A 72,089-nucleotide genomic window follows, 5' to 3' on the forward strand; every position below is an offset into this window, starting at 1 on the left:
TTGAGTAGGAGAGTGGTGGTCAGGCCTGTGTCTTAAGAAAATTATTTTGGCACTTATATGAAGAAGGTAGATTGGAGATGAGAGACAGAAGGCAGGAAGACAAATTGGACTGTTAAGTGAAGACTTTACTTTTTAAGTTTTTTTTTGTCTTATTAAACCAATACCAATTTATAATTTTAAACTCCAGATGATTATGATGAAAGCAATGAAGCATTTTTAATGAATGTTTTTCACTGGTTTTAGAAGCAGCACAAGGACTTCTTTAAAAAAAATTTCCCCTATAATTTCATTAGGTAGAAATATTGGTAACAACAGAAGTTGCATTTAAGTTACATATTAAGGTTTGAACATTGCTGTCTTCCCCACAATCTTGTAATATGAGTAGTGCAAGTGCCATCATCCCCTCTTCAGATGAGAGAGAATTGAGGTATGGAGAGGTTAAGTGATTGAACCAAACTCATACAATTATTAAGTGTTGGAGCTAGGATTTGAACCAGAACTGCAAACTTCAAGTCTAGTACTTTCCCCAGTAAACCATATTGACCCTTTGAATGTTAAGAAATCATTTCTCCACTTTCCCATCCCCAAGTAGAATGGTATATGATGACTCACATGCCTTCTAAAATGACTTAGCATTTGATTCCATGTGGGTACTCTCTCCATTGTCACATGTTTCAGCTATTACATTAACTTAGTAGATTAGATTTGAAAATTGCGTTAGCCAAAAAACATATCCTTCTGTGCATCTTGTGATGAACCTCTCTGTGTTTAGTGAGGCTGGTCCTCTGGTGACAAGGATATAGTCCATCATTGGACTATATTTTGAAGCCTTTCTAGCTTGATGGGACCTACCAGAGCTTTCATTCTGTTTGCAAAGCCTTTGCAAAACCTCCGTTCCATGAAGAGGCATTAGAATGTAACTTCAGTGAGGAAAGCCATCTATATTGAACATAGTTTGATCTTTCCTTATTGATTCTGGCTTACTGTTATGAACATCACTTATTACAATGTCAAGAAGATATAGCAACAGATGGAGATATTACATGTTATTGAATAAAGGACACAGTTTAAATCAAACTTTTCTTGGTCTAATGATAGTAATATGCATATAATTTTTGCAAGTTAATTCCACTACTCCATTGGGATTGAAGTGGTGCTGTGTAGGTGCTTAGATGGTGTGAGCCATAGGGATGAATGAACAATTCCTTTAAAATATGATCTAGGTGTTTTAATTTAGGTTTGTGCCTGGTATAGTGTTATATCATTTCCCACCTAGCTGCTCCCATGGACTTCATCATTATTTCCAGAAACTCATCATTCCACAGGATGAAACTAACTTTGAAACTCATATACCTTCTCAATACTTTCTGTCCCTTGGTCCCCTCCTTCCCTCTGAATGGAGAGGTGGACAGTGGAAGTCAGAGAGCTCCCCCAGATCCTCCACATAAAGAGCAAATTCTTCTCATCCTCCTTCTTCTTCTCCTTCCTCTTCTCCTCCTTCTTCTCCTTCTCCTTCTTCTCTTCTTCTCTTCCTTCTCCTCCTTCTCTGTCTCCTCCTTCTCCTTCTCCTCTTCCTCCTCCTTCTCTTTCTCCTCCTCCTTCTCCTTCTCTTCCTCCTTCTTCTCCTTCTCCTTTTTCTCCTCCTCCTTCTCCTTCTTTTCCTTCTCCTTCTCCTCCTCTCTTCTTTTACTCTACTCTCTCTTTATTTCTCTCTTTCTTTTTATCTCCTCCTCTTCCTTCTTTCTCCCTTTTGCTCCCTTCTCTCTCTTTCCCTTTCCCTCCCTCTTCTCTCCCCATCTCCCTCCCTCCTTTCTTTCTCCTCCCTCTCCTTCTTTCTCCCTCTGTCCCTCCCTCTCCTTTTTCTCTTTCTACCTCCTTTTTCCTTCTTTCTTTCTCTCTCTTCCTCTCTCCCTCTCTCTCCTCTCTCTCCCTCCTCATTCCTCTCTCTTTCTCTCTCTCATTCACTCTCTCTCTCTGTCACACACACACACACACAACACAGAACTTGCCCTGTGATTGTGTTTGTGCCTTCAAGAGTTGTTGTTATTGATAGCTCATATTCACCTAATTCTTTTAAGATTCACAAAGTACTTTGCCCACAACATCCACGTGAGTTATAGGCAGTGCACTTATTCTCTCCCCTTAGCCCCATTTTACATATGAGAGACTGAAATTCAGAAAGGGTTAAGCCATAATCACATATCTCATAAATGTTAGAACTGGAATTGACTCCTAGGCATCCTGATTTTAAATCCAGCACTCTTTTCAGTACATCACATCAGTAAGTGCAGTTGGCTGCTTGACCCCTCAGTCTGAGAAGATGTGTTTTCAAAACAATTATCTTCTCTGCTGTTAAAGTTTATAGCCATTCCTGTAATCCACATTATAGCTGCTACTACCATCACAACTGCTTTCTTCCCTCTACTTTTTTTTTCTTTTTGCTTAGCTTTATTTTTTCCCCTCTTTCTCCTGTCATTTCTTCTACCATTCTTGCCTTTGGTGAGGGAACCACTGGCCACATTAATCGTCTCTGTTCTCTGTGGGATCTTAGAGGTTTCCTTTTCTCAAGGTAGAGTGGGCAATAAAGGGAATTATAGGCAAATCCCTGAGAGCTCTTTTCTTTTTACATGACATACTAATAGATTTGTCCCATGTAATCTTTTTTTAGTTATTTAATTGACAATAATGACTTATATAGCACTTTAAGATCTTCAAAGACATTTGGGTCTGTTGGTCTAATTATGTCACTTCACTGCTCAGAAACCTTAGGAGCATAGTTTTAGAGCTTGAAGTTCCCTTAGAGGCCATCTGGTTCATCTCTTTAGTTTTATAGACAAGAAAACTGAGGCCTGAATAGGTCAAGTGACTTGCCTAAGGTCACGCAGGCGATAAGTGACAGGTGGATTGTGAACCTTGGCCCTCTCATTGCAAAACCAGTGTTTTCTCCATGCCCCTGCTTGAGCAGTGCTATGCTGCTGCTCCTTCACTGGTTCCGTATTGCTTTTAGACTAAAAGGCAAATTAATCAGCTTGGCCTTTGTATTCTGGTTCCAAACTGCCTTTTGTGCCTTATTTTATGCACTGTCTATTCCAGTCAAGCAGGACTTACAGTAGTTCTCTGAACTTAACATTGCATCTCCTGCCTCCATGCAGTCACTTGAACTGACTTCCAGCCCTGGAAGTCTTTTCACTTTCTTCTTGACTCCTCAGCCCTTTAAAATTCTCTTCTTTCTTCAAGGCTCAAGTTCAGTGTTACCTCCACCATGGACTTTCTGTGATTCCCCAGCTACTCGTATGCCCTCTCCCTTTTCAAATTGCTTGTGTAATGGGACGAGAGCCAGTAGGAATTCTGGGGAGCTTGTATGGGGGAGCTCTGCTGGCTGACAGTCCAAATGAGGAAGTTTGGGGAGGTTGCTTTTGGAAGTGTGTGATGCTGTAAAATGGAGGGGGCTTGGTTCTGTACTTCAGAGCACACAGACCAGGCACAGTGTGTGCTATATGCACCTGCCCCAATTCTGACCCTCTCTACTCTCCTGCTGTACAAACTCACTTCTCTTGAACTAATTAAACACATTATTTTATTTATTCATTTATTTATTTATTTTGAGTAAAGAGTGTGAGGTCTTCCATTAAAGCCATAGCTCCTTTAAATCTAGAATTTGACAAGCTAATCCAGTCTACTTTCTATAGGTTATAAAGGGCTTATCTTCTCAAGCTATAGAAGGCAGTAATGGGCAATGCAGACAAGTCTTTGAGATACCCTCTGTCAAGTTATAGGTTATAACAGGGAAAGCAACCTTATCCTAACCAACTATTGAACTAGGGGAGGATTCTGTTTGTTTCCAATCAGTTCTCAGTAAAACCATGTCTATTTCCCAATCAGTACAGCTCATGTCTTTCCCTCTCTGCTTCTTCCTTTCAAATCATAAAGGGATGTAAAAGACAATAGAGACAAGACCCTAGGAGATTTCTTTTCTCTTAGGCTTTTGATGGTGCTCAAGAGCAGTGAGCCCAGATAGCTCTTCACAGAAGTGTTTCACTTTTGTCCAGTTAGCTTCCAGTAGCTAGAGTCCTCTTCCAGTGAGCTCATGGCTGCAGAATCTCTTTGACTTCAGGCATCTCTGCTGACTCTGCCCAAAGTAGTTCCTTTTATCTTGATCCTCTTCTTCTTTGCTTCTGCCATCAGTTTGTCTCTTTAGCTTGTTGCTGTGTCTTCTTATCTTCTCATGTCCTCTCTTCATATGGCTGCTTCTCATTGCTTAAGTCCAAGCCTTCTCATGAGTCTGACTCATCTCTAACTCCTTACCTTCAGGCAGTACTTGTGCCTTTGAGCTACTTTCTTTTATTTTCTTTTTTCTTTTTGTTTTATGAATTTGGATAAATATATTTTTTGTTTTCAACATTTACTTCCACAAGATTTTGAGTTCCAAATTTTCACCCCATCTCACCCCTCCCCCCACCCCAAGATGTCATGCATTCTAAATACCCCTTCCCCTAGTCTGCCTTCCCTTCTATCTCTCCCCCTCTTCTCTTATCCCCTTCCTCTTCAATTTTCCTGTAGGGCACGATGGATTTCTGTACCCCATTTCCTGTATTTCTTATTTCCCAGTTGCATGTGAAAACATTTTTTTGAAACATGTGTTTTTAAAACTTTGGGTTCCAAATTTTCTCCCTTCCTCCCTCCCCACCCACCCTCATTGATAAGACAAGCAACTAAATATAGGTTATATATGTGCAGTTATGCAAAACACTTCCATAGTAGACATGCTGTGAAAAACTAACTCTATTTCCCTTAATCCTATCCCGCCCACCCATTTATTCTATTCTCTCTTTTGACCCTGTCCTTCCTCAGAAGTATTTGCTTCTGATTACTCCCTTTCCCAATCTGCTCTCCTCTCTATCATTCCCCTACTCTCTTGTCCCCTTCCCCCCCTATTTTCCTGTAGGGTAAGACAGATTTCCACACTCAATTGAATGTGTATGTTATTCCCTCCTTAAGTCAAGTCCTATGAGAATAAGATTCACTCATTCCCTCTCACCTTCCCCTGTTTCCCCTCCACTGTAAGAACCTTTTCTTTTCTGTTTTTTTTTGTGGGATAATTTACCCCTTTCTACCTTTCTCTTTCTCTTAGTATATTCCTCTCTCACCCCTTAATTTTATTCTCCAGATATGACCTCTTCATTCTCAACTCACCCTGTGCCCTCTATCTATCTATCTATATCTATATATATGTACATATAATTTTTTCCCCTCCAACTACCCTAATACTGACAAAGGTCTCATGAGTTACAAATATCATCTTTCCATGCAGGAATGTAAACAGTTCAACCTTAATAAGTCTCTTATGATTTTCTCTTTCCTGTTTACATCTTCATGTTCCACTTGAGTCTTGTATTTGAAAATCAAATTTTCTATTCAGCTCTGGTCTTTTCATCAAGAATGTTTGAAAGTCCTCTATTTCACTGAATGGCCATTTTTTCCCCTGCAGGATTATACTCAGTTTGCTGGGTAGGTGATTCTTGGTTGTAATTCTATCTCCTTTGCTCTCCGGAATATTATATTCCATGCTCTGCGGTCCCTTAATGTAGAAGCAGCTAAATCTTGTGTTATTCTGATTGTGTTTCCACAATACTTGAATTGTTTGTTTGTGGCTACTTGTAATATTTTCTCCTTGATCTGGGAACTCTGGAAATTGGCTACAATGTTCCTAGGAGTTTTCCTTTGGGGATCTCTTTCAGGAGGTGATTGGTGGATTCTTTCCATTTCTATTTTGCCCTCTGGTTCTAAAATACCAGGACAGGTTTCCTTGATCATTTCTTGAAAGATGATGTCTAGGCTCTTTTTTTGATCATGGCTTTCAGATAGTCCAATAATTTTTAAATTCTCTCTCCTGGATCTATTTTCCAGGTCAGTTGTTTTTCCAATGAGATATTTCACATTGTTTTCTAATTTTTCATTCTTTTGGATTTGTTTTACAATGTCTTTATTTCTCATAAAGTCACTCGCTTCCAATTGGTCTATTCTAATTTTTAAGGAAGCATTTTCTTCAGTAATCTTTTAGACTTCCTTTTCCATTTGGCCAATTTTGCTTTTTAGGGCATTCTTCTCCTCCTTGGCTTTTTGGACCTCTTTTGTCATTTGGGTTAGGCTATTTTTTAAGGTGTTATTTTCTTCAGTATTTTTTTGGGTCTCCTTTGGCAAGCTGTTGACTTGTTTTTATGATTTTCTTGCATCACTCTCAGTTTTTCCTCTACTTCTCTTACTTGCTTCTCAAAATCCCTTTTGAGCTCTTCCAAGGCCTGGGACTGATTCATATTTTTCTTGGAGGCTTTGGATGTAGGAGCTTTGGCTTTGTTGTCTTCTCCTGGTTGTATGTTTTGATCTTGTTTGTCACCAAAGTAAGATAATAGAGTCTGACTCTTTTTGCACTACTTATTCATGATCCCAGCCAATTACTTGAGTTTTAAACTCTTTGTTAAGGTAAAAGTCTGCTTTCAATGTGAAGAGTGTACTGTCCCAAGCTTCAGGGGTTTGTACAGCTGTTTTCAGAGGTATTCTAGGGACCTGTAAATTTTCAGTTCTTCCAAGGTGGTATGATAAGGGGCGAGGTGTTTTCTCTCCAACACCACAACAAGCTCCACCGCACCAGCGTTCCTCCTCGCCCCAGGACCGCCCCTTAGAACTGTGACCCAGATCCAAGCACAGGTAAAACAAGAGATTCCTGCCTCAGCACTGGCAAAGAGATCCCTGCAATTCCCCTCTGATCATCTACTCAATTCCCCCTCAGTCTGTGGGCTGGGAGCTTAGGAAAAAGCCTACTTGCAGCTTAGACCTAGCTCCTCTCTCACAGCAGTCACAGACTTTTCCCACTGACCTTCTAAGTTGTCTTTTGAGTTCAGTGGTTGAGAAGTCTGGAAATCACCACAGCTGCCTGCGATTCAGTCCTCTGAGGCCTTCTCCAGGGTCGCTGCGGCCTGCGCGCCCATGCCGAACTGTGCTCCTCTCCCTGCCCGGCATGATATACCTTTCAGATCAACCATCCAGGCTGTCTTTGGCTGGAAATTTGTTTCACTCTGTCTTTTTGTGGGTTTTGCTGCTTTAGAATTTGTTTAGAGCCATATTTTTTTAGGTATTTGGAGGACTTTGGGAAAGAGCTCAAGACAGTCACTGCTTTCCCTCCGCCATCTTGGCTCTGCCTCTCTTGAGCTACTTTCAAACATGCCCACTCAGTACATTTATCTGAGGCAGTTTTGTCCCAGGTGTTCAGAACCATTTCAAACTGCTCCCCCCCTCCCCCCAGTGTCTTTTTTTCTGCCCCTTTCAGCAAATAAAATGTCCATACATGAAAATGGCAGTACCTTATATGATTACAGATGTGTTTTCTAACCCTCCCCTCCCCCCAGCAGAATGTAAGCTCTTTAAGGGCAGGGGCTCTTGTTTTTATCCTTATAGCCATAGAACTAATGTATTATCCATAATAAGTGCTTAATGAGTATTTGTTGAATCAAATTGAATGTATTTTCTCATTTGATCCTTTTGTCTGGTGTTCAAGGACTTCTTGGTCACCAAAATTTTTTTCTTTCCCTAACTACTTCTGCCTGAAGATGTTCTAAAAGCTTTATGGTTCTTCAGGATTGGTCTCTTGGATAGCAAAGACTTGAGCACAATATTATCATTCAAGATATTTATAATGCAATGCAGGGTACACATGTTCTAAAGTGACACACAAATACTATTTCTTGATGATGGGGTTTTCATCATGAACATCAATCATCTTTCTACAGTAGATGTGCAAAAGTGGTTATTAATAGAAATGTCCAATCACAGACTGCTAAATGATTATTTGAGAAATATTCACAAAATTTAATTATTTACAAAATTGAAATGTCAACAAAGATTAAATTGGGTACTGTATAGTTTGTGTACAGCAAAACCTTGGTTTTTTAGAGACAAATCTTCTGAAATTCTTAGTCTTCTGGAATAACTCCAGAAATACCTCCCCCCCCATTCCAAATCCCTCTTCAGAAGTAAAGTAGATTCAAGTAACTAGCCACAATCTTAAACAGCCAAAACAATAAAAGCTCCAAGCCAGAAGATTATACTAAATACACTAAAATTGGTTGGGTCACTGTGGAAGGAAAAGGATGTCCTCATCATGCCTATACAAGGTCAGCCTTTTCAAATGAAAAATAAGAATGGGGCACACTACAGCAAGAGCTCTTAACCTTTTGTTTATGTACCTCCAATTGTCCATAGAGAGATTTCAGGAGATCTGTAGACCTCCAATGTTCATGCACTTGAATGCTGAAAATGGCATCTTTATTTTCACTTATCTTTGGTTTCCTTAACAATTTTTTTTATTTTATGCATTCACATATTCCTAAGTATTCTGAGAGGGAATCCATAGGTTTTACCAAACTGCCAAAGGGAACCATGATATGAAAAAAGACTAAGAACCACTGCATTAGAGCTTATGGAATATACAAGAAAGAAAAAAGAAGGAAGAAGAGGCAAGAGAGTGTAGGAGATTTCTATCCTCCAAATGAGATGATGTCTAGTACTCACTTCTAAGACCTCCTTCCCATGTTCACGTAAACCAAAAAAGTCAAACATAAGAGCCATAACATTTTGGAATATTGTATCCATTTATGTGTGTGGGGCCAACTGCAGTACTTGGTAGATTGAATAGGTTATGAATTTAAGAAGCATTTTTGGGAACCATCTCTAAATCTCCATGCTTCCTACCTTTTATAAACATTCCTTCACTAGCATCTCATCTCTGCCTGCTAGCTATGACCTGGAAGGGGAGATGATGTTAAGTTCCTGGCTTCTATTTAGAATCAGTCCCTATGTTTGGGGAAAAATAAAGTGTCCAAAGGATGAGGCCACTGTGGAAGAAGAGAAAGAACATTATTACTATAAGGTAACCCAATTCCCTAGGACAACCATTATTGTGTTGGCATCCCCATGACCCTTTCAGGGGGCCTATAAGTCAAAACTATTTTGATAATAATACTAAGATGGTTTAATTGCTAATATGGTAAATATCAATAGATATCTTTATGAACAAAAGCTCTTGGTGGGTGTCGGGAAGAAGGGTGGGTGGAGTGTTCTGAATAATTTTTTAGAGCTTAAAAGTCTTCTGAGACCAAAAAGCTTGATTATGGCTGCCTGCAGTCAAATCAGAAAACCTGACCCTACCATCCATCATGCACAATGAATGGTCCTAGAGTGGTATTCTTTCCCAAAAGGGGCAGCCTCTATGATAACAAAACTGAGGTCCTTTAAGTTCCGTTCAGGAGACATCATAGGGACCTGGGAATGGGGGGGGGTGGGGGGGGGGGGGGGGGGAATATCCTGTGAAGCTGTCCAGGGTCCTGACCTCTGCTTAGGCCGTTTCTGACCTCTCTCTCTTCGATTTTAATCCCGGTGTTCCTATCCTAAATCTTGATTTTAGTCTTAATTTTTATAATTTAACCTCCTGTCATCTTCCCTGAGCCCTTCTCATCCAGTTTGTTTATCCTTCCCCATCTACCTCGAAGCATGTCTAATGTTTTGTAGCAGCCCTATTTACATTTCATATCTTCAGGCAGCCCAGTTTATGGCCAATTTAGTTTCTTTCTCTTTTGTTGTGTAAGAAACATGAGAACATTTTATTGGGCTGTTGGTAGTGTCACCTTGAGAATCACTTAACTCTCTGGCTCATTTTCTTTCATCTCCTTTGTGGCGCTTTTTAGTACTTCTCTTCTCCTCCTCCTCCCAGTATGTAGGAGACAGTTAATTTCAATGCTTTGGGCTCTAAAAAAATTGAGGTGGATTTTCATTTTACAATATTGTCTCTAAAATCTTATCATTATTATGTGCTTATTTCTTCTTCATGTATAAAACACAGCGGTACTTTCAGACAAGAAGCAAACTTGTCAGGGTCCTGTGACCTCTAACACAAATATTTCAGGGAGCACAGGGTAACATTGAAAATGGTGCTGAGGATTCCTTTTACAGGGCTTGTGGCACATCACCACCATTGTCTAGCCTTTTGTTGTTTTCTGTGCCTAAGACCTCTGGCAGCTTTCAGCATAGTTCAAAGTGTGAGGCTTCCAGAGAATATACAGCACAAAGGAGCACAAAGCTGCTTAGGTGACCAGACTCCTGAACCTACACTGCTCTGTCAATAAAGAAGTCTCATATGACTCTATTGTTTATCAAGAAAATCACCTGTGTAATCATTGTGTAAGTACCAGCTTAGGAGCAGCAAAGATATTGGATCTACTGATATTTATCTACCATGGACAGGCAGCCTAAGAGTAGGAAGCAATTCCCTTCTTAATGCTGTTGACAGTGGCTGCTACTTTCTTTACCCTACTATTCAGGTGCCCTTATGGTAATAAGATAATTAGTATGGGGTCAGTCCTCAGCTAGTGGCATCTTCCTCTCTTATTCTGACCACATGAAGCCTGCTCCCCCTTTCCACTGTCTACCCATAAAATAACAGATCTGTAAGGTCTTTACTCACAAATCCTACTCTTCTCAGTCTTGGCAAACTGATAAACCTGAATGGAAGAATTCTCTGTGAACAACCAACTCAATGAACATTTATTAATTTCCAGCTATGTGTAAGTCACTGGCATGAATAAATAGGAGGAAAAGAATTGCTACCCCTGGAAAAAAAGGCCCATGACCAAGCCTACAACCTTACTTGAATCCTGGTTTGAACTCTACCATTTTTTTTACTTGGGGGGAAGATTGCTCCTCTCCAGCTCCACTGCCATATTGAACATTGGCAGGTATCAGGTCTCACCTGAGTAGGATACAAGAGTTCCTGGTTTTCACACACCTATCAACATTCTCTTAAAACCTGACTCTGTGAAAGTGAATGACTAGGTTAAAACAAATGGTTTGAGGTGGTGGACAAACAGGGTATGGAGCTGGTTAGAATTTTTTTCAGCTGTGTGGTTTCTACTATTTAGAGAGGCAGTTCAATAAAATGGCCTCATATTTCTTATACAACAGAATAGAAAGGAACTAAGTTGGCCATAAAAAGGGTTGCCTGAACATGTGAAATGTAAATAAGGCTGTTATAAAACACTGGACATTGCCGTGAGGTTGCTGGGGCAGGATAAACAGATTGGATGAACAGGACTCAAGGAGGGTGACAGGAAGCTAGATTATAAAAAGTGGGGGAAATGTTAAACTTGGAACCCAAGGGCTCTGGGTTCCAATTCTGCTTCTGTCACTTGCTGGGTATGTAAGTCCTGGCAAATCACTCCACCCTTTCGACATGGATTTTGCTTATCTGTAGGACCTACTACATGAGAAGGAAGGAAATACAAATTTATTAAGCTCCTACTCTAACTAAGCACATGGGCTTTTGGTAGTGTCTTTTTGAGGATCATCCCTCTGGCTCATTTGTCTCTTTAATCTAGTTTGTGATGCTTTTTAGCATTTCTCACCCCCTCCAACTCCCACCTTTTATTCCCCCAGTGTGTGGAGACAGTTATCTTCAATGCTTTGGGTTCTAGAGCTAAGCAACCTTACAGATATTATCTCATTTGACCTTTATAATAATGCTATCTTCTCCATTTTACAGTAGAGGAAACAGGTTGACAGAGGTCAAGTCATTTGACTTGACCCAAGTCACATAGGTAATCACACATCTGAGACTGAGTTTGAACTCAGGTCTTCCTGACTTCAGGCCCAGAAGTCTGTCCCCGTGCCACCTAACTACCTATATGGAGTTGTGATACTCAAATGAATTGATGTATGCCAAGTACTTTTTAAAAAGTGATATATAAATATTACTTGCTATTATTATTTCCCTTTCTTCAGACCATGCCTGCACTTTCTTCTGGCTTAGTTTTTGACAGCCTGCTGTGCTGTGCTTCTTGTGTGTGAGATGAGGCATTTCTATGCTAATGGAGTCTTGTTTTGACAGTTCTGTTCTGTGTTATTGCATAAAGGGCATGTTTTTCCCCAAGTGGGCTTCTCTTCTCTAGCACCAAAATTCCCTTGGCAGCATCAATGATAGTCATATACCTCTAAATTTTTCAAGCTTATTTCTACCACTTCATAGTGGTTGAAGTGAAGTTGGCTACGCAATCAGTCAATCAACAGACATTTATTAAGCACCTTTGATTCGCCAGGCACTGTGCCAGCTGCTGGATACAAAGACAAAAACTAAATGGTTGATGCCCTCAAGGAGCTTTCGTTCTATTGCATTACATTTGCAATTAGTTTTTCATGACTAAAGATGGTGAGAGCATGCTGAACTACAAACTCCATGAGGACAGGTACACTGTCTTGAGCTGTTATCTCCTTCAGTGCCTAATGAAGAATCCTGCCTATAGTAAATGCTCAATAAATATTTGTTGAATGAATGACTTTATAGTGCTCTGTATGCAGTAAGTACTTAATAAATGCTTGTGAAATGAAAGAATGAGTGAGTGAATGTGACTAAACTGGGGGAGCAGGAAGAAAAATATCCTATTAGAAAACTGTCAAATGGAATATCTTTCCCTTTTTCAATAAGGCCCTCTATTTACTATAGCAAAATATACTTTAGGAGTACCACACGCATGGTGGCCTCATAGATTTTGATAAGTGGATCTGTGTGGTCTATAGTATCTATGATATATTTATCCAATTAGGCATCTTGCAATTAAAATTGGAAGAGGGTTGATTCAGGCAGGGTCATAATTAAAAAAAAATGCAACAGAATTTTGAATCTTGAAGAAGCCAGAAATCTTGAAGAAAGCCAAACTCTAATTCAACTTCATATAATAGGTGACAAAATCCAGGTCTAGCAAGATTTAGTGATTTATCCAAGGTTATACAGCTAATTAATGGGAGAGCCAGAACTAGAAGCTAGGTCTCTGGGCTCCTAATCCATTTGTTTTTGTTTTTCCTATCATCATGCATTATAATTCAGTGATACTCTCTGATTCTGCTGAAGTGTTGATGACTGATTTCCCTTACACTGAATGGTCTCAGACTGCTCTGAATTATTTCCCTGTGTCTGCTTTTTACAGTTTTTCTATCTTTTAGCCTTTTCTGGCTATGTGATTGTTTTTCCATTATATTCGGATAAACGAAGTCCCTGGTTAGCTAAATTCCACAGAGGTGAGATATTACTGTATTCTTATTCTGAAATTGAATTGTCATCTATCTGCAATTGTACATCTCTCAAACATTAATACCATATATAAAGCATCCCAGTGTTTTAAAAAGTGCTTTGAACTTGGAACCAATAGAAACCTGGGCTCATATCCTTCCTTCTACACTTAACTAGCTCTAAAACCTGTTTCCTTATCTGAAAAATAGGAGGCAATGATACCTATAGTACCCATTTATCTACCTAATGTGGTTAGCATAACAATAAAATGAGATAATGGATAGAAAATAAACCTGTAATTACTATATAGGTATATACTACTACTATGATCATTATCATTATCCTGGTCCTGCTATTTACTGCTTATGTGACCTTGGGCAAGTCATTTTGATTTTGTGGACTAGACAATCACTAAGCTCCCTTTTGGCTCTAAATCCTATGATTCTATCTTATTCTGCTTAAATGCCCTCCTTTTGAATCCCAGTGCTACAATGCATAATGTGTCTTGAATTTCCTTTAATTGGAACAACTGTGAGTCATGGAATTGTTAACAATCACTCCCACTTGAGAGCAAAAAGCACTTAGTCTTAAGGAATTATGGTGTCATGAGCCTAAATTTTTCATGACGTTTTAGCCACCAATTGTGAACGTCATCAAACAATTGAAAATCAAATATGTGGCTTCCTTATCTCCAGTTAAGACAATGAGATGATATTCAACTGTTTGAAAAAAAAAAAGAGGATGAGAACAACAATTACTATGAAACCCAACTCCATCCAGAACTCTGCTGATTACCATGGCAACCTGAATTCAAAATAGGAACATAGAAAGCTCCTCAGAGCAAGAAAAGCAAGTTCCAGCCTTTATGAAGTTAGGGAATACTATAGCTTATATGAAACAATTTTAAAAATAGAACTTTTGTCCTAACTTGCCATTAATAATTTTAATCCTGCTGTAGTACCACATTCCTAAATTATCTCTGAATCTCTGAACGAGAACTCCATACCTCCCTAACTGCTGATCTTGCCATGGAATAGCTAATGTTTCACTTGGCTTTTCATAACAGATGTACTATGTATTTTTGACTTTTCTGACTAATAATAATTAGTAAGAGGAGAGAGCAACTGTTAGAGATGGTATTCCCAGGTTAGCAAGTCAGCCTATTTTTAGAGGCAATTTAAAGGTAAAACTCTTGATCAGTTATAGAATGTGCAAGATGTAGGTTGTTACCTATATCAGGGACCCTAATGGGAAAGTGACTTGCCCAAGGTCACACAAATAACAAACAGTTTAGTTTGCATTCAAACCCAGGTCCTCTGACTCCAAATCCTGTTCTCCTTTTTCTACCACATTCCTCCTTATTGAGTGCAGTAGTGTGAAATAAGGCTGGAAAGATAGTGAACCCAGGGCATTGAGGTTTTGAAGACTAATCTGGGCAATTTATATGCTCTTTTGTAGATACTGGAGAATCATTGAAGTTTCTGAGCAGAGTAGTATGACTCTCCCCAAAATAGGAAACCAAAAGAATATCCTGAATACACAGGCAACCAACAGAATGGGAAAATTCATATTTTAGAATTATATAAAATATCTTTGAGAGCAGGGTAATCAGTCCAGGGGGTAAAAATCACTTTTATGGATCCTTCTCTTCCCTGCATCACTCTCAGTTAATATCCTGCTTTGTTACTTTTGTAGGTTTTTAATGAAAGTTAGATATTTCCTTTCTGAAGTTATCTAATTGCAGACTCTTAGACAGATAAACGTATTGACAGCTGAATATTTCAGAGTTTATTTTCTAGGCCACAGGATACCCAACAAATATAAAATGTTAACTAACAATGTTCCAGGGTATGATATATGTTGATTAATTGAAAAGAGAGATCTAGTAGGTTGTATCTGCATCATTAAGAATTTAGGGAGGCTGTTGCAGTAGAGTGCTGAATTTTCAGTTCAAAGACATTACTTTCTAGCCATGTGACCATAGGCAGGTCACTTGATTTCCTCATCAGTAAAATGAGACCAGTACACTTCCTACTTCATAGGCTGGTTCTAAGAAGAACACTTTGTGAACTTTAAAATAGTATATAAATGTGAGCTATTATCATTTAGAAGAAAGGCATGTTGAGCTAGTAAATAGAGTATTGAACCTAGAATTAGGAAGATCTGGGTTCAAAGCTTTTCCCTGACTTTTACTAGCTTTACAACAATAGGCAAGCCACTTTATCTGAGCATCAGATTCCTCATATACAAAGTACATATGATAGTACCTGTGGGCTCTACCTCATGGGGTTGAAGGGAGGCTCAATGACGTAATGTATATAAACTTTTTTGAACTTTAAAATGTTAAATAAGTTCTTATTATTATCATTTCATTCTTCTTTTTTCAGTGGGGTTTAGATAGAAGTGATCCTAGGACAATTTGCTGTCCTTATTTTCTTATATTTAGTGTTCTGTGGACTACTGTATAGGTGGATCAAATAACTTTTTTTGTAGTTGGATAAAATATTAGGATGAGAGTTCATCTTCTGTAATTTCACTGAAAGTTTCCTTGGTACCACTTTAGAAGCAGACAGGATGATGGGGTACCTCACCTTGTTCTACATGATTTTGATTTCTTTGTCCAAATCACTACTTTGAAAGCTTTTTTGGGTTCTAAATAGCTTGGAAAATACGTATCCAGGATGGTGACACATTACAAGCATTGTTCCTGAGGTTTTATGAGTCAGTATTATGTCTTGGCAATTGTGGTCAATAGTTTGATTTGTTAAAATAATCCAGTTTCACTGTGCCCAAAGGGCTATGAAACTGTTCATACCCTTTGACCCAGTAATACTGCTACTAGGTCTATATCCCAAAGAGATCAAAAAAAGGGAAAAGACCCATATGTACAAAAATATTTGTAGCACCTCCTTTTGTGGTGACAAAGAATTGGAAATTGAGGGGATGCCCATCAATTGGGGAATAGCTAAACAAGTTGAAGTATATGATTATGATGGAATACTATTGTGCTTTAAGAAATGACAAAGGGGGTGGTTTCAAAAAAACCTGGGAAGACATATGAATTGATGCAAGATGAAGTGAGCAGAACTGGGAGAACATTGTACATAGTAACAGCAATATTGTAATGATGTTGAACTGTGAAAGATTTAGCTACTCTTTTCAGTACAATAATCCACAATAATTCCAAAGGACTTATGATAAAAAAAATGCCATCCACCTCTAAAGAGAGAACTGATGAACTCTAAGTGTAGATTGAAACTTGTTTTTTCTTCTTTATTTTTCTTGCCTTTTTTTTTTTTTTGCAACATGGCTAATATGGAAAGATGTTTTGCATGACTTCACACAAATAATGAGTATCTTAATAGGTGGGGAGGGACTAGACAGAGTTGGGAACTGAAAATTTTATAAAATGAATGTTTTAAAAAATAGTCCAGTTCCAGTGCAGTTTGTTGGTTGATTCTTTAGGCTATTTTGAGGTATTGGCGGTGTAAGAATTTATCATGAAAGTCCAGGAAACATAATGAGTTTTTAAAGCATAATTGTAGCCATTAAGTCATATCTTTCTAAGTATTTGGTAGCTACAAAATTTTTACAATCTGGAATGAAATGTTGTGCTATCTCCACTGTTTCCTTTCATAATGTTCATTTATCCCTGGGTCCGGGCACCTTAAGAATAATACTTCTGTAATATAGTAATAATACTTCAGGTGGCAATGACTTGGTCCTGAATTACCATCATAAACTCTTCCATTTCCACACACAAATCTGTATTACTCAAACTTTTTGTTTAACACTTCTTTATTGATATGTTGTTGGCTACATTCACATTGATGTGAATAGGGGAGAGACTTTTGATTCTGTGCTCAAATCTTATAAGTTTATGGGCTTTACCCAAAAGTAGGCTACTTTAGGTAGAATTTGTCAAATCCATGGTATTATGGTATCAACTTTTACTGCTCAGTGAAGTACAATTCCAAAAGTATTTCTGTAGTTTTATGACCTGCTTGTCATGTGTTCCAAGAATATCTGTGGATCTGCCTCTTACTTTTGTGGCATGGAAGTGTTAATTTTTCTATAACAGCCTCAGGGGATAGGGTCCATGTTTTGTTCATATTGCATATGAGTTTTTGTTGGGATACTTTCCGAGTTTCCAAAATTGTCCATTAAGACTGCTTTTACATAGGGATCAGTTGATTTAAATATGTTCTCATTCGGCTTTGATTTCAGAATATCAATAAGTACAATTTCTTTCCACAACCTTCTCCATGATATTTTTATGTTTGATGTGTCTTGCCTGAAGGAGACTGTAGGTGGTACCTTTATTCATTGACTTAATGTGATCTTTGGATTCAAGCTTGAAGTCCCTCATTTCTATCTTTTCTTGTTGTATGTTAAGTATTTTATCTTATTGAATCCAAATGACATTTTGATATCATTGGAGAATGATTACACAAGAAGAAGGAGATACCTAGTCTTTTGGTGGAGTGCTGTATACATCAAGTAGTTAATAAGATATTTTGGTTTATCTTATTTATCTGGAAGCCATAGTAGTTCCATTTATAGGAAAGATAATATTGGATTTAAGGCTAAGTAGTACCATATTGAACTTTGACAGTCTCCCTGAAAATTGCTACATTTTATATGAATTGTTCTTAATGTTATTGAGTTAGTGGCATTTTTTTTTTTGGTAAGGCAATTGGGGTTAAGTTACTTACCCAGAGTCACACAGCTAGTGAGTATTATGTGTCTGAGGCCAGATTTGAACTCAGGTCCTCCTGACTCCAGGGCTGGTGCTTTATCCACCGTGCCATCTAGCTGCTCCACAAAGTTGTTCAGTCATTTCTCAATTGTGTCCAAGTCTTCATGACTCCATTTGGGGTTTTCTTGACAATGATACTGGAGTGGTTTGCCATTTCCTTCTCCAGCTCATTTTATAGATGAGGAAACAGGCTAGTGGCATGTTTTAAAAGAGAACAGTTTTTCAAGTGGACATGAATACTCTAGCATTCTCATTATATTTTTTTTCTTTACATATTTCCAGAACAAGAACAAATTGTGAGGGTAGATGTGGTGCAAAAACTATGAAATAGTAAATGTAATCTATTAGTTATGGCACTTTTGGATGGCTAATTGAATAATGACCAAAATATTAATAAGTTGCTTTTTCCTCATCTGAGACTTTTTGGCTTACTCTTCTTGCTTGGCAGACAATGTACTATTTTTATATAAGTGCTTATAAATTGCTTTCATGTTATTAAATGCTTTAAATAAAGTACACGTAAAATTGGTCTGTATTTGAGGATGTCACTCACGTTCTCATCTTTTGGTAATAGATAAATGATGTTAGAGTAAACTGGTAAAGTTATTTGCTAGTCATTCTTAACCACAAAGCATTTGAGATTATAATTAGGGTTTTCATCTAGCCCACCCCTTTCTAGTTTTACAGAGAGCCTAGAGTTTTAGTCACCTCCCTTAATGTAACTGTTTTGTTGTTAATTATATTAATGGTGTGCTGTTTGTCATTTGATCTCATTTGTGCTTCTGTTGTATTGGAGGTCTTGCTACCATATAGATAAAAAAATGTCAGAAATGGGGCCATTGTTGGCATGTATCCCACAGCACTCCCAAGTGCTGCCTGAACCAGATTAAAATGTAATTGAAAAATATTTAACAAAAATAAATAAAAATACAATAAAATATAGATAATATCATGTTTTACAACTAAGTTAATATGTGCCCTGCAGGGATTCTTATCTATGGAATAGTGACCCTGGTTTCTATTTAAGTTTGATGCTGCTGATACAAATAAAATAGAAATTTTCTACCTCCATTTTTCCGATACAGAGAGTGAGTAAAATCAAAGGACATACTGACCTAATGTGGTCAATACAGCATTACCTTGCTATCCTTCATTTCCTATCTGGAAGGGACTAGCCTAACCCATAATGAACATAATGATCATGTGCCTTTTTCATCCAGAGTTATTGACACTTAATGATGCTTTTGTCTTGGTCTTTTTCCTCTCGCTGATTCCTCAACTTTTGTTGTACACACAGGTTCATTAGATCAGAGACTCTTAAGATTGAGAGTTAGCAGAGACCTGAGACTCCATCTAGTTGTAATCTTCTCATTTTATGGATAAGCAGTATAGACTCAGAAGTAAAATGACTTGCCTAAAGTCACACAGCTTGTAAGAACCAAAGCCAAGATTGACACTGAAGCCTTTTGATTTTAAGTCCTCTCTTTTTTTCCCTCATAGCACACTTATATCTGCACCAGACAGGTCCTCTTTATACAGTGGGGAAAAGAGCAGTTACCCTTTTCTTTGGGTGGTCACCTTTTCTCCTTTGAGATCTGTCCATGTTTCCGCTACTCCTGCCTCTGGCTTCCTTTCCTTGGGCTCTTCTGCTGGATAAGTGTATGTCCATGGACTCCTATCATGTGCTTCTATCTAGAGCCTCTTAGTCCATCTGTCACTCAATGCCCACCAGTACCTAAAAACATCTTTGGAGTTATTAGCCCCACGTGCTTATTCCTTATAGACCTTGTATTTTCACCCCATAATGTTTCATTCTCTCAGCCGTTAGCTCACAATACTCAGACTTCAAAGAACGTATCAAAACACTATGTTGATTTTAACATTTTAAAAACTGTCAATTCTAAATGACAGCTTATTCTCTCTTTGAAATTCTAAACCCTCCTTCTCCACCCCCATGCAAACTCTTCATACCTTTCTTTCCTGCTTAATTTTCTTTTGTGCTTCCAAGACACGTTCTTTTTTATGGAGAAAATAAGAGATTCACAAAGCTATTTATTTTGTTTCCTTTGTGAGGCAGAGCAGCAAAATATTGCTACCTCACACAAGCCCTAGTCTGGTCAGTTGGTTGTAAGAAACCGAGTGGCAGTCATTAATTCTGCTTGGGGATTGTTTTCTGAATTATTCATCCATTCACCTGCAGAAGCAGATCAGAAATTATGGCCCCAATCCCTGTGGCTTCCTGGGTGTCACATACTCTGTAAATCATTTACAAGGTGCAAGGCACTGTGCTAGGTCCTAAGGTTACAATTTTTAAAATAAAACATAGCTATACCTGCCTTCAAGGAGCTTACGATGTAATAGAAAGATAATGTTCCCAGATTCTCCTGGGTTTGGCGTTTTGACCTTGCCTTTGCTTTCAACTCCACAACTCACCCCGCTTTCCCCCAATGCTACGCCTTCAAAAGAAAGATTGACATCAATCCATACTTTGCCAAAGTGGGACAGGGATTTGCTGTACCTGAAACACTCTCTGTACAGGCCCAGGGGTCACCCTCATATCATTAGACACTCATGAGACTCCCTGGAGCTCCCTGGGGAACTTGGGCTTTCAACTTCACCATTAATGTCAAGATGATCCGTAGCGAAGGTGGCACCTCTGTTACCATCCCACCTAGACGAACAAACTTCAGGGGGGAAAACAAATTCTATTGAACTGAAGAGGGAGAGGTATGTTTCCAGGAAGAATGGATGCAAGAATTTTGTAAAGTAGTAGGAGTCTCAAAAAAAGGTTATGAGTGGGAGGGATGTGTGTGCAGGAACCAGCTCAAACCAGCTTTCCAGCGGATTATGAAAATTTCAGCGTGAGATTTACACTTCAGAAATCTGTAATCACAACATATTAGGGCTTGATTTATTGTTTTGTTAATTGTCTATGCTTAAGAAAGTGATTGAGAAAATCTTAATAATGCAAATTAAACTTAAAAGTGTATTGTGAATATATGTGTGTGTGTGTATGTGTGTATATATATGTATACATACACATTTTTTGGGGGGGGAGGGAGAGCCAATTGTTAATCATTTACCAGCACATGCTTGGTTATGAGGTACACTCATATGCAAATAATGGCTGGAGAGCATTTTAATCTGAGCTTTGGCTTCCCCAAATAGAGCAATGTATCCTGGAAGCAGGTGAAGAGGAGGCGATGGGTGATTTGGGAATCAGCAACCATCATTTGGTAGATTGCACAGGGATGGTCCTGCTTGTTTCTGCCTGGGCAAGATCACAGCCAGGACCTGAAATGACTCTTTTATCTCTGCAGTCCTAACCACAAGTTCCCCATTGTATGTTAGTCTCAAGACAGGAGTGTTAAGGGAGATGTTATGGCTAAAATCAGAGTGAATAACATAAGCCATTAAATTGAGGGAGAAATCCAGCCCTTAATTTGAAGTGCTTTATGCAGGGAGTAAGAACTCTTAACAACATGATGGAATTTGACTGCCCTGGTCACCCCTTAGGTACAAAAGTGTACATAAGTACAGGGAGGCAGGGTGCTAGAGAGGTGCATCTTTGAGCCTGGGTTTTCTCCATTCCGTTCAGCAAGCATATATTAAGCACATGCTTTGTGCCATTGGGTTTAGGAAAGGAGCTCCTTGTATGGGAAATGCTACTTGAGCTGAACCTCAAAGGGAGCTAGGGATGCCAAGAGGCAGAGGTGAGGAGGGAAAGCATCTCTGGGAAATAGTCTATGCAAAGGAATTGAGGCAGGAGAGGGAATATTACAGGAAAAAAGAAAGCAAGTCAAAATGACATATGTAAAATGAGACTAGTAATAGTCATTTCCTAGTAGCTACATGGCTTGGTTTCAACTCCCTCGTTATCATTCTCCCTCACCACTACTGTCCCCTTTCCCCATCCTCGCCCTATAATTTCTTCACCAGGAAACTCTTCATCATGGAGACTGCTTCAGCTTTGGCACTCAGTACCTCAGCAGCACCCTCACTTGTTCCTGTCCCTCTGATTGGAGGACTAGAGAGTAGAGCAAAAAACACCTCCCAGAGCTTCACTATAAAGGGGACCTGGAAGCTCAGCCAACTCTTAATTCCTACCAATTGCTCTGCTTGGTTTTGACTCCACTGTCATTATCCCCCTCCTCTCTTTTTCAGCTTCTTTTTGTGTATTATCTTCCCCTATTAGATTGTAAGCTCCTTAAAGGCAGGGACTGTCTTTTCCTTATTTGTATCTCCAGTGCTTAGCACAGTGACTGGCACATAGTAGGTGCTTAATAAATGTTTATTGTATTGTAATTAAACGAGGAAGGTATTTGTTAAAAAAATTACATAGATGTTAATTATTATCTTCTTCATATCAATGTTAGAAGTCAAGATAACTGAATAAAGATCCATGTTCATTTTTTCCATGATGTTTACTGCTATTGGTTTATGCTACTCTGATTATGCCATATAAAGTTGGGAAGTCTTGATTTTGATCCAAACATTTTTAATGTCTTAAGATTACTTCTAAAACTATATTACCTCCATTTTGGAATTGTTAATAATTTTGGAATAATAAATTCAATAAATTTGGAACTGTTTCTGGACTATTAATGATATTGAGCAACTCACACAGACTACTTAGAATTTTTTTTTAAAGATTAAAGATTTTTATTATTTATGTATTTTAACTTTAAAAAAATGTTGAATTTTAAGTTCTCTCCCTCCCTCTAGCCTTTCTCCCATTGAGAAAGCAAGTAGTATTATATGAATTATATATGTGAAGTCACACAAAACATATTTCCACATTAGCCATGTCACAAAAAAAGCAAGGAAAAGTGAAAAAAAACTGTACTTCAATTTGCACTCAGAGTTCATCAGTTTTCTCTCTAGAGGTAGATAGCACTTTTCATCATGAGTCCTTTGGAATTGTCTTGGATCATTGTATTGATCAGAGTAGCTAAGTCTTTCACAGTTGATCATTGATAAAGTGTTGCTGTTACTATGTACAATATTCTTCTGGTTCTGCTCATTTCACTCTGCATCAATTCACATAGTTCTTACTTGTTTTTTTTTTCCTGAAACCATTCCCTTTGTCATTTCTTATTGCACAGTAGTATTCCATCACAATCATATACTACAACTTGTTCAGCCATTCCCCAACTGATGAGCATCTCCTCAGTTTCCAATTCTTTGCCACCACAAAAAAGCTGCTATAAATATTTTTGTACAAATCAGTCCTTTTCTTTGATTTCTTTGGGATGCAGACCTAGTAGCAGTATTGCTGGGATAAAGGTATGCACTGTTTTATACGTCTTAGGGCATGGTTCCAGAATAGGGAATGGTTTTCCAGAATAGTTGGACTAGTTCACAACTCTACCAACAGTGCATTAGTACCCCTATTTTTCTTCATCCGCTCTAGCATTTGTCATTTTCCTTTTCTGTCTTATTAGCCAATCTGATAGTGTGAAATTGTACCTCAGAATTATTTTAATTTAATATCTCTAATGAATAGTGATTTGGAGCATTTTTTCATATGACTATAGATAGCTTTGATTTCTTCTTTTGAAAACTGCTTGTTCATATCTTTTGATTATTTATTGATTGGGAAATAGCTCAATACTTAGAATTATTAAGGACCAGACTAGTTCTACTAATTTACAGAAAAATTAAGCACACAAGCAGCAAAAATGCCTCTAAGCATTGATATCATTCACAAGCTGACAATTTAGCCTTTCAGCTATCTAGAATCTGTTCTTCTTTTTCCTACCCCTGATTAAAAAATGCCTGTCTATTTTCCTGCTTATGATCACTTAGTCAAGGGTTCTTAAATGGTAGACTGCTTTGGCAGTCTGGTGAAGTCTATGGACCCCTCTCAATAACATTTTTAAATGCATAAAACGAAATATATAGGTTACAAAAGAAACCAATTAAGTTGAGATATAGTTATCAAAATATTTTTAAAAAGCAAGTTCATGGGCTCTACATTAAGAACCCCTCACCTAGGTTAAGAGGATAGTAGGAAAAATGAAAAGAAATGGAACTTCAGTCATTGGATTTTCTCTATGGTGACTTGGATGGGTGAAGGATAAGATCGAATTGATGGGCTTAAATAAAGCTTTAAGATCATTTAAGGATTTCTATTTGTTTTCCTTGCCTCTAACGTCATTGATACTAGCTGCTGTATGAAAAAAATTCAGAATATGGGAAAAGCTGGTTTATCTGGCATTCTGCAGTCAAGACCTTTCTATTAACCTAAACTTCTGTCCATTTTCAGTCCAATGATAATTAATGTTCATAATGGTGGCCTTGTCCTCCTGGTGAATCCTGTGTGGTTGTGAATCCTGGAACACCAGTCTCTGAAGAATCAAAATTGCACATGACCCAAAGAGCAATGGAGAGACGCAAGGTGGGTGGAAGGCTGCAGTGTATTTCCAATGATAACCTATGTGCAAGAATCAAAAGGAAATGTATTATGAATATATTTTCAGGAAATATATGTTGTCTATATATATCCAGGAAATATATTGTAATAGGAATGGGCCAATCTTGTAGTGATGGTCAAAGATGGATTAGCCAGAGTGCTGTGTAGGTACCCACAGAATATAAAAAGATTTCACGTAAGGCTTATGTTGGGCAGGTCCTCTATGGAGGATTTGTGGGATAATAGAAATGACAATCACATAGAATAAGAAAAAATGAATGAGTTTCAAACTTCACTGATGAAGGGAGATCCTAGATCTCTAGAAGTTTTGAAGAGTGATAAACTTAAGTCATTGCTTTCTGAAAAACCTCAAGAAAAATTAAATCATGTTTTATATAATTTTAGTGTTAAATCTTTTAATTCTTTGAAAATTGATACTCTATGTGTGATATATAATGGCAGAGTACAACTTTTTTTTGTTTGTTTTTGAGACTGAGTTTTCTTATCTTGCCCAGGCTAGAGATGCAGAGATCCCCTCACAGGCCAGAATCTTTAATCTGCTTCATTTTTCCAACCTGTACTCGTTTGCCCCTCCAATATACAGCCTGGTGGTCTTCCTTTCCAGCGACTCATCATATTGGTGCCAGACTTAATTTGGACACCCAACCAGCTTTAGCCTACCTGTAGCTCAGAATTTCCAAACTCAAGTGATCTAGCAGCATTAGCCTCCCCAGCAGCAGAAACTACAAGTGTGTGCCACTGTAGCTGGTCACTGCATAGTACTTTCATGATAGCTGTGATCTCACTGATACGGATATTCCCTCTGCTAGATTTGGAGTCAGTAAGGTATGATTTGGCTCCTGCCACATGTACTCATTGTATTACCATAGGCAATCATGGTATCATGGTATCATCTAACCTTGGTTCCCTTGTATGTAAAACTAGGATAATACTAGTTGTGAGGATCACAACTAACAATGTTGTGAGGATCAAATGAGAAAATTTACGTGAAGTATACATTTACAAACTTAATGCTTTGTATAAATGTGAATGTTGTATAAAAGTAGCTCTACTGTTAATATTATTCTTCAGTACATGCAATGGCTGTGTCCAAAAACAAAACAAACAAACAAACAAAATACTCTTTACCTCTAGTTTACGAACTTCTGGTCATGAGGTTTTCCTACCCTTGCTGGGCTGAGTTGCCATTTATTTGGCCTATACTTGATAACATCTTTATGGAAAGCCTTGTGGTTACACTGGCATAACCTTTAAGAAAGAATGAATTGATGAATGAAGCATTTATTAAGCACTTATTCTGTGCAAAAGGCACTGTACTCAACTCTGGATATATAAATAGAGAAGACAGCCCCTGTTCTAGTGGTGGAGATAATGCATGTGGAAGGTTTCACCTGCAAGTCAGATGGAAAGTTCTTATGGTACTTCAGGAACAATAGCAAAGCAGATGGTAACGCCTCTTCTTTAATGTAATTTCCACTGATAAAATCAAGGATTTCTGATGTTGAACCATTTGACAGTGACAAGGACGTTGGCGGCAAGAATTTTGTTTTCTTGGTCTTCTGGTTGCCTTTCCACAGGGGTTGTTTCCTAGGATTATGACTGTGGCCACTGGGCTGGAAGCATTGCTCTTTCCAAGGGTCTTGGGTTCAGGGACCTGTGTTTCTTATCATGATCTGAGGGAAGAGTTGTCAAGATGGTGGTAGTGATTCCATTTGCCCAGCACATTCTGTCTTCTGTTTCTCTTGATTGGTAGTTTTGGAGGATCACTTCCCCTCCTCTTCACAGGAGAGTGACCAAGGCAAGGTTTTTTGTTTTGTTTTGTTTTGTTTTTTTACCAAGGGTCATACATTACAAGTATTCATTTCTATGACTTATTGACATTAAAAAGCACTTTTATAATCTACATAATTTGATCCTCACCAGAAAGCCTTTATAGTGCAAAGAATGCTGGCTCTGGAATCAAAGAGTTTGAGTTTAAATCCTGCCTCAGAGTCAGGAAGACTTGGGTTACATTCCCAACTCTGAACCGAATTGGCAGTGGAAACTTGGGCAAATTGGTTATCCTCTCAGTGCCCAAGGTGGTAAGTTACAGAGAAGGTGTCATTTTGCTATGTAGATAAAGTGCCTCACTGGGAGCTCTTTGTACTGATGAAATCACATTTCAGCAAAAATATCATGTGATGAAATCATGTCCAGTAAAAAAAAATAGATATCTATGAATTAGATTATTTAATTAACTTCTACTATGCCACATAAAAGGGTTCATCACATACTCCTTCTACCTTTCTGAATTAATTGTGGCATTGAGCGAGAAGTGGGATGAAGCCGCAGAAATATTTTTGGGAAGTCTAAGGTGCTTTAGTGCTCCTGTGGCTAGTTCTGCTGCCAAGAAATAGGGTCATGTACGCTATGGTACAGTGAAATTTCAAGAAATATTAGCTGTTGCTATTGCTGCATGAGCAAGTTGGCACAGTTGCTAAATGTGACTGTGGGGGAAGATAATTTTTTCTACTTCTCTTTCCCAGGAAGATCAGGTGAGGACAGAGCTAGGGTTTATTGTATTTATGCTTCCCACAGGACTCTGAAGTCCATCAGATATGCATAAATGTTCAGGTTCTATTTTACAGTACAGTTAAATTTGTAGGTGTCCAGAAACCCCTCAGGAAATGACGTATTCTCTGTTGTCTGGTTTTCTATATAACTGAGGATTTACCATAAGTGAAAACAAAATTTCACCATTTTGGATGGAAGAACTTTTTAAAGTATATGATGTACTTGGTTTTTTATTAAGCAAGATATGCTGGGCATAACATCCTTTTCCTTGGGATTCAGAGTCACAGCTCTTCAACATCATAATTGTGATAGATAAGTGTTAGCTCAAGTCTCACAGCTGCTTTTAAAATCTTTTCGTCTCTCTTCTTGACACCAACTCCTCCCCCAATTCCCATGCTTAAAAATGACCTACTTAATTGAGAAGATTGTAACCATACAGTGTGACTTTCTTTGCCTCTTACTTCCATTTCTCAAACTTTCTTATCATCATCACCCTCTTTTCCTTTCCTCTCTTCAGTCACAGAATAAGAAATCTCTACTATTCATGAAGGCTGATTTCTCTACCTGTACCCATAATCCCAGTACCATTCTTTTCCTCTAGGACCTTTTTTTCCAGCAGTTCTTTCCTCTCTCTACATCAATCTCTTTTTCTCTTTGCAGAACAACCATTCACCCCTTTCCTCATGTTTTAAACATTGGTGTTATCTTTGTTACTTCTCATTTCCAATCAATTAACTAAATTCTGCCCATTTCACCTCTCAATGAAGATTTGTTCCCTCACGTCAGTTTTTTTTTATTGGAATAACAAAATAATGAAGTAAATTAAGAAGAAAGCAACAAATTTAAATGAGATCCAAGTAGAACAAATCCAGTAAAGTAGCAAGAAAGATTTAGTATATGTATATTGCTGTCAATCTGGGAGATGACTTAAAATATATTACAAAGGAAGTAAATTCCCAAGTGAAAGCCAGATATTGCTGAAATGTTTCTTATAAACTCTAGCCAAAACCTTTTCTTTTTAATATCCTTTAAAAAAATGAGCAGATCTAGTAAAGAGAAAGAGAAGACTTGCCAATTAACAAATAAAAACCTATTCCAGGTGTACCAGCAGAGATGGCGGACGTATGACTCTGCATATAGAAAAGCAAGAAAATATTCAGTGTTCTTCCTTAGGTATCATAAACATGCTATTTGGATTACAAATGATTGTGGAGATCGTAGATATAGAGTTAGAAGGGACTTTGTTTGAAATCCATTTGTTTCTAACAATCCTGAAATAGGTAATTAGACAGATATACATCAATGGGCCTACATTGAAGTAAATCTAGGCAATCTTTTGGGTACTTAATAGACAACTGTTTAATTTTATAAATGTAGCTCATGACTATAGAGTTGATTTGGTTTTTTTTTTTAAAGAAATAAAGCAAGAAGGAAAAAGAACTCATCTAATCTAGCCCTCTCATTTATAGATGAGGAAAATGAGGCCTGAAGTGGTTAAGTGACATAGTTATGATAGTTAAATGGCAGAACCAGGATTTGAACCCAGGAACTCCAAATTCTTTTCTGCTGTACCTTTTGAAAAGTTTCTCTTCTTACTTATTCTCTGGCAGGGAAAGTGAGATGTCACAGATATCTCAGGATACTTATTATTTGTACTTTTACATTCGGTTTAATTAAATTTAAAAACACTTATTTATTTATTTTTATTTATACTAAGTGCCATATGTATGCAAGGCACTGTGCTGGTTCTGGAGAAAACAAAGATACATATGACTGCCCTCTCAAGGAGCTTACAATATAATAAATGGGAGAAGCATGTATGCAATTAACTGTCATGCAAGAGAAATTGTGATAACCACATAGGAAAGGTCCCAAAAAAGTATTATAAGAAATTTGGGAAAGAAAGATCAATTTAATATGGAGAGCTAGGGGTGGTAGAGAGGTAGTAGAGGAGAGAGCCCCTGAGACAGACCTCGGAAGAAAGAACAGATTTCAACGGATAAGAGAAAAAGAGCTTCCAATTCTATACATGAATGATGGTATGAGCAAAGTAACAGAGAAGAAATAGGATAGGCTACTCAAGAGATCAGAAAAAGAGAAAATGTCGTTTATATACAAAAAATATTTATAGCAGTTCTTTTTTATGGTGGCAAAAAAACTGAAAACTAATAGGATGTCTATTAATTGAGTAATGATAATAAGTTGTCTATGAATGTGATAGAATACTGCTATGCTGTAAGAGATGAGGAAGTAGATGATTTCAAAAACACGTGGAAAGACTTATATGAAGTGATGCAGAGTGAAATAAGCAGGACCAGAAGAACTATTTATACTATCATATCAATATTACAAAAAGATCAATTTTGAGTACTTTTATAAACAAGTGAAATGAGCAGAACTAGGAGAACAATTTTGTATAATAACAACACTGTAAAAGCAAACAACTTTGAAAGCTTCAAGAACTACGATCAGTACAGTGATCATTCATGATTCCAGAGGATTTGTGATGAAACATATTATCAATGCAGAGAGGTGGTGGGTTTAGGGTACCGAATGTGATGTGTATTTTTGTATACAGCCACTGAAGGCATTTCTTTGGCTTGACTGTGCTTATTTAATTGTAAAGCATTGGCATATAGTAAACTACAGAATGTTAGTTATTATTATTGTTACTTGTTATAAGAAAATTTCTTAATGGTGTGGGGAATAGAAGAGAGAAAATAGATTTGTTAATTTTTTAAAAGAGGGGGTCTACAGATATGAAGTGTTGCATGTACTTTTCAGATGAGGTCACTATTATTCTACTTAACGTGTTACTTTGTTATAAGAATGAATGAGAAAATGAATAATGCATTTATCAATGGTTTGCTATGTGCAGAGCACTGTGGTAAATGTTGGGGATACAAATAGAGAAGTAAGACAGGCCCTGCTGTCAGGAGACTCCCATTCTAGTGGGGAGACAACACCTATGGAGGGTTTCAGCTTCAAGTAAAATGGAAAAATCTCATGGTCTTTAGGGTGTAGTGGCAAAGTAGATGTTAATGCCTTTTCTTTACTGTCATTATTGAATTCCTATCCTCAGGGTTCTTGGGGTTATGCTCCTGGGCCATCCCCATGAGGATCTGATGGGGTGTGATGGTGGTGGTGGTGGTTTGATTTTCTGGCTCTCGTTACTTCCTGTCTCTCTCTCAGAGTGCTTGCTGTTTCCTGTAAGTTGGCTTGCCCTGCCCTATGTGTGGAAACTGGTGGGGATGGCCCTTTCTTTCTCCATAGGAATTGCTTCCTAGGAATGTGGCTATAATGGCTGCACTGAAAGCAGGAATAATAGTCTGGAAAGTATTGCCACTTCCAAGGCTCTCCTGTGTCTATCTGCCTATTTGTGGTAGATGGTCCGCAGTTATTGCTGGTTCTGTTATTTTTTTTCAGTTGTGTCTGACTCTTCATGATGCCATTTGGAGTTTTCTTGGCAAAGATACTGGAGTGGTTTGTTATTTCCTTCTCCAGCTTGTTTTGCAGATGAGGAAGCTGAGGCAAAGACAGTTAAATGACTTGCCCAGGATCACACAGTTAGTAAGTGTCTAAGGACAGATTTGAACTCAGGGAGATGAGTCTTCATGACTCCAGGCCTGACGCTCTATCTACTACACCACCTAGCTTCCCAAAATGTGGGCCCTCTTTTCACAATGATTTCTTCTCTTAATGATGGCTGTATGGGCTGAACTAGAAGCAGGTCTGGTGGTTTCAGGAGAGTGAAGGGGGCTACTGTTTCCAAGGCTCTTGGGTTCTGGGTCCTGGGCTGTCCCTGTCACATAATGGGGGTACAAATCTTTAAATGTTTGTAACTTAAAAACAAAGCATATCAATAAAACTTAATTTTGAAAAAAGCATAGGATGAGAACAGGTTATGAAAAGTAATCTATTTTGGCTGGAATGAAGAGGGGTTGGGTGATGTATGGATGGACACATAAGTTAGAGCAACGGAGAGGTTTAAATGTTAGAAGCACGGATTTATCCTTTATTCAAGGGACATAGGAGATTCACTGAAGGTTTTTGAATACTGGAATGTCATAATCAGAAGTGTTAGGAAGATTACTTGGGCAGCCATGCAAAGAATGATTTGGATAAGGTCAGGTGGATAAAGAACTAGAGTCAGGAAGACTGGTTCAAGGTCTTCCTGTGACCCATGTAACTCTGGGCAAGTCCTTGGACCTTTCAGTGACCCAGGCAACTCTCAAGTCTGTATGGGGCAGAATAGCTGTGGATTTGCATTGTTAGAGGGATAATAATAATAATAGCTAGCATTCATATAGCATTTTAAGGTTTGTAAAGCACCTCTTGAGTATTATCTCATTTTCACAACCAACCTGGGAGGAAGGTGCTATTATCACTCTCATTTTACAGATGAGGAATCTGAGGCAGACCAAACTTATGCAATTTTCTCAGGGTCACACAGCTAGTAATTATCTGAGACTGATTCTGAACTCAGGTCTCTATCTCTCTTTTTTGCGAGGCAGCTGGGGTTAAATGATTTGCCCAGGGGCACACAGCTAGTGAGTATCGTGTGTCTGAGGCCAGATTTGAACTCAGGTCCTCCTGACTCCTAGGCAGGAGCTCTATCCACTATGCCACCGAGCTGCCCCCTCTCAGGTCCTTTTCACTCTAGGCCCAGCACCCTATCCACTGTGGCATCTAGCTGCCTAGTTTGTGAGTTTCTTTATCAGAAGTACTCATTATCAGTGAACTCACAGGTCTAGTCCTACTTCCCCCCAAAAAATGATTTGAAGAAGAAAAAAAGTGGAGGTTGGAAAGCTGAAGTATTTCAGGTGAGAAGAGATGAGGGCCTTACAAAGCATGTTGAAGAGAGAATGGAGGAGTGAACGTAGTGATTTGGCAGTAACAGGACGTAACACCAGGTTGGATGTGTGGATTGAGAAGATGGAGCCAAAGATGACTCTGAAGCCTAGGTGATGGTGATGTAATCCGAAGAAATTGGGGGGAGAGAAAAATATGGGGTAGAAGGTGATAAGTTTAATTTTGCATTTTTTGAGGTTGAGTTGCCAGTGGGCCATATTATTGACATTTAGTAAATAGTTGGAGTTAGGGTTTGTCATTTGAGCTTCACAGCAACCCTGTAAAGTATATAGTTAAGTTCTGCTATAATTCAATATATACATTCCTAAAATTCATGTGTTATTATGCAAAATCATACAGTAAAAACCGTGGGGCTCATGGGAAAATGGGGTTAGTTATAACACTCAAAAATTTCATCAGTGACACACAAAAAAATGTAGAAACCTAGTAAAATAGAGCATAGCTTAATATGTGTTAAATGGTTAAGAAATGCATAAATACTACAATAGATAGTTGCAGCATGCAGGGCTGTGGGCTGCTACTTGGCCTACACATTCTAGATGCTGTGAGCCTGTGCTGGCAGAGTCAATGGCTATGGGTGAGAGGGTGGCCTTGGAGGTTGCAACTCCTGGAAATGAGGGGATCTTAGATGTATGATGGGGAAGGGCTTGGGTCAAACCAGGCCTCTTCTACCCACAGCTCGTATCACACAAGAAAATATGCAATAAACATGACATTTTACCCTGAAAAAGACATGAAGTTTCTTGGTGGAAGTGGATGTCAAGGGTTTTATCTTGTGAGTTACTGTGAAATAGTATAGTTTTCTGTGTTTGTGCTGTTTCTGGAGGACAAAATTGAGCATAAACAAATGTGAAATTCTCATTATTCTCAAATTGTTCCCTAATATCTCAACTGTATCCAAATAAATTCATGTTGTCAAACAAAACGTTTTAACAGAACTGACTATAGGTAAGGTATTATTATTGCCATTTCTAGTTAATGGAAGTGAAGCTTTTAAAATTTAAGTGACATACCCAAGGCCACATAGTAAGTGAAAAAATACAGGTTGAACTAAAGTCTTCTGACTCCAAACTTGGATTTTTTTTTTTTGGCAAGGCAATTGGGGTTAAGTGACCTGCCCAAGGTCACATAACTAGTGAGTTTCGTGTGTCTGAGCCAGATTTGAACTCAGGTCTTTCTGACTCTAGGGCCAGTGCTTTATCCACTGTGCCACCTAGCTGCCCCTAAACTTGCACTCTTTTTTAAAAAAAACTAATTTATGTTGATTTATCAACAATCACTTCCAGAAGCTTTTGAGTTTTAAATTTTTCTCCCCTTCCCTTCCTGCCTCCCTCCCCAAGACGGGGCTCAATCTGCTATATGCTATACATGTACGTTCCTATTAAACATATTTCACATTAGTGATGTTGTAAGGAAGAATTAGAATCAATAGGAGGAACTCCAAGAAAGAGAAAACAAAACAGAAGAAAAAAATAGCAAATAGTATGCTTCGATCTGCATTCAAACTCTTTTTTCTTTCTTTGGATGAGGATAGCATTCTCCATCGTTAGACCTTTGGAGATGTCTTAGAACCTTGCATTGCTGAGAAAGACTAAGTCTTTGTCAGTTGTTAGTCATCACACAACGTGGCTGTTACAGTGTACAGAGTTCTCCTGGTTCTGCTCACTTCACTCAGCATCAGTCCATACAAGTCTTTCCAGGTTTTTCTGAAGTCCGCCTCATCATTTCTTATAGCACAACAGTATTCCATTACATTCACATACCACACCTTGTTCAGCCATTCCCCAATTGATGGGCATCCCCTCAATTTCTTTGCCACCGCAAAAAGAGCTGCTATAAATATTTTTGTACACATGGATCCTTTTCCTATTTGTATGGTACCTTTGGGATATAGCCCTAGAAGTGCTTGCTATTACTGGGTCAAAGGATATGCACATTTTTATAGCCCTTTGGGCATAGTTCCAAATTGCTCTCCAAAATGTTTGCGTCATTTCACAATTCCACCAACAATGCATTAGTGTTCCAGTTTCCCCACATCTTCTTCAACATTGATCTTTTTCTTGTTTTGTCATGTTGGCCAATCTGATAGGTGTGATGTGGTACCTCAGAGTTAAACTTGCACTCTTACTACTGTACAGTGGTGCCTCTTAAGCATTGTTGCTTGCTGTCCTGTCCTTTTGGCAGATTTTTGCCTTACATACTTCAGATACCTTTATTAATATTGTCACATGCTTATCCCTGGGATGTTGTTTAAAAAAAGATGATATTTTTATAAATTCATAGTATTTTGGAACTGAAAAGGATCTTGATAATTATATATGCTTTCAACCTCCTCATTTTGCAGATGAGAAAGCTTATGACTAGAGAAATGGAAATTAAAGCATATAGCCCAGCCTCCTCTCACTCTCCAGTGTGGTTTCTATTTCTCTATGTTGAATTCATAGATGTCATTCAGAAAATATTTGTTGAGTACATAATATGTAAAAAGCATTTTTTCTAGGCCTGCAGATAAGCCAAAATTATATAAAGGAGTATTTCCCAACTCAAACTATACTATAGACCAGTAAAATAACCAAAATTTCTACTACTGAAGACTTGATTTCTGTAATCTCAGCTCCATGGCTATCCATGGCATATGAGGCAGGGACCAGAAACCAAGAAGGAAGTTATATGAGATAGAAGGATCAGGCTGTGGGAAGAGAAGAAATCAATTTGTTAAGTTTATAAATCCTAAGAAGTAAGGGCCTTTGGTAGTCAAAGTTGTGTGGACTCTTAAAAATTTGCTGGCTGATAGCGGTAGTGGAAACAATGGTCTTTTCCCCCAAGTAAATGGAGCTAAAATATATGCATATGAATGAAGCCTAATAAAGGTATCCCACTCCTGAGCCCAATTAAAGTGGGATCAATTATGGCAGCCATTAAAATGAATGCTATTTTTGTGAGTTTTAGTTTTCACAATGAAGAGCTTTATCAGTTTCTCCAGCCCATTTCAATTCTTAAATTTGAGTGACAAAGGCTTCTCCAAATGAGTGAATATGTGGTAAATTAGTGTCTATGCTAGGATGGGGGAAAGGACACAACTCACACATAATACATGTCCTATAAGTTTTTTTTTTTTAAAGGATAGTTTCCTGAGACTTTCCTCAGAAGGGTGGAGATGGGAAAGGTGCTCCATCCTTCAAGTTTGCTTAGATTTGGTAATATCTATCAATAGATGGTAATATGGCAGCTCCATAAAGTCCTATCTCGGATGTGTATTAGGAATGCTTCTTTGCTTTTGGGAGGATCCAGGTTGGTGATTAGTGTAGAAGCAAATTATTATTTGTCCTCTCCACTCCCAGATTTGTGCTTGGGAAATCTTAAGCACTGTAGTTTGTTGACAGGTCAGAGGAAAGAGAAAGGGAAAAGGTGAGATATTCTGACTCATTCAGGCTGACTTTGGGCTGGTTCTCACAGATAGGAGGCTTTTCTTTATGGCAGGACTTCTGAGCAACTCTCTTATGCACAAGTGGTCACAAGCTCATGCAAAAAACAAAAGTGTCAAGTTTGTTTATGACCTAGATTTGTGATTTAACTCTCTGAACTAGTCTCTAGACACTAAAGCATGGGGGAGCAAGTTATCATCCATATGTGAAATTTTGTTTAGTACTTCATATACTAGGGTGTTGCACATCTATGAAATGTGTTAGCAGGAAATTTTCAAGGCTAGAATAGGCTTTAATAACATATATGTACATAAAATGATAAGTAACAATACAAGACAGTATTTTTAAGCCTCGAGTAAGTGGTAAAGAGAATAAGTACTATAGGTATAAGATTGGGTTACTCCACCTTAACATGTCTCCTAAAAGCTACTCCCAGGTGCAAGGTAGCTTTAGAGTCAATAACCATTCAAAACCATAGGTCACAAGTCCCTATATAATGTTTTACTTTTTATCAGACCAACCAAAGTACATATTAATTCAAAGAAAAGTCATTTAATTAAGCAGAACAGCAAAGTAAATAACAAGGAACATTTCCTCCTTGTTCACACGTGTTCAGCTCTAACCTCTCTTTTGACCTCCAGTTTTGAATCTCTGCTGCCTGTTAGATCTTCATCCAGATCACATCCAATAACCATGGGTATCTCCCAAGGCTCAGGGACAAAGTGAAGGAGCTGGTATTCCAATGTGGAAGTTAGAAAGCACAAATGATGTTTGGTGGACAATGAATAGTATGGATGGAGGTGATTTAGGGAGGGGAAAAAAGAAAAAAAAACAGAAGAGAGCAAGTATTGTTATGTTGTATACACAAATCACCACTTCAGAACACATTAACGGGATATTTGTTGTCCATATTTCAGTCTTCATTTGTACAATCATAAGAATTGGCAAATAAAACAGTTTATTTGTTTTTAACCTCTATCTCCAGTACCTCCTGGCCTAAGAATCTTCCAACTGCTGTAAGGTTCTATAGTTATTTTTTCCCCTCTACTATATTCAGTGGAACAATGAGTTCCATTTTCATTCCAATTTATTTGAGGTGGGAACATAAAAAAAGTTTTGTAAAAAAAATAAAAGTAACCTCCTCAAAAGCTGGGCAGAAAAGGGGCATAACTCTGTCGAAATTGAGGCTTTTACTGAAATCTATCTTCTCTCTTTCAGACAGAAGGTCACAATATAATGGGCACATCAGCAACACATTGTAAAATAGGACTGCGTAATTTATTAGAACATCTGCAGAGTTTTATTTTTGGATCTGGATAATGAATTGAATGGTACTGTCAAATGCCTATAAACTGTAAGGAAGGAAGTTATAGGTAGCAACTTCAGACCAGAACAGAGATTCATATCCTGGATATACACATTTTTATCTAGCCTGCTAATTGAAAATCATTTTTATTTCACTGGAACTTTAGCTCTTCCCTAATTCCACCTGATCATGCTTCTTGGTGGTCTCAGGAAATGTTTTACCATCATGAAATCTATTTAAGTCTTTGTATCAAGTGCATATGGATATTCTTACAAAAATCTTCTATCAATATTAATAAGTATTTACTATAAATAACTGCCTGTATAACTTAGATTTCTTTATTGAGTTGAGGACCACACACACACAAAAAGTTGCTTCTCTCCTGTGATGACTTTGATGTTACTGTTTTCTGTTTGCATGATAATGTGTCAGTCAATGTCTAATAGCACACTGGTCCAAGAATAAATAATCCTGGTTTCAAGGCCTAATTCTTCCACTTATTAGTGATAATGGTCTTGGGCAAGTCATTCTCTGGGCCTCAGCTTCCTTCTCTTTAAAATAAGAGAATTGAGATCAGATTGGTGAAGTTGACAAAAAAAGGAAAATTACATAGGTTGGAGGGACTCTGGGAAAACAGGTTTGTATTGTTAGAGGAGCTATAAACTGGACTAGTCGTTTTGGAAAGAAATTTGCAACTATGTTCAAAAGCTATTCAATTGTGCAGACCCTTAACTCAACACTCTAAATCTATACCCCAGAGGGATTAAAGACAGAAGAAAAAAGATTCATATGGACAAAAATATTTGTAGCAATTCTTTTTATTTTGTGGTGGCAAAAAATTGCAAACTAAGGGAGTACCTATTAATTGGGGAATGACTGAACAAGTTATGGTATTGAAATCTGATGGAATACTGTTGTGCTGTAAGAAATGATTTAGGGAATGGTTTCAGAGAAACCTGGGAAGATTTGTATGAACTGATACACAAGAAGTGAGCAGAACCAATAGAACAATGTATACAATAACAACAATGTTGTAAAGACATACAACTTTGAAAGACTTCAGAACTCTGATTAGCACACCCAACTATGATTCTAGTGGATTCATGATGAAACATGTTACCCTCCTCCTGAGAAAGATGTGTTAGATTCAGAATGCAGATTGAGACATATTTTTTTTGGACATGGGTAATGCAGCAATTTTCTTTGTTTGACCATACATATCTATAATAGAGATTTTGTTTTTCTTTCTTCCTCACTGGCGGTAGGAGTGGGAGTATGAGAAGGTCGATTATCACTATTTGAAAAAACATTTAATTTAAAAAAAATGAGGGGTTGGACTAGATCACATTTAAGGTCCCCTCTAATTCTTATATTCTGTGGTTCTATGGTGGTGGTGGTGGTGGTGGTGCTAGTAATAATAGTAGTAGTGGTAGTAGTAATAATAATAATAATAATAGTTCCTTAATTTGAATTTGTTTTACGCTTTTCATTCAATCTTCATAGCAATATTGTGAGGTTGTTAATATAAACATTTATTATCTCCATTCTACTGATGAAGAAACTGAGTGTCAAAGAGGTTGAATTACTTGCCCAAAGTTCTATAGCTAGCTAATAACATCTATTGTGTACGTGGTCATGGGAGAAATTATATAAAGTATACTAAAAGTGAATTGGGTTAATAAAAATATTGTCTTCTGAAGAAGGATCTCTAAGTATTTCATTAAAAATAATGTAATTGTACCTTAAGACAGTTTGTTGCACACACTTCTTGAAGAGACATCAACAAGTAGTATCCGTAATCTGCCTGGATATCTACATCTGTAAATTAATGTATTTGTTATATTTTTGCTTCGCACAACTGAAAGGAGGCAGCACTGTTCACTTATTTTTTGGGGAGGGCAGGGAGAAATTCTAGCATAAAAAGTTTTTGTTGATGAAATTTTGGTTTTATTTTATATCACCATAGGTTTCCCCAGTAACCTACCCCCTACACTTCAAAGGGCCATCTCATATAATAAATAGGTTTTTAAAAAAGAAAAAAAAACAAAAGAAAAGAAGAGGAAAAAGTGTAACTAATCAATGTATTAGAAAAGTCTGAAAATGTATGCAACCTTCTAAACCTCTCACCTTTGCAAAGGGTTGTCAACCTGGCAGCAGGGTGCTTAATCACATACATGGCCCTTCACATTTGAAGACACTATGTGGACTTGTCTGCTTGGGTGAACAAGACTCCTCTCAAAATTTCAAGGGCCAAGTGATAACTATGAATTATAATAGCATCTTGAGCAAATTCAGTTGAGCTTGAATGTAAGTGGTTATGTGTAAGGTCAAATGACTCTTGTGCATGGTTGAGATAAATAGGAAGGTGAGGTTATAGGGCTAAGTAGGTTCAAGTACTCTCAGGAGGTCAGGGTGTTTGAAGGGGACAGGTTTTGAACTAAAGGAAAGAACTACGAGCAAAGTACTAAACTCTTAGGATAGAAGTAAAGTTATCTGGAGATCCACACATGATAGTAACACAGATTTGGATAACATGGATTGAATTTTAAAGGAGAGGTAGTTGTAGAGAGATGGTGACAGATGGAGGGCCTTAAAGTGACAGTGGGGAATAAGGAACATGCCAATTTCTTCTTTTTTTTGGCCCTCTGTTTTGAGGGGTATAAGAGAAGGTGCAGCCAGCCTTGGAGAGACTATAAAAATCTGATTCTGAATGAATAGTAGATAAATGTGAGAGGAAGGGATGTAAGGTAAAGAGGATCTTGTTAATAATAAGGGAATGTCAGAGGGCACAGAGAAAAGAGAAGGCAGAAGACTTAGGAGAGATAGATCTGCATTTACAATGGGGGAGAGGGGAGAGGAGAGGAGTGGCCAGTGTCTGCCTTCCGTCTTCACCAGTGGTCACCTCTGCTAATCCTGTACATCCTTACAGGTTCAAGTCCCAAGCTGGTATTTTTGAGGTATGTTGAGGCAGCATACACTAGAGAAAAAGTGGGTTGCAAGAAAATTATATAATAGCAATGGGGGCACGGAGAGTGGTTGAGTGATGGTACATGAAGGAGCAGGCTTATAGCTCTGGCCACACGTATAGAATCTCTCCTTTGCATGTCACCTCTTTGACTATGTGTTTCCAGGACTTCTATGGATGGTACCTTTATAAAAAAGCTGTTACCTCTTCTTTGAATGACCTCCTTTTGGGGCCTGGAGGCAAAATGGAAATAAGAACATATGTCATTCTGCCTACCCTTCAAGGCCCAGCTTAAATGCTACCTCTTCCATGAGATCTTCCCTGACCATCTTAGTTCAAAATAACCTGTCCTTCTTCTGAACCTTGACAATACTATTATTTCTACTACATATTATATGTATATATTACATACATGTATTTGTCTATATATATAAATGTATAATGTGTGCATATACACACACACATCTACTGCTTTGTATTGATGTGTGATGTTGTCCTCTTCCCTCCCTCCCTCCTTTCCTTCCTTCTTTCCTTCTTCCTTCCTCCCTTCCTTCCTTCCTTCCTTCCTTCCTTCCTTCCTTCCTTCCTTCCTCATCAGAAGCAATTTCCCTTGGTAGTGCCATTCATTCCCATGGCTTCATCTCCTTCCTCTATGAAGATAGCTCCTAAATCACTATCTCCAGTCTTGACCTCTCTGCTTCTTAAAGAACATGTCCATCTGGATGTCCTACCACTTTCTCAAACTGAATGTCCCAAACCCTAAGTTTATTTTCTTTTAATTAAACCTGTTCTTCTTTCTGATTTCATTGTTTCTGTCAGTGACATTATCATTTATCCTATCTTATATTTTAATAATATTGAGTTCATTTCCTTTAGTTTTATATTCAGTTAGTTACCAAATCCTGTCAATTCCACAGATTTAATGAATCTCTTTTCCTCACCACTATCTTACTAATAAAGGCCCTCATTATCACCCACTTGAATTCATATGACAGTTATACCACTTACTTCCTAAGTGACCTTGGCAGTTTACAACCTTTCTGGGCCTCAGTTCACTCATCTGTAAAATGAGAGGTATGGGCTAGAAGACCTGTAAGGTTCTTTTTTATAGCTATAAATCTAGGATTCTATGAAATTAATGAAAAAAAAATACAAAACAATTTTATGAAGGGAGAGAAGCTAAAAAACTGAAGAGATCAGAAAAAGCCTTGTGATGGAGGAGGTCCTTGAACCTTTTTTTGAAATGAGCTGGGGATTTTAAGAGGTAGAAGTGAGGAGTAGGAGCCTGGGGACTGGGACAGCCTGTTGAAATGCAGAAAAGAAGGAGTTGGGATATCATTGTCCAAGCAATTAAGTTGGTTTGGCAGACTACTAAGAGAGTGCCTAAGGGGTAAAACTGTGAAATTAATCTAAAAAGATAGGTTAGAGCTAGATGGTGAAGGGCTTTAAATACCATAAAGAGAAATTTGTATTTTATCCTTGTGGCAATAGGGAGCCCCTTAAACTGCTAGAGCAGAGGAATGACATTGTTAGATCTATGCTTTAGGCTTATCAATTGGGCATCTGTGGGGAGGCCCTAATAGAGAGGGGAGAGGCGTGAAAGAGGAAGACCAATTAAGAGGCTCTTTCAATAGTCTTGGTGGCAGGCAAGTAAGGCTTAAACCTAGGGGTGCTGGCTGTGTGGGTCAAGAGAATTTTTAATTTTATTAAACATACAGTAGGTATTTAATAAATGCTTGTTGAATGAACAAATAAATGCCGATAGAATTGATTTGTGGTGAGTTGACATGCAATCACATTTCCCTAATTTACCTTGTGATGCAGTAGCTTTGTGGTGACCCACCACCACTGACCTATTACACATTTACCTTTAGGTGAAATTATGTATCAAGAGTATAGAGATCCATTATAGATCGACTGGAATCTCAGTATGGGTGACTGGGTTTTGCCACTTGATTTTAACTCAATTATATATGTATTTTTTTGTTGATGACTAGTCAGAACAATCCTGCAGGGTTCAGAAATGACAAAGAGGCCATTATCTTTTGTTGGAGTTTTTCAAGTGGGAGGAAAAGATTCATACTTAGATCACCATCCAAAGATGATAAGGATGATGATGATGATTATGCTGTGCTTGTCATCCCTTTTCAGTCAACAAGCTCAAAGAGTTTTACTCACATTGCCTTGGGAGTCCTTTAGTTAACATTTGTATGGGATAAGTAGGTGGCAAATATTATTATTAAGGTTACATGGGAAGTAAAGAATCTGGGAATAGAACCTTCATCTCTAAACCCCCAGCCTTGTGTTCTGTTCACTAAAGCACTCTGTAAGAGAGTCTAGAGTACAATGTACTAGTTATGTGTTGGGGCGCCTTTAGTAATTTTCAATTAGCTTTTCAGGTGGCACACCCTGGTGGGTAAACAAAATTATGTGGATGTTATGGTATTTGTGGTATATAAAAAATCTTAAACATCAATTAGTATTATAGGAATGGAAAGAACAACTTTTTTTTAAAAAGTCAAGTTAATAAAAACAAAAGATACTAACAAACCCAAGCCATTACTCACAAACTGAAGTAATTTGAGACAACATGATATAGTGGGTAGGGCGCTAGACTTGGGGTTAAAAAAGACTAGGTTCATATCTCACTTCAGACCTTATTAGTTGTGTGAACCTGGCCAAGTCACTGAACCTTCTTATGCCTCAATTTTCTTAACTCTAAAATGAGGGATGAATGGACTCAATGGCATCTGAGGTCTTGTCTAACTCAAAAATATATTGTCTTATGATCCTATTCTGGATACTATGAATTAGTGGCCTGATGATTAGGGAATTGGGTGAAGAGTCATTTTTGGATTCATTTTCTTCACTGTCCTACTTGAATATACCGTCTGATTTCTTTGTGACTCAGTTTGTCTGTTTGAAGAGAAGGAAGACCCTCCAACTTAACTGCTTACCAATGCATATGCAAATGGAACATAATGTAGTAGTAGTTTTAGGTGAAATTCCATAAAAGTAATCCCAAATAGATACGATTAAGGTGGAAAAAAAGCTACAGGGCTCTTAAAGGATGTGCTCCAGATAGGATGCGTTGAAGACTGTCTCAAGTAAATATCGAATGCACCAAAAGTGAGTGGCTATGGTAAATTCTTTAGGAATTGCTATGAAATTCCTCATAATCAAAGCAGTCCCCCCACCCCAGATAGAATGGACTATTTCACAGGTTAATAGATTACCCAAGGTCTTTAAGCAGAAGTCTTAAGGACAACTTGAGGGGATATTTTAGGTAAGATTAGTCTAGGTGGCGCCTGAGGTCTCTTTCAACTCTGATATCCCATGATTGTGATTAAAAAGGCATATGATTTAGGGAGTTAGTGTAAGATGAATTGGATTAAAGAAATGATATGAAGGGTTTATAATATTTATATTTATTTTTCCAAAAAGAACTGACAAACCCAAAGGATGTTTGATATCCTTGATCACCAATTGGGTTTGGTATCTATTGCTGCTTATACTTGAAGTGTTCATGATTTAATCACCCTGTGTACCCCCTATAGCACAATCTTTATGTCTTAGTAAATAGTTTGCATGAGTTGCTATGGTGGAAATACCTGCTTTTTCATATTAGAATATCTTTAATCAACATTCCTTGCTAATGTGGGCTATTTCTTGGTGGTCAGTGAATACAACCCTGGACTTGGAAATAGAAAGACCTGAGCAGGCACTTAGGAACTGTGTGACTTTGGGAAAGTTGCTTAATCTCATTTGGCTCAGTTCCCTCATCTGTAAACTAGGGATAGTAATAGCACTTACTTCTCAGGATTGTTGTCAGGATAAAATGAGATGATCTTTGTAAAGTGCTTTGCAAACCTGAAAGCACTATAATAAATGCTAGGTATTATTATTATTGTTGTTGTTGTTCTTAATCATCTCCCTCATCAGATGGCCAGGAGGAAGATTTGGCGTACTTTCTTCCCTACTGTCATTTCCAGATACTCATTTTGATTCCATTATTAAACAATCCCTCTTTTGATCTTTTTTACTCTCCATTTAGATCACCATCTCCAGATCTTTTTCACTGTTATTGATTGGTCTGTAGAGTGCTTTTACACCTTTCTTAATGATTTGAGCACAGGGCTCAATCTTCCTCTTCCTAGAGCCTGCCACCATCCTTTCCCTCTTGACTTCAGTATTGCTAAGGTACTGTGTATATTGACCTAACATTCTGGCTTCCTGGTCCTTCAACTTCACTAATACTCATTACCTCTCTTTTCACTCAATTTCAGCCATTAATAAAGGTGGTCACATCTTGGACTTCAGCATCACCTGAAAATATTTCACCTTCAAGAGCTCAAATTCTGAAACTCCTTTTCCTGTTCACAATCTTTTGTCCTTTTCACTGTCTCACTGCTCTCGAATCTCTTCTTTGTCTTCATCATGACCCACTGGTCCCTCAGTTGACTGATTAGCTAAATAAACTGCAATCTTTCTTCAGTCACATGTTACCACATGAATAGTACATAAAACTCAACATGTCCAGCTATCTAGCCTTAAAGCCTCTGGGCTGGTTTTGATATTTTCCTCTCTGTCACACTCTATAATGAATAAAATCTTGTCTCTTTGATTCTGTTTTCCATTTATCCCTTCTCCATTCACATTGCCATTATTCAACTTCAAGCTGTCATTATCTCTTTCCTGGCCTATTATAATGTCTTCATATTTTGTTTCCATGTCTCAAATCTCTCCTCTACCCATTCCATGCTCAACCTAGCTACCAAATTAAATGGTTTGAATGTTAATGCTTATCATACCATTATTCTCTAAAACCTTCAGTGCCTTCCTATTGCCTATCTCAAATACAGTATCAAATATTTAAGGCCTACCCACTATAGCCTGGGTCCTTCCTTCCCATCCTGTACTCTATGTTTCCACCAAACAGGACAACCAGTTGTTACAATCTCACAACACATTTTCCTACCTCCATGCATTTGTAATGGCCATTTGCCATGCCTAAAATGCATTCCTCTCTCATCTCTGCTTGTTGAAATCCTTCTCTTTTATTAAAGTTCAGCTCAGGTGCCATCTCCCCTGTGAAGCCATCTCTGATCCCTTCCCTGTAGCTCTGCCCCTAACCCTTCAGTCCTAATCTAAAAGTTCACTCTTATTCCTTAAATTTTCCTAAAGAACTTTGTATCTCTCTTTTGCCCTATCACATTCTACTTGATATCATTCTTACTTTCATATTTACTTTAACCTCTTTTAGACTGTAAGTTCCTTGAGGATAAGGTCTGGATGTTATCATCTTTGTATCATCAGGTCCTAGTACATAGTAGACTCATAATAAATATAAATTGAATTAAATTAGTTAGGCTCATCCTCAGATTTTAGCACACAGTCTATAGTAACTTCTTTCCCTGGCCTCCCCAGAACAAACAAACAAAAGGCTTTCCTAGTCTGGTAGGACCTATTAGTGCTTGTGTTCAACTTGCACAGTGTTTGAGTACCCAGGATTATCTGAATTCCAGGGTGAGGTATCTGAGTAGGATTTTAGTGGAGGTCACTGCCACTTTTTTCGGGGGGAGGGAAGGGTGGTAGACTTGAGATTTCATCAGTGTGAAAAGCTTCCCGATGAAGAAATTTTCTCTACTAATGCAGATTGACAACTCTTCTGCAATTTATAATCTTGGTTGCATGGGACATTGAGAGATCCAATTATTTGCCCAGAGTTAGCCAATCACTATATGTCAGAAGTGAGACTTGAACTCAGATCTTTCAGACTTCAAAACTAACTCCATGTCTACTGTCCCAGGATTCCTGTATCCACTGCTACTTACTCATTAAAGCAAAATCTGACACTCTATCTAGCAGGGGTCTACAGGTTTATGTGACAATCCTATATCATGTTATCTCTTCTTAAAAATAATTTCTTTGAAAACTGGGGCCTCTTCTCAAACTTCTCCTACATTGCCTTAATTGCAACTTTTCTTTACTTTTCTCTCCCTTTAATTTTCCTCTGCAGGTTCTGCCTGGAAAAAGGGAAAGTATAACTTCATCAGTCCTATTTTCAAGGTTTTCAGTTTGGAATGAATAGCAAACAAAACAAAGAGAGAAAGAAAACATGTTGTCTCTCCATGCGTGTCTTTTTCCAGTAATTTTTAGATATAATGAAGTTCATGAAGGTTTTATTTAGGTCAGGAAAACTACCCAAAAGTAGAATGGGCTGTCTTGGAGGTATTGAATTTGCCCTAAATGGAGGTCCTCAAGTAAGGTCTGTATGACCACTGGCCAGGTATGTGGTAGCAGGACCTTTTTTTTTTTTTTTGAAGGTGCGGGTTGGCCTACATGGCTGCTGAAATTCTATGAATCTTTGGTACAGATTGGAAAAGAAAGGGAAACACTCCAGCAAGGAAGTGGGTATAGAGCTCTTAGCTGACTGAGCCTTGGATATGCTCAGAAAGACTTGAATTCAAATCTCACCATAGACACTTATTAGTTATGTAACTCTGGGCAAGTCATGTAATTTCTGTTTGCTTCTGTTTCCTCATCTGTAAAGTGGGAATAATAATAGCACAATTCCCAGGTTTGTTGTGAGGATAATATTTGTAAAGTGCTTTGCAAACTTAAACTGCTACATAAATGCTAGTTATTATTGTTATCATCATTATTTTGTGGTTTCATCACCTTCATTTCCAAATATGTTCCTTTCCTTCCCCTACCGAGCAAGACGTCTCTTGCGGTATTTTTTTTAAAGGGAGGGAAAAATAGTCTATCAAAGCTAACCAACACGCCCACTGAATCTGATAGCATAATATTCCATGGCCATACTCTCCCCATCCCTAAAAAAACAAAGGAAGAAGGTACATTTTTTTTCAACTCCTTTCTGAGGTCAAGCTTGTTCATTGTCAGCTTTGAATTTCTCTTTTTTGTTCTTTCTATTTACATTGTTACCGCCATTATGAATATTGTTTTCCTGGCTCTGTTTACTTCACTCTGCCTCAGTTTGTATAGTTTCCCATGCTTCTCTAAGTTCTTAGTAATCTTTGTTCCTTATAGTGTAACAATATTTCATTTCTTTTGTGCACCACAGTTTGTTTAGGGCTACTAATTATATATGTGTGTGTGTGTGTGTGTGTGTGTGTGTGTGTGTGTGTGTGTGTATTATATTTCAGTTTTCAGATGGGAAGAATGAAGACCAGGAATCATAGAACTTTACCAAGGTTCTACCTTAGCAATGACAAGCCCAGGATTAGAACTGGAACGTTCAGTAGCACCCCAAGTGCTGTCTTGCTCTGCTGAGCCATAGTTCCTCTCTCAGAGGACCCATGCTCTTTGATCTTTGATTATTTTGCCAAAAAGATAGGTAAACTAAACATAGCAGCTGAGCTAAAAATCAGGGCACACCCTAGGGAAGTTGAGCTTCAGATTGTTGCCATACCTCCAAAATCTGAAATTCTCTTCTTTGACCATAATACCCTTGGATCAGTATCTGCTTTTCTCATTTTCTTAATTTTCCCAAACTTGTCCATAGGAGCATAGATTTAGAGATAGAAGGGACTTTAGAGGTCATCAATTCACTTTTATTATTTTACATATTTCCTCAACTGAAGCTCAGATAGGTTAAGGGATTTGGTTAGTGCCATACAACTAGTAAATTTATGAGGCAGGATTTGAAAGCAGGTCTTCCCAATTTTGAATCCAGTGCCCTTTCCATTATACCATACTGCCTCTTTGTCTTCATCTCTTTGTTCATCTCATGGAAAAATAATGGTGACAAATGATGGGAAATGGTAGTATGATTTGATAGATTTAATTTCAAAAGGAATGAATGATGAATGAATGAATGCTATGCATTTTAGTCTGTCCTTAAATTGGCCAATAGCTCAGTTATCAGAATTTACAGTGTTTGTATTCCCTACAGAGCTTTACTCTTATTGGAATTTGTCTTTCTCACTTCCTGAGTCTGTGCCCCAAAGCCAAGAGTGAACTGTCTAATGGATAAGAGTAGCTAAAGTCATTGCTTGTAAGGATCTATCAGAAATGTCAAAGAGAACCTATCATTTTGATGAAGGACCCTTTTAATCTGTCTGAGGGCAAAGTCTTTAACTTATTTTTTCCCCTCTGTAGTCCTTGACCTCCAAAAGGTTTGCAAGGTCAGCCCTATCCCATTTAGGCATAACCAAAGTTGCCTAGGGAGCTGGAACTAATATTTAAGGAAATCAGGCCAAATAAAGCTTTGTTCCCTCTCGGGGCATTTGATCGCTTTAACAGGAACCTGTGGGAGGTGTTAGATCATAAGGTATGAATGCCAGGCAATATTGCCAGACTCCACAAATTTCTAGATGACAAACAGACTTTATAGAGCAAATTAAATAGGAAGTTTTTCTGGTGGTGGTTATTATTATGCTTTGAATCATTTTGTCAGGTTACCCAAAAGCTGTTAGCTTGGACATCTAAAGAAATTAGTGTTTTATTACTATGATGATACTCATCAAATATTACTCATTAAGCATCTTTTTATGCTTATTACTGAGCCAGGCACTCCACAGAGCAAGTAGAAGATGCAATTCCTGCCTTCCCAGAGATGCTGGAGTTGTAATCAGAAGACCTGGCTTCAAGTCCAACTTGTGCCGCTTACCCCTGGTTAACTTTCAACAAATCACTTAATATTTCTGGGCCTTGCATCCTTATCATTTAGAGGTAGATTTTTCCTCTGTGATTTCAGTGGTATCATACCACGGAATGCTGGGATGAAGAACCAACCTCCACCACTTTGGGTCCTCTCTGCAACTTGCAGTCATAAAGAGTTGCCTGGAGCATAGGGAATTCAGTGACTTTCCCAAAGTAACACAGCCTTTATGTGTCAGAAGCAGGCTAAGTGGCTAGGCTTCAAGGCCATTTCTCTAGCCACTACCACACACTGCCTCGTTTGTTTAAAAAAAATGAAGGTTTTGCACTAGATGACCTCTATGGTCCTTTCTAACTTTAAATCCCTGATTCTATGACCCTATGATCCCATCATCATTCATTCCTTTTGAAATTAAATCTATCAGATCATACTACCATTTCCCATCATTTGTCACCATTATTTTTCCACTAAGATATTCCCTCATCATTCTCAGTGACCTTAGCACTTGGCTTACAGTCTTCCTCTTTCCCCGTTTGGTTGTCATGATCCTTAGAGACTTCAGTGTCTGCATTCATAACCCTCCTAATACCTGCTCCTTTGCCTTTCTGGAATTTCTCAAATCTTATAACCTTTATCTTCACTCTATTTCAGCACCCACAGGGTTACCATACCTCCAAAATCTGAAATTCTGAAATTCTCTTCTTTGACCATAATACTCTTGGATCAGTATCTGCTTTTCTCATTTTCTTAATTTTCCCAAACTTGTCCATAGGAGCATAGATTTAGAGATAGAAGGGACCTTAGAGGTCATCAATTCACTTTTATTATTTTACATATTTCCTCAACTGAAGCTCAGATAGGTTAAGGGATTTGGTCAGTGCCATACAACTAGTAAATTTATGAGGCAGGATTTGAAAGCAGGTCTTCCCAATTCTAAATCTAGTGCCCTTTCCATTATACCATACTGCCTCTTTGTCTTCATCTCTTTGTTCATCTCATTTTATTAAAATATTCTTTTCCATCCTTGAATTCCTTGCTTCCTTGACCTTTTGCTCTTACATCCCTGCTAGCTCTAAACCCTGGGGAATTCCTGCCACCTATCTCTTCTGTTTCTCATGGTGGGTGACTAAATGATGCTGAAGGAAGCCATGAAACAGTCATTTCTGAGTCTTCTATATATTTTTTCTGTGTAACATTGACTGGCGCCTTGATGCTATGTGGCAACTTTTTATTCATCTCTTATTAATTATTTCATTTTTTACAATGACTATGTTATACCTCCTCTTCTCTCTTCAAGCCCTCACCTTTATAGTCTCTTGATTCATTAGCCTCCAAATTTACTGAGAAGATTCAGGCTCCCTCAAGTTCCTTCTGTCATGTCGTCAAACCTCTCTGTCCTCATAATTCTCTTTCTTCAAAATAATAACCAATGTTTATGTAAAATTTTGAAGTTTGCAAAGCACTTCATATAATCATCTTATACCTTGTAAAGTAGATATTACAGGCATTATTATTCCTATTTTGCAGGTGATGAATTTACTGATGGTCCTACAGCTAGTAAGGGTAAGAGGTGGGATTTGAAACAGGGTCTGATATTCACCACACCAAATGATTTCTCCTTTCTGTCAATCTCAGAGAATGAAATGGGGCCTTCTCATTTTCAAAACTAATCCTTCTCCTGCTTCCTTTGATCTTATTCTCTTCTCTTTTTCATGTAGGACTTTGCTATAAGAGTCATTCTTTCTTGTTCATGTTCAGGCTCTTCCCTCTCTTTATTGGTTCCTTTTTCTTAGTGTTTTCCATATTCTAAAACAAAGGTTTCCCATGTTCTAAAACAAAGCCACTCTCAACTCCATTAATCCTTCGGATTCTCTTTTCTTTTCTCCTCCCATAAAAATTCTAGAAAAATTCTAGAAAACTCCAGAAAAATTCTAGAAAAGGTGTTCTGCATTTTCTTTCTAACTATATTCATTAACTCTTTTGAATTAGAATAATATCCCCATAATGGAATACTATTGTGCTGTAAGAAATGAAGAAAGAGAAAATTTCAGAGACCTGGGAGAACTTGTAGGAAGTGATGCAGAATGACGTGAGAAACCAGCAGGACAATTTATACTATAACATCAATATTATGAAAATGACCAATTGTTAAAGACTTAATAACTCTAGCCGACTAAATGAACAACCATGATTGCAAAGGATCAATAAAGAAGAATGCTGCCTACTTTGTGACAGAGAGGTGATGGATTAATGTACAGAATAAGAAATATATTTGTGGTTTGGCTAATGTGGGGAATTTGTTTTGCCTGACAATGTTTATATGATACAGAGGTGGATCCTTCTTCCTCCCTCCTTTCCTTCCTCCTCTCTCTTCTTTCCTACCTCCCTCCCCACCTTTTTCCCTTCCCCTTCCCCTTTCCTTTCCATAGGGGAAGGTATGAAAGAGAAAAAAATGAAAAAACCAAGCATCTGCCCTTCAAGCATAAATTGTTTTACCATTTTTCTGTATGGCTCTAAGTTTCATTTCAAAATTCTTCTCTTCACAGTAATACAAAAGTTTATGAACAATAAAAAAAAAAGTCTATCCTCATCACTTTGTAGAAACTGCTGTTCCCAAGTTTGCTAATAATAGCTTCATTGCCAGTACAATGCCTGTGTTTTAGTTTTCATATACTTAGAGTTGTTTTTTTTTTTTTAGCACCCTATGCTATTCACCATCCCTCCTTCTTGACATACATCTCTTTTGGTGTCTGTGACTCTTGTGGTTCTCTTTCTATCTCTCTGATTCCCAATTCTGTTTCCTTCACTGACTCTCCATCTTCTTCCCAACCCGTAAGCACTGATGTACCCCTTGGCTCTTCTCCTTAGCCCTCTTCTTTTCTCTCTCCTCATTTTCTTTCTTGGTATTGTCATCCATTTCTTCATGTGACTTGTCTCTCAAACTCCTTGCTACCCTATGTTCAGTGGGGAGCATTTGATTTAATCACAATTATGCAGATTTCGCTTGCGCTTCCATCCAGTGCCTTCTCTATCCACAGAACAGACAGGAATCACAAGTAAAATTGCAAACATTTAATTAAGATAGAATAGCAAAGCAAAATAAGGGAAAAATCAAGCTGTAATATTAGTTATCCTCTTCTCCCATACAGAAAAGTTTGTAGTCTCCTATAGACTCCTGTGCTACTAGGAGAGGGAACATATCCAGGATAACATAAACTCCTAGGGTTCTATGATGGCTAGAACACTTCTCATGGTTTTGTTCTTGGAAATCATCTGTACCTTGCTGCTTGCATATTGCACATCTAAAGCTCACTGAACATTTCTTTCTCTGAATCTCTTTTTTGTTGTTTCTTCTTCAGAGGTATTGGGGCCACTGCTTTCTCAAAAGGAGAGTTGTCACTCTCTTTTGAGAGTTTTCTTCCCAACATGACTAGAGTTAATCAACACATCAGTTCTTTTGACAGGCCCATTTTCAGGCCTGGCTGACCCATAAAAGTACCCCTTAAATTACTGCTAAGACTTCCCCTACCTCAACCAACTGTCCTTATAACCCCCAACAAGAAGGCTTGATATTCTAAAAGGCCAAAGATATTTAAGTTTATAATCAACTGTAAATTAAGTTGTAAAACTGAATACAATCCTACAAGGGAAAAAAGTGAATCTTTCATGAACTAGAGAACTTCTGAGAATTCCTGATGAAAAGACCAGAGTTGAGTAGAAACTTTAAAATAAAAATATAGAAGTCAAGGGAGATTAACAGGAAGGCCGTCAATTCCCCCCCACCCCCACCCCCTGGCCAATAATTAAGTGAGGGTAGGGGAAGTTTTTTCAGCATTCTTCACATTCTCTGGCAGCTGGAGCCAGAACTAGGCACATGACCTGGATCTTCAGATAAACCTTAGAGAGGTTCTTGGCAATAGCGTGAAGAAGAATCAGCAACTTTTACCTTATATTACTGTTGCTATGGTAAATATTTCTGAACCCCTTATATTTGCCTTTAACTATCAGTGCCATGCAAGTGAAATTCAGATCTACATCTCTATCTCCAAACCTTCCCGAGAACAGTTACAACTGCTTCCTAGATATCTCCATAATGGCTCCTCAAATTTAATATGCCCCAAACTAAACTCATTTTCCTTGCAAGAAACCTACCCCTTCCCCATCTTCTCTATTTCAGTTGATGGCACCACCAAACTCCAAGTCACTGAGAATTGAAAACTGAAAATCATCTTTGAGACTTGTTGCTTTTTTTTTGTATCAGTTCCCAAATCCTATTGATTCCACCCTTACAATGTCTTATATCTGTCCCCTTCTCTCCACTGTCACTATCTTAGTGTAGTTTCTTATCACGTATGACCTGGACTATAGTAATTGCCTTCTAAATGACTTTTCTACTCTTTTTCTTCCTCTGCTACAAACTAAGTTGCCAAATACTTTGCTCACTCATATATAAAACAAAAAGAATAGGAAATGTCTATGTGGTTTGGCTAATGTGGGTCATTTGTGTTGCTTGACTATGCTTATATGATACAGAGGTGGGTCTTTCTTGTCACTCATATATAAAACAAAACAAAAATAAAAATCACTCTCCCATTCTGTACTTTCTCATCTCCCTGTCTTTCCTTTAGCTATCCCCTATATCTAGAATGGATTTCTCCTTACATCTCCAAATCTTTCTATTGAAATGCTTACTTTCTTCATAGCCTAACTCAGGTGACTAGTCTTCCATGATTCTTTTCTAAAATGAAAACAGCCTCTTGTCCCCTCTCAAATTTTACCTAGCTATTTATTTGGGCCTCCAATACTGCATTCTTCCTGTATCAACATTCTTTGTGTGTGTGTGTGTGTGTGTGTGTGTGTGTGTGTATGTATATATATATGATCTTCTCTGTTTAATTGTAAGCTTCTTGAGGACAGGGTTTGTATTTCATTACCTCTTTATTTCCCAGTCCATAGCACAGTGTTTTGCACAATAGAAGGTGCTAAATAAGTGTTTAGTGAATTGAACAAAATTGATTTGCTAGTCAGTTATCATGCTAGCCACTCTGCCAACATTTGGCAGGAATGTTAGCAAAAGAGATTTGGGGGTTTGGTGCCTTAGCTAAGGTTTTAAGGATTTGGGGAATATGTAGTTGGGTGTAGACTTACAGCAAATTGAAAATAAAGATTACATTTTCCCTAGATTGTGAATAATGTATCTTACTTCTTAGATTGAACAATACATGAATTTTGAGGAATCTTGGATTTCTTTGCATATAAATTGTAAAAATACGTTCAAAGTTGTTGGATTCAAAACTAATCAGGACTAGAGAAGCAGCAACCTTATCCAAAGGTTCAAACTATATAAAATAGTTTATAGTTGTTATATAGAAACATTCTCTTTGATAAATAATTTCTAACTTTAGACTGAATACTTTGAAGTATAAATAGTACAATAAGAAATGTGGCTAATTAGATCTATCTAGTTTCTATGTTTTCTTAAATATGTTTTGTTGCATTCCCAAATCTCTCTCTCTCTCTTTCTCTCTTTCTCTTTCTCCCATTTTGGTCTTGGTCAGTGCTCAAAAATGATTTCTGTTTTAGAAAAAAATTAGTACATATATCTAAATTTATGTAGTAACTATGTATGTTTTAAATTATTTAGTTGTATTAGGTATCATGACAACTTTTTTGACTAAGTCACCAAGATTCTTACTCACTTTTCTTTTTTATACTCTCAAAGTAGCATGTACTCCATTCTCCTGATTCCTATTTTTTCACTTTTTATTATTTCACAAAAGTCTTTTCAGATTTCTTTGTATCTCTCCTACTCATTAGTCTTAATTGCATTATAATATTCCATTATATCCATGAGCCATGATTTTTAAAAAAAACTATTCCATTCTTATTGGACATTTTATATTGTCTCCAGTTTTTTTGCAGTTAAATATAATGCTGCCATTTTTGGACCACTTTTACTGCATGTTACTACCTGATTGCTTTCCAAAAAGATTCCACAAGTTTGCAGATGTACAAACAATGAATGAATGAACTGATCCTTTCACAACCCTATCACCATTGAGTTCTGTTATTTTTAATTAGGTTTGCCAATTTGATTGAGGTAAGGTGAAATCTTGGAGTTGTTTAAATTTCTTTAAAGTTGAGCATTTTTTCAAGTGATTACTAATCATTTATGTTTGCTCTTAGGAAAATTGTTCATATATTTTGACCTAAATATCTCTATTTCTATGTATTTAGAAAGATCTATCTATGTCTATATTCTAATAACATAAAAGGGACTGTTGGCAGGGACTTAGAAGAAAGGAATATAAAATAAAAATGGTTGCTGACAGCTTCCATTCCAATTCTGACCTAATAACTTAGTGTAGAATATTCTCCTGGTTTTTTTTTTGTCCTACACCTACTGAAAAAAAAGAAACTAGAGTTGAGATTCTTGTGAAGTCTGCCCAATTTCAACCTTCGCGGGAGGTGTGAATAAAACAATAATTACTGAATTTGGAAGCTGACAAAGGTGCCATTTTGACAGCTCGGGAGACTGAGAATTTCTGCTTTCATTATTTATAATGATGTTTACAATACAGGTACTGGAAAATTTTCAAAGCTTCTTGACTCTGACCCAGAAGAAGTGATTCAGGTCATGACAATGGCAAAGCTTACATTGGCTAAAGTCTTCCAAAGTTAGCATTTCTGTGAGTGGAGCTATGTACACAATTGGAAACAGGTGAAGAAAAGGCTAGAAATTACTGACTTGGTTGTCTTAATGCACATGATCCAACCTTTGGATAAGGTTGCTGATTCTCTAGTCCTCATTAGTTTTGAACCCAATTTACATTCCAGAAACTTCACAAAAATCAAACCATGTTGTTTAGGAATTGAGACTTTGAGAATTTTGGCTATAATGAAAACAAGAAACCAGCTCTGACTTGGCCTTGGGTAAGTCACTTGGCATGAGGTCCCTAATCTGTAAAATGAAGATTCTCTTCCAGCTGTAAATCCTATGATCTGCTAGATTCTAAGTTCGATGAGCAAGGAGATTTTTATCTTGTCAGAACTTTATGGTACTCCCCAGGTTGGAGCACCTAACACAGCATTCTGAACACAGGAGGGGTTTAATAACTATTTGTTGAATTGAATTAAGTGGAAGATTTTCCCAAGTGGCTCTCCACTTAATGGATCCTTCTGTTAGTTTTCAAGTGCTCTTTGTCTCCATAATCATGATTACTGTTTCCCAAACCTGAGATTTGTGTCCTTATAATTCCTCAGAGCCATGATATATCTTAACTTTTTGTTGGGGGTGGGAAAGGAGCATGGGGAGGAGTTGGTTTAGAACTTAGTTCATTCTGAATCAGCTTAAGGGAAAGAAGTATACAGAAAGAAATTTACAAATTATGCCAATTAAAAGTTTTAGAAAGTATGATAAACTTAAGAGAGGGGTACATTTTAGAAAACTGGTGGGATATGCCTGCCAAATTAAACAGACATCAGAAAATTCCTTCTGTGGAGTAGCAACAAGTCTTGGAAGGACAGGTCTGAACTCCTTCCAAAAAAATTCTCTTTGGCCTTCTGTGGATAATGTCATCTATACAGATGTTTTCCATGTTGAAGGAAAGAAAGACGTATGTTTGTTTTCCTAGAGAGAGGGACAAAATTGGTTTTAGATATATTGTCATCAGATATAAAAGCAAAAAATTAGAAACAGATGTGGTGTCCCTTACCCAAATTAAACAGTTGACAGGTAGCATGGCAAAATTCCTGAATGTGACACCTTGAAAGATTAAAAAAAAAAAGGAACCATAGACATGTAGAATTACAGGAAGAGAAATTTGATATCTTCTCCCTCCTTCTCCCTTCAAGCAGGATTACACTTCAACTTAACTCTTAAAGGAATCTTGTTAAAGAGCTCCAGGAAAATAGAAGCTAAATCAGGTTCAACAATGTATTCAATTTCTGTTGCAGAGAGAACTGAGATGTCTAGGCTAGACCCCAAACCATATTAGTCTCCTGATCACTCCTATTGTTAATGACTTGGAATTCAGCTTGGTCTTCTGATTTTGCTATTTAACATGTGAATACCCAGACTCAGAGTCCTACGAAATTGAACTATTCCAGGGGTTGGGCACCTGTGGCCCCAAGGCTACACATGGCCTTCCAGGTCCTTGGGTGCTGCCTTTTGACTGAGTTAAAGTTTTACAGAACAAATCCTTTTATCAAGGGGATTTGTTCCGTGAAGTTTGGATTCAGTCAGAGGGTGCCCTTGAGGACCCAAAAGGCCACATGTGGCCTTGAGGCTGCAGGTTCCTCACCCCTGGACTAGTTTTTAGGGTTAGGAGGTTTTATCTGCTGGTGTGAAATGCAATGTCTAGCTGATGCAGCAGCATGGAAATTAGGGTCATAGAAACCCTGCCCCAGAGAAGGCATAAACTGCAACAAATCTTTTTTCTTTCAATGCTTTTCTTTTCTTTAAATTTCCTAATGTTCCTACCAAGAGGCCTTACCGAGGAAACACTACTTTTATGATGGTGGTATATTAATCCAAAATACAAGCTGAAGATGGAATCCTGCTCTTTGGTTGACAGGTAATCAAGGTAGTATTCAATCCTGCAGTGCCGACAGCTAGAGATCATGGCCTGCATATTTATCCTTTCTGATGTTTATATGGTTGAGCATTGTAATAAAGCCATAAGAATCCTAATCACTTATAGAAACCCCAGATCTACTAATGATTGCCTCTAATATTTATGTTATTTTTATGGAAGGAAAAATAGTTCACTTACCACTAACACTAGTATCTCCCATTAAATAGATTTTCACATTTAGTGACTATGTTGTATTATAAGGACAGGGAGGTAGTATGGTATAGTACATTGGACTTTTAATCAGGGAGTTCTGAATTCTAATTCTGCTCCAGAGACTTATTAGTCATATGGCCTTGGAAAAACCATTTAATCACAATCTGAACCATAATTTCCTCATTTGTATAATGAGGGAATTCTACTTGATCACATCTAAGGTCTTTTCCAGCTCTGAATCTATGACTGTATGACAGTTCTTCCTTCCCTCCTTGATGCTGGCCCTTCTCTTGTCATGCCTCTTTTTGATATCCCTCTTTCTCATTGCTCAGTCTTTTCTGGGCTAGACAGAGAGGATGACAGTACTTTCCAATTTTTCAGCATTTGATTTTGTGAGTTGCAAAAATTTCTTCATTTCTTTATTTTGTAATATCTAGTACTGGGGACTTTAAATAATTGTCGGATCTTATATCTTCCTATAAAACCTTTCCCATACATAGTAGGAACTTGCATTTATATAGCATTTTACAGTTTACAAAGCGCTTTTCAAATTGTGTATCTCGTAAAAGCCTTGTGAGTTAAGAAGGTCAGGAATTCTTAATTTGGGGCTGCTAGGTGGTATAGTGTTTAGAGCACTGGGCCTGGAGTCAGGAAGTTCTGAGTTCTAATCTAGCTTCAGACATTTACTAGCTGTGTGTGACCTTGTGACCTCTGTTTGCCTTAGTTTCCTCATTCTAAAAATGAGGTTAATAATAGCACCTACCTCCCAGGGTTGTTGTGAGGATAAAATGAGATAATCATAAAGTGCTTAGCACAGTGCCTGGCACATAGTAAGTGCTATATGTTAGCCATTATTCCTAAGGAGGAGTACACTAACCCAGTGTTATTTGGCTAAGTTCACACAGTTTACTAGTAGCAAAACCAAGACAAAAAACCCCAGGGTATATCTAGAACCAGCTATAGGTGTGCTGGATGACCACTTTTGGGCTCTATTTTATAGAGGATCTTTTTCAACTATAGGTTGAATTAGAAGGTGCCTGTAGGCACTTCCCAATTCTGTGGTCTTGTAACAATGGAATCACCCAGAATAACTGGAATGTTAACCCTTTGTACCTCATGTGTTCTACAAGGAAGCAGAAATGGCTCTTAAGAAAACTAAATTGGGGGGCAGCTAGGTGGCTCAGTGGATAGAGCACCGGCCCTGAAGTCAGGAGGACCTGAGTTCAAATCTGGCCTCAAACCAAACAATTGACACTTACTAGCTGTGTGACAAGTGGACAAGTCACTTAACCCCAATTGCCTAAAAAAAAAAGAAACAAAAAAACCCCCCAAAACTAAGTTTGAAACAGTAGTTGCTCCTGACCAAGTATAGAAAGAAGTATGTGCCAGAGATGCTAACATTTTTAAATAACTGAGAGATCAAGTTTCAAGATATCCCAAAGTGGGGAAGAGACCAAAAAAAGAAAAAGAAAAAAAATGGCCAACATTATCATCTGATAGTCGATCAAGTATTGGGCTTGGAGTAAAGAAGCTCTGTATTAAAATTCTGCATCTGCTAGCTATGTGACCATGAACTTGTTTCTAAACTTCCCTGAGCCTTACAGGTTCTGCATTCAGAATTGATCATTGTAGTACCTACATCCCAATGAAATAATGCATAGAAAGTGCTTTGGAAACATTAAAACACTTCATAAATATCAGCTATATTACTATTTCTGTTACTATCATTATTTTTACATGACAGGAAACAATGACTATTTAAGCTCCTTTAGAGAATGTATTTTTATCCTTAGTGCCTAGTACAGTGATTAGCATAGAGCTCTTAATAATGCTTGTCAGTTGATTGGTCAATTACTTCATGCTCATAGGTCAACCTTTTTATATTTGTAAAATATGGATGAGATTGCTTTGCACATGTGTAAAAATTTATGGATTTATAGTCCTAGAGCCCGGGTTCATATTATAACTGTTACCTATTGTCATTTTGGACAGGTCACTTAAGCTTTCTTGGCTTCAGTTTCTTTATCTGTAAAATAACAGGCTTGAGTTAGAGGACTTCTAAAGGTTTTTTCCAATACCAAGTCTACAATCTTATGAACATATAGCTAAAATATTCAAGTATTTTCATCTATAATTCTACATCCAGTTTTTGGTTGAGTTATATCAACATTTGCAAGAAACATAAAGGTCTGTTATAACTAATCTTTTTAGTAATGTTTGTTGTATAATAAGCCTTATAAACTGCTAAGATCTGTGACAAGTCTGTGAATTGAATCCATTTTAAGCCATTGTACCATTATTTTCATTGTGAATTGTATAAAGGAATTTCTTTTGGTTTCTGAGGCAAATCTTGCTTTCATTATTAACAAAATGAAGCAGTACTATAAATTCCTCTGTTGACACAATTTGTTGCCTCTTTCTTCTTTACTTGATCCTATTAGATAGCAAGCTCCGTCAAGGCCAGCTCATATAATGATAATGATCACGATGACGCTCATATTAACTATGTAGCTTCTTAAGTTTTGCAAAGAACATTATATGCTTTATCTCTTTTGAGTCTTGTTCTAAAGGTACCATGAGGTTAAATGACTTGCTCAGGGTCCCAAAACCAGTGTCAGAGGTTGAACTCCAACCCAGGTGACCCCTGAATCCCATTTCGGTCCTCTTTCCACTGCAGTGTTATGTGGACTTTGTAGCTCTTCCCATGGCTAGCCAGTGCTCTACATACAGCAGACACTTGATAAATATTGATCTAATTGCATCAAGTGCAGGTCCTCTGGCTCAAGACCAATCCTCTTTTGACTATATCATGCCTACTTCCCTACACATGACTTGGAATGAATTAGCAAAGGCCTCCCTGGTTCTTTGTGAAAAATCCCTACATAGAATAAGTACTCATATGATAATCTGGTTCACTGTCCTTTTTAGCATCAAGGAACTCAAAATTTAGGACTTTTTGTTCATCTTAATCATTATAATACAATATATAAATCTGTTGGCTAGCTGTTCTTATTTCTTGCTCATGAGGTAAAGTAACTATAGCATGCCCCTTTGTAGACTTTCTCATATTCTTGATCTTTTATCTTTATTCTCTCTTCATTTGGTAAAGTTTTCTATATATTATAAGTATAGTCTGAATTTACAAATACCACAATGCCATGCATTGTTTAGAACAGCCTACTCTTGGTTTTCTGTGCAGTAAAAGAAATAAAAATGAAGGCATGAACAAGGAACTGACCTGAACTGTAAGATTAGGGGGTACTTCTGTCTTACACATTCCCGGAGCCAGCTCTTGTTTGAGAAAGGCCTATTCTGAGTTGTCTGTAGAGCTTGGTTGGTTATGTGCTTGGCCAGGTGAAAGGCATGCTCAGATGTCTTTTAGTGAATATGTGTGTCCTTACATCCACTGACTTTAATTTCCATCTACAGGACTCTTTACTAAATTGAATGCACAATCCGTTCTACTTCATTTTGAGTCAGTTTTAGTTTTAGTTTGTTTTTTTTTTTTTAAAGAATTCATTGCTCTAGGCTTTTTCACACGTGGACAAATTGCAAATGTCATAACAATCCAAGGAGGCTCAGTCCTGTCCCAGACAATCATGTACTGTAAGTTTAGTTTTAATTTCTTGTAAGATATACATCTGCTCTCAATCTATTTGTGTTTTTCTGAAGTGTCCATCAGTGTGATATTATACCAGTCCTGAATAAGTGCCCAGCAAAGGGTCTGTTGTTCACAGCCCTGCCCATTTGGAATGTTATCAGCGACATCTTAGAAAGTCTCTTCAGTGGCATAAGATAAGGTAATAATTTATGAAAGGTTTTAAGGAGTACCTAGAACTATGTAGCTCAGTAAGTGTGTTAAATAATCACCCTTCCCAATTCCTAAGATCATAGATATAGAGCTGAAAGGACCATAGAGGCCATCTAGTCCAGGCTCGTATTTTGCATATGAAGAAAACAATACTTAGAGAGGTTAAATGATTTACCCAAGGTCCTTCAGGTAGTACATGGCTAGGCTAGGATCTGAGGCCAGACTAGTAGGTGCTTATTAAATGCTTAGTGACTTGATTCTTACCCTCAGTTCATTGTACATATTTATCTTCAGTTTTTTGTCCTAGAACTAAATATCAACCCTCTCTTTCTAAAGAGATTAATTGGGTATCCAACTTGAGGGTTGTGACATAGGTCTTATTATCAAGAATCTCAACATATTTTATAATGTAACCAAAGTACTATTTGATATGGTATCAGGATGACATACCCACAGATACTGTTGAAGGGAGATATAGAAATTTCCTGTAAAATAATTTTTTCCCTGCAAAATAATTTTCCCCTGCAACTGGGAAGTAGATTTCAAATATTAGAGATAAGGCACATATGCTAGTGTCATTAGCTGGAACAAAATATTTTCAAATATTTAAGCATACCTTAGCAAGTTTTTATATATGTATATATTCATGTATACATATGTATACGTGTACATATATATAAACACATATTCACATATATTCACAATTATTTCATTGCATAAATTCTGTGTTATTTAAAATTTCACCGTGACACTCAGCAGCTTATAGGTATTGAAATGTCTTCACTGGAGCTGGATGACTTCTTGCTTGCCCTCTGGAGCTGAGAAGTTGAAATTTCTGATTCTTGTCAAAATTTGTACCATACAATATAAACCAATTTGTTGAAGGACAAAACTGAAAACAGCCCATAGCACCTGGGATGAACCACAAAGAATATAAGCCTGCCATAGGCATACGTCTTTTAGGTATGACCTTGAAATAGATAGGTATGATTGCTAATGTATTTGATGCATCTTGACAGACTGAAACTCCATTGGCGAACTGCAGAATTCTAGGTTCATTCATAATTTTGTAACTTCATCTATCGCTCATTGTCCCACCAGGATTTCTCCATGAAAAGCTATTAATTAGTGGTCTATGGCATTTGTTTTGTATGTCATTGTACCAACTTCCCATAAAGTTTATCATTTATTTTGATTTGTGGCCTCAACTCAGAATTGAAATCCTTTAAATAACACTACTGAAGATGAGAGGAAAAAAATTACAACTTTTTTTTTTGATACCACCATTTTTGGTATTAGGTAGGGATGAATAAGATTTATAATAATTAAAAGATTTTTAAAAAGTATGATTACCTTTTGCAGTAAATACACTCATAGTTCAAGAGATTTTTAAAGGTTTGGTTTTTTAGAAGCGATTACTGCAAATGATTCTTGTTTCTAAGCACTAATATAAAGGGACACTAAGTTGTGTTTTATCTTTCTCACTTTTTCTCCTACCCATTGTTCAGCTTTCTACCAGTCACATTAAAATCATGAGGCAATTATACTTACAAGCATAAATTTACAAGTAAGAACATCAGAGAATGACACTTAGTGACTGAAAAACTAAAATTGAAAATAGGATGGTACAGAAAGCAACTGTGATTCACTCTCCTTGGGCCTAGGTATGAAGTTTTCCAAGTTGACTGCATTTTAAATTTAGAAAGAGAATAAAGAGGAGAAAACGTGCTAACACAGTTAAATGCCTAGGTGTGAACACGTGACCTTGTGATTACACTTTGGGGACTGCACTTGTTAGCTCCTTTCCCTTTCTTTCAGCTCAGAACAACAACAAACCCCCTCGGATTTGACCATCACAGCTGACTGTGCTTATGGTAGCAGTCTGGTAGACCCAGAGTGCCTCAGTCATGGAATTCTTTTTGAAGATTATGTCATATGAGAGAAGTGGTCCAAAAGCAGCCAAAATGGTCTCAGGAGGGCTCGGGACTGATTGAAACAAAGTGTTCATTGAAGGCACATCACAGACCCAGAATTTTAAACATACCCCAGAGCTGCAGCATCAGACTATAAAAAAAAAGAAGACTGTATGTAATTATGTAATTTCAAAAGTTAATTTTTGAAGGTCTAAGATGATATTCATAATTAATATGCCCAAGAGGCACAATGTGCTTGGTACTGTACTGCTGCGGGAAGGTTGTCTATAGCACATAAAGACTGATTATGGTTCATATTTTATCTATTTCTATGGAAGATGCAATGATCCAAATTGAGAATCTGACTCTTATAGCCTCCTTTTCATTACCCTTGGAATCACCTGGTCCATGCTTTTTACACAGTTGAAGTAAGTTTTGACTTAACTACTGTTCACATAGAAAAAAACGAAGTGGAAGAAGATGACCAAATGCAACAGAAGCAGTTTAATAAAAGCTCGACCATCGCTATGTATATCTTGAACAGTCACAAAAAAATTGATCAGTTCTAGTAAAACCTGGAATTGAACAGGAAAAGAGTGGGCAGGATCATCTTTGGGAAAGTGTAAAATTCTTTTAATGACTTCAACATTCTGTCTGAAACAAAGGCCCATACGATGTTATGTAGTATGATTGCAGGTTATAGATCCCTATGACTTCCAAAAAATTGACTCTAATTCAATAAGTGAATAAGCTATGACACATTACACAAAAGGAATTACAAAGAAATGGGGCAAAGGTTGTCACCAAAGAAATGTATAATCAAGTAAAAGATGATCTGCTTATGTGACAAGAGTGAGGGGTAACCAATGAATAGCTCATATGTGCTCCATTGGTATTTTTACAACATAAGAAGCAGAAAAAAGATTCCCAGCATGCTGGGAAAACTTCCTACCTCAAGTTTATTGGAGGACTTGATCAAGAGTCATTAAGGATTGGAAAGTACAGATGGATGACTTTCTTCATCATTGGAAGGAGTGTCCACACCAATGTGATCAAACATTGGAGTATTGGAGGGAATATGGCAGCAAGTTTTTCATGTGAAAAACGGATCATCATTCATTTACTCCACTTCAGACCAATAGGGCAATTCCGGTCTGGTAGAAAGAAAAAAAGATTCTAGACATTTGGCAAACCCACAGAGATCATCAACTTGGTAATTTATAACAGTTCAGCTTCAGATCTGCTGTAATTCAATTAGACAAATTGTCATCCAGACCAGAGCAGTGCTAGGAGAGTCTGATTTGGATCAATTCACATCTAGTCCAAGGTTATCTAACCAAAGTTAAGTTGTCCTGGGGTTATTCTTGAGGGATCTTTGGGTGTATATGTTGGCTTCTCCTCTAAAATGCAGGCTGCTTGAGGCTAGGGCCTGTTTAATTCTTTTTTTGTGGGGGGGGGCCCAGGCAATGGGGTTAAGTGACTTGCCTAGGGTCACACAGCTAGTAAGTGTTATGTGTCTGAGGCTGGATTTCAACTCAGGTCCTTCTGAATCCAGGGCCGATGCTCTATACACTACACCACCTAGCAGCCCCAGCCTGTTTAATTCTTGTATTTGTGTCTCTAGCACTTGGCTTTGTGCCTGGTACATAACAGGAACTTAATAAATGTCTGCTGGTTGATGGGTCATCCTCATTATCTCAGGCTAACCCTTGGTTCATACCTTAACTCCTTTGAATAGCATCAGCTGTCCTGGAATTGGTATGGCTTAAGGTTCTGGTGAAGGCATTTCATAAATCTAGAATATACTATGCCTAACAAGACCATCCAGCATAGCAGCACAGGCTCCTTTCAGTCCAAAGTCCAATAAGAGGGCAGTGGGAGGAATTGATGATGAGCCTAGAAAATCATTCTTCTGTGAATTCCGTCATAGTTTCACATACATGCCTTTGGCCTAGGAAATCCATAAGGTAACATTTTCTACGATTATGGTTAGATCTCATTTAATACAAACAAAAATAATCATATAAAGTAGTCACCTTATTCAATTTTTTAGTATTTGAAGTTATAATTATGTAAAATATGGTCATTGGTTCCAGTCCAATTAAAATATTCAATGCATATTTGAATAATACATTTGAATAATGTGACCACTTCATAGAATTCATTATTCACACTAATTGGGACTTGGATGTACAGTTATTGTTGTTCAGTCATTTCAGCTGTGTCTGATTCTTTGTGACCCCATTTTGGGTTTTCTTGGCAAAGATACTAGAGTGGTTTGCCATTTCCTTCTTCAACTCATTTTACAGATGAGAAAACTGAGGCAAACAAGGGTAAGTGACTTGACCAGGGTCACACAGCTAGTGTTTGAGGTCAGATTCAAACTCAGTAAGATGAGTCTTCCTGACTCCAGGCCCAGCACTCTGTCCCACCTAGCTTCCCCAAATTCTTTAGTCAGTCAAGGAGAATAAATGTGATGTTTTTCTCTCCATGTGGACAAAAACCTAAATGAAAAGATGGAACAATGTTTATTTCCTTCTGCTAACTTTATTTTTGCCTGAAATCTGCTTGAATGTGAGATCAGCAGTTATGGCTCATCTCATATTGCATAGTATCAACTTATGCTCATGTTCTACTGGGTAACTCTTTGCTAGCTAAGTGGTCCTCTCCCTAGTGACTTGAAAGAAACAATGCCCTTCCCCATTTCCCTAAGTTTACATCCCCTAGATTACCTTATTTATCTGATAGCCCTGGCATATTAATTCCTCAGGTGCTGATTTAGTAAATCACCTTAAGCAGAGACTGAAAACCAAAGCATCACAGCCTATACCTGGGGTGGGGAACCTGTGCCTTGAGGCCACATGTGGCCCTCTTGGTTCTCAAGTGTGGCCCTTTGATGAATCCAAACTTCACAGAACAAATCTTGAGGACCTGGAGAGCCACATGTGGCCATTTAGGTCCAGGGAAATGGAGATTTTCTCTCCCATGCCCATTCTGTTAGCGTTATTGTAGAAAAATACAGTGTTATACATATGCTCATTGAAATGGTTCAAGTATCAAAAAGTTGTATTAAAGAATTGATGGAAGAAAATTATTAAAATCCTCCTCCTTTATTAAAAAATAAGGTAATATGCAGTGTGGTACTCTGAGGAAAAATGTTAATGTATAAAAGAAAAGTTTTAGGAGGCTGTGCAGTTTATTTGAAATATAAGATGTAAGAGTAACGTAGACCAAAAAGTATCTGTGGAATGAGTGGCAAGGGACCCAAATAACATCGTATCACTGCAGCAAGCTGGTAAAGAAGAGATGAAAGTAGGAGATAGATGGAAAAACAATGTTGTACTTATAACATGTGCATCTAAATGTCATTTATGCTAAGTGACATTGGAAATTTGTGTGATTTGAGGAAGCTTTCTTATGATTTTTAACCCTTCAGATTAATTTATTTTGCACTCATCAAATAAAGGGTTGTGTGACAAATTAGTGACAAATCTAATTGATGAAAGGTAAGGAAAGCAGATAATTAGTAATCAGCTGTTAAATATATTATATCATTATCTCCTTTCATCTGAAGTTGCGCTCTTATGAGCAATGAGTGAGCAAGCCATGACACATTCCGAAGAAAGTGGGCGGGGAGGAAATTGCAAAGCAGTGGTGTAAAAAATATGGATTAGTCTTCTGTGATTTAGCAAGCAGATCTTTACTAAAGTAAGGTATAGCTTACTCTAATAGGTTTACCAAGATGAGGACATGATCAAACATGTTTCCCAAGGGAATTAGACTAGGTCAATGTTGTTCAGTTTTGTCACTATTATATAATTATTAATAATAATAAATAGCTAGTCAGTATATGGTGACTCAAGGTTCGCAAAGAGCTTTACAAATATTGTCTCATTGGATCTTCATAACAACCCTGGAAGGTAGGTATTATTATCCCCATGTTATAGATGAAGAAACTATAGTAGATGGGTTAAGTGACTTGTCCAGGGTCACACAGCTAATAAACATCTGAAGCTGGATTTAAACTCATCTTCCTGACTACAAGTCCAGCATTCTGTCACATACTTTGAGTGGTCTAAGGCATATTGGCCTTTTACGTATCATAAGTTTTTAGTTCAGAGACCTGGATTGAAAGTCTTAAATTAGCAGCCATAGTTGGGGAAAGCTTATAAATTCTTATATATGTTGACTGAACATTAACACAATTATAGTCCTTTTCCTGCTGCCTGTCTGGACATAACTCTAACTGCACAAAAGATAATGAAATTTTTTAAATTTTCTCTTGAATGAAATGTTAATGGGGTCCTCATTCCTCTTTGTCGTTTCTAAATCATATTAAAACCTTTATACCTGTCATGGATGACTGATGACTGATAGTTTTCAATAGACTGTTGGAAGTGCAATACACAATATATGTTTATCTGTGTATACCTATGCATATATCACAGTAGAATTATTTTAAAAAGTTTTATTGATGCCTTTTCTTTTTATACCATAAGCATTTCCCTTTAAACTCTTCTTTCTCCTTTTAACTCTCTCTTGTAACAAAGAAAACATTTAAGCAAAACCCTCAAACCCAGCAACTGTGTCTGATAGCATCTATTACATCCACACCTCAAAGTTCCCATCTCTATACTGAGAAGTGGAAATGTGTTTCATCAACTGTTCTCTGAGCCAGGACAGGCTGCTACAATTAATCAAAATTTGGCTGTCTTTTAGTGTCATTTTCGTTTACATTATTATCATTGGGTATACTGTTTTCTTTGTCATTTTTATTTCACTCTGTACCTGTTTGTATGTTCTATGTTTCTCTGAATTTCTAATAATTTCTTTCTTAAAGCACACCAATATTCCATTTGTTTAGCCATTCCCTAATTAAGGACTTTGTTTCCATTTTTTTTGCTACCACAAAAAGTGTTGCTTTGGATATTTTGGAGTTTTTTAGGATTTCTCTCTCTTACTTCATTTCAGTATATGCCCAGTAGTGGGATCATTGGGCTAGATATAGTGTGTGAATAGTTTAGTGTCTTTTATAGTATTGCTGAAAACTGTTCCAGACCAGTTCTGAGCTCTACCAGCAATGTATTAGCATTACTGGCTTCCCACAACCTCTCCAACATTGACTATTTCCATTTTTGATCTTATTTTAACTTTGAGAGGTGAGAGATGAAACCTCAGAATTATTTTAATTCACTTTTCCTTTTTTAATGACTTGGAAAAGCATTTCACATGGGTTGAACCATTATCTAACAGCATTATCATGATTAACTGTTTATGATGAAAATTTGAAACCATGTTGCTTACCCTTCAGTCACTGTCACCCTTCTACTAGAACGTTAGCCTCTGTCCTTGGAACCAGTCAGGGGTCTGTTAGGTGAACTTGACTTATCTCACCTGGAACTATGTTACTTCCCAGCCATTTCTAAACCATGCCACAAATATATCCCCCCTGCCATCCCACCATATAGCTTCCTTTTATGTATTGTCTTCCCTCATTAGAATGTAAACTTATCGAGGGAAGGGACTGTCTTTATTGTATTTCCTAGTCCTTAATACAGTGTCTGGCACATAAAAAGGACTTAATAAATGTTTTATCATTCATTCATGATATTTAATTTTTATTTAATACCAGCAAGTCATCTAGAATAGAAAGGTTACCCAAGGAGCTTGAAAAATATGTAACTATTATTTTCTCAGTCAAAAAGGGATTTCTAAAATGTGTCAAGCAGCATAAGCCAAATGGTGTCTACTTACTTTCCCACATACCAATGTGAAATGAAGTGGAATTGTAATTCTATAAGGTATGTTGCCACTTAAATATTTTACTTGGTTGCTACTTTTATGTTATTCATCAATCTATCAACCTTAAATATCTGAGGAATCTCCTTCTGCTACTCACAGATATGCAGGCAAGACTATTGGCAAAGCCCATGTTGTATTCTTTTGGTTCCAGTTTCTGAAATGTGTCTGTGCCTGTGGGAGTGGAAGGGAAATCTACAAGTATGAGGTAGTGTTAAACTTTTCCCTCTAGTTTTCTATCAATTTTGGTTGTTTTGCAACTTCAAAATTTTGTCTCATGACAGCATTATTTTCTTTCTCTACAAACTGCTTTGTAAAGGTCCCTAATGGTAGAATAAGTTCTGAGATTTTTAATGCAAATCATGTGATTTGTTTTCTGTTTGTATGCACTGGAACTCTCTGTGGTAAGGCTACTTACTGGCTTAGAGATTTCATTGATTTTCCATTATAACTGCAAAGGAAATGACCCATCCTGGCCAGAAACTAAGTGGAATTCCACAAAAATTCGAGTTACTCTTAGAAGAAAGTCTGGTGAACTCTATTTGAGTTCATGCATATTTGTTTAGTCCTAGAGACAGAGATGGCCTTTTTAATTGTAAAATTGAAGGAGGCATATTGTTATAAATGGATTTGTATTGATTTTTTTTATATCACCAAAATTTATCTTAGTATTTCCTCTCTTCCCCTACCTGGAGAGCCATCCTATATGAAAAATATTTTTAGAGGAAAAAATAAAAGAAGAGAAAAAACAATGAGCAAAACTGGTTAATACATTAAAAAAAATCTCAAAATATGAGTAGTGCACCCAAACCGTATGTCTCCCATCCCTACAAAGGAGTGAGTTGGGGGTGTCTTCTCGTATTTCTTCTTTGGAGCCATTGTTATTCTTCGTAATTTTACCACATTGACTTTCCATGATTTTGTCATTGTTCTTTCCATTTATATTGTTGTAGTTATTGTGTTGTTTTCTTGCCCTGGCTACTTCACTCTGCAACAAATTATGTAAATCTTTCCTTGTTTCTCTGTATACATCGTATTCCTTGTTTCTCAAAGCACAATAATATGTTCGAAGATCCCCTTTGGATTCATGTGACCATTCAAATGTAAAATTGGCAATTCTTTCACAGATTTTTGTTAACTCACCACTCTGATCCCTTCCCCTCATTTTACAATCGAGGAAACAAAACAAAAGACATTCAGTAACTTGCTGAATGTCACAGCTTTTAAGTAAGTGTCTGAGTCAGGTTTAGGGATCAATTCTTCCTACTCAGAAATCCAGGGTCCTATCTAAATATTCATTGTTTATTACTGTTGCTTTTGTAGTATGGAATTTTCATTTCATAAACAGCTGTGCAAAATCATTTTAGTCAGCATTTTGTTTAGGGGAAAGTAGTGTTTTGTCTAGCTCCCAGGAAAAGCTTGCCTGCTTTAGCGACAGATATTTTTCAGAAGAGCAACAGAAAAAGTCAGCTGCTACCTGTGTGTCTCTAATATGACCTCTCTGAACTCTCAGTCCCTGAGAGGCTGGGATATGCTATTACCTTATTTTAAACTGATCTTTTAAAAATGATGATGCAAAGTAGAAACATCAGGACCACTTTCTCCCGAGTCATCCAGATTGGTTAGGGAACATCATTTCATCTTTCTAGGCCTCAGTTTTCTTCTCTGTAAAATGAGGAGGTTGGGTTAGATGACCTATAAATTCTCTTCCAGCTCTTAATCTATGATTCATTGATGATGATGACTATAATTTACATTTATGTCAGACTTTGTTTATAAAGGGCTTTACAGTTGTCATTTGAACTTCACAACAACCTTGTGAGGTAGGTATTATTTTACCTTCTTTTTATAGATGAGGAAACTGAGTCTGAGAGAGGTTAAATGACTTGCCCAGGGTCACATAGTTAAGTAAAAGTCTGATGCAGTATTTGAACTCAGACCTTTCCGACTTCAAGTCAAGCACTGAATCTCCCTTCCCTTCCTTCCCCCTTATTACTTTTTAGAACTTTGTAAGACTTGGCATATTTTTGGCTCTCTTGGTCACCAGGTGAACTCTGAGGTTTACCTCCCCAGAAATTCTGCATATGACAGAACTGCTTAATTAACACCGGCCCCTCCAGCTGTTAGAGCTGAGACGCGTGCAGGGTGAGGACTAGACAATCTGGGAGAGGTTGCGACTGGAACCCTGATTATCTGGTGGAGAGAGCTGCTGGGGATCAAGGGACTGATGAGGAAGGGGCAGAGGGACAGGACTCAGTGGAAATTATGAAAACACGTGAATATCTTATAGGCTAGAACAAGAGAACAGGTGGTGGACTCCATGTAAGTAAGTGGAGCCTCCCATCTAGGGTTTAGATCAGGCCAGGGAGAACCAACAAGAATCAGATTCTGGGAGCATTTTGAACTGAAATCTACCTCCTGCCCCCATAGCTTTAATTCATTCATGTAATTCTGCCTTCTGCAATGTAAAAGGTAATTCTAACCCCTCTTCCATATGACAGTCCTTCAAATATTTGAAGAGTTATCATATTGTCTTTTCATGAAGCTGAATATTTCCAATTTTTTCAACTCCTATGACTAAGTTTTTGATCCTATCCTGGCTACCCTTCTCTGGCTATGCTCCAAATAGCCAATATTCCTCCTAAAGTCCAGTGCCTAAAACCAAACATTCTAAACATGATCTGAATAGCAAAGATGGACTAGAAACTCTGATTTGGACACAATGCTTACAATAACAACCTAAAACTTGCCATTTTTTTTTGACAGAGACATCCTTCTGTTAGCTCATACCAAACTTGAAGTTAACAAAGACTCCATTTTAAAAATATCATCTGCAGTCTAACCAGGCCTTCCCCATCTTATAAACTTGAATGCCAGATTTTGCATTTATCCCCATTACATTTCATCTTGCCAGATTTAACAAAATGTTTTAAATGCAGTTTCCATATCCTCTGGATTAGCTTATCCTCTCAGCTTTGTGTTGTCTATGAATTTGATAAAGCATGCCACCTATGCTTTCCTAAAAGTTATTTGTAGAGAATAACAGGAACGAAGCAGTGTGCCATAATGGAAGGAATACTAGCCTTGGAGTCAGGAAGGCCTAGGTTCAAATTTTGCCTCTGATATTTACTGTGTACCCCCTGGCAAGCCATTTAATCTCTCTGATTCTCAGTTTCCTCATTTGTAAAATGAGGGAATTGAACTTAGATGGCCCCTAAGGCCCCTTGCTATGATTTTTTGAGGACGGAGCTCTATTGCACTCTAATGGATTCCATTCTCCAGGTTGACATTGATTTATTAATCAACACTCCTGGGTACCAGATAGGAATCCACCTCCCAGTTCTATCATCTACCACATCTCCAGCTTGTCTGCAAAGATATAGTAAAAATCAATCCTTTCTGAAACACACGAGGTAGAACCTAGGCATAAGCTACCAGGTATAAGTTAGAACTCAAGATGCAGTGACTAAAAATGGAGATCAAAATCCAAGTGGAGAGTGATTGGGCAGTGCCATCAGACTCCAGGGGAACTACTTCTCTATGACATGTATAAGCTGAAAAGATTTCTCATATAGATAATACCCTTGACTCCTCAGCTTTTGCCATATTCATTTAGAATATTAAGTAGAACACATCATAGGTTCAGACCTGGAAGGTACCTTGAAAGTCATCTAGTATGACCCCCACAATTCATTTTACATACAGATGAGGAAACTGAGGTATAGAG

Source organism: Vombatus ursinus, unplaced genomic scaffold, assembly GCF_900497805.2.
Source record: "Vombatus ursinus unplaced genomic scaffold, bare-nosed wombat genome assembly UNPS02014779.1, whole genome shotgun sequence".
Taxonomy (NCBI): domain Eukaryota; kingdom Metazoa; phylum Chordata; class Mammalia; order Diprotodontia; family Vombatidae; genus Vombatus; species Vombatus ursinus.